Source organism: Canis aureus, chromosome 38 (genome assembly GCF_053574225.1).
Source record: "Canis aureus isolate CA01 chromosome 38, VMU_Caureus_v.1.0, whole genome shotgun sequence".
NCBI lineage: Eukaryota > Metazoa > Chordata > Mammalia > Carnivora > Canidae > Canis > Canis aureus.
This window is the reverse complement of record NC_135648.1, coordinates 20412289-20484377: the sequence shown is the minus strand read 5'-3', so window position 1 is coordinate 20484377 and position 72089 is coordinate 20412289. Positions and strand designations below refer to the sequence as shown.

The window sequence follows — 72089 nt, the reverse complement described above, 5'->3', positions numbered from 1 at the left end:
ATATTTTGGTGTAGAAAAATTACACATAAGCAAAAAAGAAGAGCTATTTGGTATGCCTCCCAGGCTTCTAGCTTAAGAAACTAGGTAATTATGGGTTCCTTTTAAGGGCAGAGAATAAAGGATAAGTTTATTATGGGGAAAATACAGTTATTTTTATACATGATGCATATGGTACACTCAAGTATAAGTAGATGTTGAATATATGAGACATAAAAAAATAAGCACCTGGATAGGATATTGATTGATTTGAAACAAATCAGCATATTTCTGTGTTGTATACAGAATGAAGTTCCCAAAGAAAGGAATTGGAGTGAGGTAAGATGACTATGGACAAAATACTGGGTTTTACTTGCCATTACATACCGGACAAATAAAAGAGCAAAAGAATTGCCATCGAGTTTAGAAAAATCCCTGAAGAAAATAGTTTTTGTTGGCTATGAAGGAGAAACCAGGAGTTACTAATTAACACATGTTTGAGTATCGACCATGTAACATCAGTTCCAACAGATACTCAGTTGGATACCAGAGATACCAGAGAACAGGAATACCAGTGTCTGTCCTTAAAGATCTTAAGCCTAGGGGAAAATGATATTGATTATAGAAGCAATTAAAATACAAAATAAGTTTAAAATGAAAGAGATATACACTTCTGTAGAGGGAACACTGGAGAAGATGCTAGTCTCCATTTGGGGAGTCAGAAAAAGCTTCACAGAGGAAGCAATGCATAAATTGAAGCCATAAATAAAGAAGTAGAAGTCAGGTGTGAGGAACAATAGGATACTGTGACGAGGAATGAAGAAGGAAAGACATCTTGGAAAGCTCGGAGGTCCCGAAATGCACAAGGTAATGGAAGTCAACTAAAGTAATTTAAATATAATTAAAGAATAGAGTGTGGTACAATAGAGTCATTAGTAGAAGTAAGGAAAAAGGCTGGGAAATTAAGAAACGAAACTATTGACCACATCATTTTCTTCAAACTCTCTTTTGTTTACTTCCCCAACAGCTAATTGTGGAGGAAGTACCTGTGGCACAGGCTGTGGATTAAATTTGGTCCCAAGGAGAACATGTACTTTCTCCCAACTTCAGTACAAATGAAGAGGTTTCCAACCACATTCTGCTATTTACTACCTACATGATAATGGAAATATTGGCTAACTTCTTTGAACTTTGGTTTCATTATTTTTTTTAAAAAAGGTGCCAATTTTTGTACTGTGTATTTTAAAATAGAATTCTGGTGGGAAAATGTTAATTTAAAAAACTGTATATGCAAAGGTGAGATTGCTGCTAGGAATTCCCACTGAGAGAGAGACTAATTTGTGTATCCCACATTAAGAAAAATAATAACAGCTGAGCTTTTCCACTGAAGAAAACATTTACTTGTGTTCTCTTGTCTTACTCCCTTTAGTTCTGTTCCACTAGAAAAGATGACAGTACTTTTGATTTATCACATTTTTAATTGGTCTCCTTGGTGACATGTTCCATATGTTTATTATTCATTTAGTGAAACTACTCTCTGAATTTAAGACAATACTTGAATGCTAATTTTTCTACTTCTTAATCTTTAATAAGAGTCTTCTTTTCAAAGACATAGTTACTATCAAGAATCTCTTTTTATCATTTCAGAAACTCCTGTCCCTATTTTTCACACTCGTTTGTAGAATTATTTGGAAAGATTTCTCTATAACAAATAAGCCTGAGATCAATACCCTTAATCTGGGAAAAAGAAGTAAATCATGTGGTTGTTCTTATGCATTTGAAACCATTGTAGGTAGGTCTGAACAATTCTTTGAATATACATTCTATTTAGTTTGTGTCAAACTTAGTTTTGTCCCCAAATGGCTACAACCTAGGGGTGCCTGGGTGGCTCAGTTGAGCATCCAACTCTTGGTTTTGGCTCAGATCGTGATCTCCTGTGTTGTGAAAATTGAGCCCTGAATCCGCCCAAATCAGGTTGTGCTCTTGGTGGGGAATCTGCTGGAGATTCTCTGCCTCTCTCTCCCTCTCCCACTGCTGCTTCCCCCACTCGTGAGTGCACTGTCTCTCTAAAAATAAATAAATAAATCTTTTAAAAAAACTACTACAACTCAGTGTGACATATCAATTTAACTTAGTTTTGTGTCAAGTATTCACTCGATCTTATTTTTATTATATTGCTGTTTTTTGGAGTTATATAAAACACATCCTTAGAAATATTGTACGTTTACAGTAGTTCTAATTTTTAATATCTTTGAATTTTCTGGGCATATTATAGACTATAGATAGAGCGGTGATTTGTATTATGTATAGCTAAATAACAGTGTTTACAAATACAAACATAAACAAAGAACCTATATTGATACTCTTGTGATAGTTTAGATAAGGGTCTCAACCTCTGTCACTTAGAGGCAATTTTTTGTTTTTTTTTTGGTTTAATTTTATACACTTCATTTATATAAATTCAGATACTTGAAGATGGTAATTGATGTCTTGGTTGGAAGGTATGCAGGTTGGTGTATATATGAAAATGTTTAAAATTAAACTGTATTTGTACCATCCAAATATCTTCCAACCAAGGTACTAAATACTATTACTATTTTTTTAAAGATTTTATTTATTTTTTCATGAGAGGCAGAGAGAGAGAGAGAGAGGCAGAGACATAGGCAGAGGGAGAAGCAGGCTCCATGCAGGGAGCCTGACGTGGGACTCGATCCTGGGTCTCCAGGATCACGCCCTGGGTCAAAGGCAGGCGCTAAACCTCTGAGGCACCCAGGGATCCCTAAATACTATTCTTAACTACTAGAGACCTTCCAGTGATTTTTTTTCAGTCTTCTGGGAAACTCAAACACCATAATTTCCTCAACTAATGACACTTGGGATCGTTATTGTTATACAGGCATTGCCTCAATGCTGGAGATTGTTACACTTTTTCTTTTTTTCTTTTAAAGATTTATTTATTTATTCTAGAGAGTGAGAGAAAGAGCACAAGTGGTAGGAGCATAGGGAGAGAGAAAGAATCTTAAGCAGAATCCATGCTGAATGCAGAGCCCAATGTGAGGCTCTATCTCATGATCCTCGAGATCATGACCTGAGCTGAAACCAGGAGTCAGACACAAAACAAATGCACTACCCAGGCATTCATGAGAGAGGCAGAGACACAGGCAGAGGGAGAAGCAGGCTCCATGCAGGGAGCCTGACATGGGACTTGATCCTGGGACCATGGGATCACTTCCTGAGCCAAAGGCAGATGCTCAACCATTGAACTACCCAGGTGTCCCTGTTGTACTTTTTTTTCCTGTTGTACTTTTTGAATTCAATGCCAAGCATGACTGGATTTGCCTTCCAAAAGAGCTTTGATACACATGCTCCTCATCCACTAATCTCCCTTTCATCCTTACAGCATCTAAAGCTCAAGAGAGTGGACAGCCCTATACATTCACAGTCAGCATCTTGCCAGGTATACTTGAGGAATGCAAGGTTATTTCTTAAAGACACAATGCTCACTGTAAAATACTGTACTTTAACCAAGGGCAAAAACATAGGCTAGCACCCTTCGTTAAAAAGAAGCAAATGAATTTATACACCACGTTGAATCAAGCTGAACTTATAGAGGGAGCACTATGTAGGATCCAGATCAGCCTGGAGTTATCATTTCAGGCCCAAGGGTGAAGAGTATCATCCTACCCTTAGTGAGGAGGAAAAGGAGATTTATAATTCATTGTGTTCCAGGTTCTCATTTCAGAGTATGATTTCAGTTATCAAGAAAATATTTTATCATCCTTATGAAATTTTAAATAAAAGAATCAATGCAGTTATTTTTACATGGCTATTTCCTGTCAAGTCATCTGGAATACAAAATACACAAATCCAGCCAACTCGCCCCTGTTCAGAGTCTAGATGAGGTCAGAGTCTAGATGAGGTCAACTACATTATATTTGCACTCTGCTCATGATCTATATGAGAAAAGAACAAATATCAGGTGGAACTTTCAAATTTTAAAGGTTTCCAGCAATAAAATGAACTCCTTCATAAAGTAGTGTAATTCACTGCTAGAATTGTTCAAGTAAAGACTATTAACCATGTTCCTGGAACATTACATGGAGGCTTTCTGCATTAGGGAAAAGAATTTTTTCCATTCTAAGAATCTAGATTTCTATCACCTAAATTTCTTCTACATAAATCAATTGGCTTTTCTGTGGTTATATTGTGGATTTTCTTTTCCTAGAATATCTTCTTTTATTCTTTAACCTGAATACATATGTAGTAAAGTGTTGGGCTAATAAAAGGGGGGAAAGGAGATATAATTTGTCTCCAAATGACAGTCCTGGTCGTTAGAGAGGAAATTAACAGAGTGATTTGACTTCCAAAAACTGTCAGAATTCTTGGATAATGTAGAGAGTATATGGAGGCTATAGGTAGATGGCTCAAGACACTATAATAAATTTGGGATATGAAAGATACATTGAGAGTTAAGAAGGAAGGTATGAATAGAAGAAAATCTGTCCATAACATGACGGAGGATGTGAGGATGTTATTGAAGCTTATGGAACTAGATTGCACCTGAAATAGAGTTACAAAATGATGACTATAATCTGTAGAGGATCAGAAATATAACACAGATTACGATTCTGACAAATGAATTTAAAAAAACCTTACTGTTACTTTTTAGTATTTTATTGGTGGACTTCATAATATTTTGCTATGAAGAAAATTTGTGTGCCACATTTATGATTATTCTAGGAATATCCTCTCCTACTTGCTAATTTAGGAAGATAACATAACTTGCATGAAGATTAATATTTATAATTATTTAGGTTGTCACTATGTGGCTTCCATTGGTCCAACAAGATTTCTTAATGACTTTATTAAGAGACAGAAAATAGCTTCCCCATGTGTTCTGAATTCATTAGTATCTCCTACAAACTGCCTCATTTATATGACAAGGTATTTACTAAAAAAGAAAATTATGTGCCACATATACAGAAATCCTTCATTCAGTAAGAAAGATGACTTTGTTGATATGTACAAGGCAATGGTGAAGCAAATTAAAATTGAGTGATTCCCTGGATTTATAGTTAAGTCTCATATTTTATGAGCTTTTTAAAAACTAATTTTAGTGTAAAGTATCCCAGAAATACTGCAGAGAAAATGTTTAGAAGCATAACAACTACATAAGTAAAACCCTAATAATAAATTATTAGACTCTTTAAGCATTGGATGTTAACTCCAGGCCCATTTCCAAAATTAGAGGTCCACAGAATTTCCTAACACATTCTAAAAAAAATCCAAGTTGTAATACTTCACTCCGTATTAAAAGTTTATAAGCCATAATAAGTGATCTTGAATAGTATGTGTCTAACAAAAGAAATATCCTGAAGAAATTCTTGTTGAGCCTTACTGTTCAAAATGTTCATCCAACTGCTAAGTTTAACTGTATAGTATTCTGATAAATTAATGTGCCACATTGATTCAAATTCAGAGAGATGTTAAAATATTATGTAACGAGCAACAAATATGAAATCTGAGTGATCAACTGGAGACTTGACATTTTGTTCAACCACTCTTTTCTGTCTATAAAAATTTCAAAATCACATATCACATTCGCAAATTACTCCATCTCTCAAGCTTATAATTTCTTTGGGTCCTCTGACGTAAAGTAACAAATACTTAAAAAATATTGAGTTTTTCCTATATATCCCTTTACATTGGTTTTAGTGTCCACTAAAATACAAAATAAATTAGAACTTATTGCTATTTGCATATAACAAAGGTGCTGTGTATCTAAGAAATAATCATGCAATTATGATACTTTTAATTACTCTTGCATATCACATCATATAGCAAAATGAATATTATATTCAATATTTATAAATACATATAGCATATATTTAAACATAATATTTACTTAAAATTTATTGGATGTTTAATGTTATAGGCTACAAAATAGATATATTGTAGTAATCCAGATAGACAAGTTACCTGACCTATACCTGGGTGGCTCCTTGGGTTAAGCACCTACCTTTTGCTTAGGTCATGATCCCAGGGTCCTGGGATACAGCCCCACATTGGGCTCCCTGCTCAATGAGGAGCCTGCTTTTCCCTCTGCCCCTTCCCCCTGCATTATCTCTCTGTCAAATAAATAAGTAAAATCTTAAAAAAAAAAAAAAAAAAAAAAAGACAAGTTACCTGACCTCAAAGAACTCTTGACTCTACTAAGACCTTTGTCACCAAATGAGTTGGGCCTAAGTTCAGATGGAATTCTCTGAGTGTTAGTGTCCATACCATGCAAGACTTGGCATAGGGACAGAAGCATAACTCATAGTCCCGTCACTGATTCCAAGCGACATATTTATGTGGCTTTTAAATGAATTCTCTAACAAATGAGTGCAAGTAGTAAATTGAATTAAGTGAAACATGCTATTTTTCCACCCAATTATAGTTCTTAAAGCTCTAAAAGAGAAACATCTGTTTGAACCAGTCCTAGTGCGGGTTGCTGGCTGAGAGCAGCAGGAGGAGCTGCAGTTAATCATCTGCGCTCCTGCGAGGAGCCAGCTCACCGACGTGAATTACTAAGGAAGGTTTCCGGAAGGATAAGACACTGCGCAGTCTCCGGGTAAAAAAAGCTGTAAAAGTCACAGCGGGGAGAAATGGAAATTGACACTTTAACAAAAGGAGGAGGGATTCTTAACAGTTACACTGGTAGCTCAGAGGTTTGCATCAGCACTTCTTTCAAAAACATGGAATAAAACCTGCTGTACAATAAGGTAGTAGTCTCAAATATAGCAAATAAATTAGAGAATTTGCTGTATCTTAACAAGGTGTTAACTTGAATGAACAGCATGTTGAATAAACCTTCTGCTTAATTTGTGTACATGCAGCAGTGATGGGAGCCAAATTATCCAGGTTGGAAACAGATGTAGGCAAACAAGAAGTGGAGCAGAGCATATATATTTTATTTTCTTTTTTTATTTTTATTTTTTTAATTTTTTAATTTATTTATGATAGTCACAGAGAGAGAGAGAGAGAGGCAGAGACACAGGCAGAGGGAGAAGCAGGCTCCATGCACCGCGAGCCTGATGTGGGATTCGATCCCGGGTCTCCAGGATCGCGCCCTGGGCCAAAGGCAGGCGCCAAACCGCTACGCCACCCAGGGATCCCTATATTTTATTTTCTATAGTAGAAATCATCTGTTTACTCAAAATTCAGGCTTTACCTTATTATTCAATATTAGTGATAAATATAAACATTTATGATTTCTGAATTATAAGCAGGAATTATAAAAATAAAACTAAAGGAAATCTCAATGCATCTCTGTCTTTTGTCATTTTTGTTCTATATGGTATACTTCAGGGCTGAGAAGCTATACTTCTCCTTCTTCCTTTTCTTCCTCATTAATTTATTCCTTCCTCCCTCCCTCTCTTCTTGTCTTCTTTCCTTCTTTCATATTCTTTCTTGTAAATTTCTTTTGAACTGGAAAAGGAATTTTTACACCCTTTCCAAAACATAGTCTTTTTTTTTTTTCTTTTTTTATAGGCTAAATCATCAATATTCCTTTCAATTTTCTCCATTGTTTATATTTCCAAAGCAGAACCACATTTTATGGGTTCTTATTTACAGCTTTTTTGTTCCATCTTAATATTAATAATATTGATTGAAATACATTTTATTTTTGATTAAGAAATAATTGAATCTTTAAAGAGTGAAAAATGGACATGTTGAAATTCCCTGATAAGGTATCTTTATAAATCTCCAGATCTGATTTGAACTTCTGATTATTTTGAGAGTATACTTATATGATATTAAATTTGTATGTCTCCAGGAAATCATTTCAACTAACCAAAGCCTGTAGGAATTAATGGAATTTTGGTGTTCTACTCCAACCTTTTTTTTTTTTTTTTAAAGATTTTATTTATTTATTCATGAGACACAGAGCAAGAGAGAGGCAGAGACACAGGCAGAAGGAGAAGCAGGCTCCATGCAGGGAGCCCGACATGGGACTCTACCCCGGGACTCCGGGATCATGTCCTGGGCCGAAGGCAGGAGCTAAATGGCTGAGCCACTCTGGGATCCCCTACTCCAACCTGTTTACAAGTGAATCAATAAACTGCAGTTTTGAGTCAGGCCCCAAATAAAAAGAGGCTCTGCAACAGCTTCAGGCTGCTATATAATAATCTGCTTTGACCCCAGACCATGTGGCCCAGCATATATGACGGTACTTAAAGTGTTGATGGCAGATAGAGATGCTGATTGGAGCCTTGCATGAACCAATACAGGTCAGTCACTATACAAACCATTACAATTTTGGAGCAGTGCCCCTTGGATTACTAATTTCTTGAGAAGCAGCTCTTGGCCTGCTACTGGACTTTGGTAGAGACTGAAAAATTGACCATGAACCCCCAAGTTACCATGCAGTATGAACTGCCCATCATGAATTGGGCATTCTCTGACCCACCAAGCCATAAAATTGTTCACGCATCATCAAATGGAAGTGGTCTGTATGACGAGACTTAACAAGCCCTGAAAGCACAAGTAGATGTTCAAGAAAATGGCCCAAGTGTCCATGGTCCCTAGTCCTGCTACGTTAACTTTTCTTTCCCAATGCACACCTAGCATCTCAAAGGAAGTTCTCTTTAGTCAGTTGACTGAGGAAAAACAAAATACAAGAAAAACAAGGCTCAGGCTTGGTTAATCCATGGTCCTGTATAATATTCAGGTACCTCTTAAGAGGGAACAGTACAGCACTACATCTCCACTTTGGGATAGCCCTGCAGGACAGTAAAGGGAAATCTTCTCAGGCGCATAACTTGAAAAGTGCACTTGGTGTTCATTTTGCTCGGAAAGAGAAATAGTCAGAGGTATAGGTATATATTGATACATGGGTTATAGACAGGCATTTGGTTGGATGATCAAGGCCTTAAAAGAAATGAAACTGAAAGACTGGTGACAAGAATCATGTGGAGATACCTCTTCGAATAGAAATATATTCTGAACATATTTGTGTCTCAAGCAAAGGCTCACCAAAGGAAGACATCAATAAAAAAAGATTTTAATGCTCACCTGGATAGGATGAAGTGTTCTCTGGACACCAGTCAACCTCTTCCCCTAGCCACTCCTATCATTGACTAATGGGCTAAGGAAAAAGTGGTCATGATGAGAGAGATGTAGGTTTGCATGGGTTTAGCTGTATGAACTTCCAGGCACCAAGGTGTACTGGCTACAGGCCCTGCTGAGGCTCCAATCTGCCAACAAGACTAACTTCTGTGTAGTACAGAATGCTTTATCTACCATCATGCTATTCCCCACAGCATCATTCTTGTCCAAGGGGTTTATTTCAGGCTAAGTGAAATGTGGCAATGGATCCATTCTCAAGGAGTTAACCAGTTTAATCATGATTTTCCTTATAGGATAACTGATGAAATGGTGGAACGGCCGTATGAAACCTTAGTTATGGTGCCAGCAATACCTTTCAGGGTTATGGTAATATCTCTAGGATGCTCTATATGCTCTACCTTTACGTGTAGTGTGATTTCTCCCATAATCAGAGTTCATGGGTAAGAAATTGCCTGTATGGAATTGCCTGTAAGGAAGAAGCTTGTTATACGTATCAGCTATGACCATGCGATCAGTTGGAGAATCATGGACTGTAGTAGTTATGAGTATTTCTTCCTTATTTTGATGTGAATATATTTTATGTATCAGTATACATACTACACATTTTTTGCTGTTTTTCTCCCCTTTCTTATCCTCTAATCATATAAAATAAGATGCATTAATAGTAATTAAGTGTATTTAAGCTACAGGATATCAGTGGGGGGGGGTATGACTCATTGAGTAGAAAATGATATCCAGAGAGAAAAAAAAAAGGAACTTTGTATCTCTTTTGTGGAAAGGGTCAATCTGCTTTTAGTTTTATTAGAGATAGTTATACCATGTTAGGTGGAAGCATGATTTTTTTCAGTTTCAATTTTGGAGACAGTGTGGTTTAAGAGATATGTATGGATACCGAGGTAACAAGGGGTAAACTGTCATGGCTTTGTGATGTGTTCACTTGGCTAGGCTTAACTACATTTTCCAGAATTTTCTATATGTTTCTGGTTAGGGTGAGGCATAACAGAATGTCTTATGGAAGACTGGAGAGGGTAAATGAAGCAGCAGCCATTCCGTAGCTCATACGTGTTGTCATTCATCTGCTGGCTCATCCTATCGGTGAGAGGCGGTGGCCGGGGCTCCAGCTGCCCCAGCTTCCACCGGATCTTCCTTCAACTTCAACTCCTGGACCACTGTGGGTATTTAGTGCCATGATGAAAGGCCTTGACTTCTGTCGGACAACCACACAACCAAGGTCAGAGACACTAGGAATTAATGTAGGGTTAGACTGTTCTTGTGGCCTCTGTCTTTTGTTTATGAGTTCCTGATTGTTGTTGCTGTACTTTATTATTTTATTTTATTTTTCTGTAGTTGCTGTACTTTATATGCACCTTCTCTCCCCCACAGCCAGCTTTGTAACCCCCAGGCTCCAGCATCAGTCACAAATCCTAGGGATTTGACTTTTTGGGATTGTCTGGGTAAGACTGCTGCTTTATGTCTGATATTGGAGCTTAGAGTCCACAAGACAGGCAGTCAGGGAAGGAAGATGATACATAATCTTAGTGGTTCTGCCTCACTGGTTGAACCTACACTGAAATATTTCCTTTGTATTCTGGAAATGAATACTTCCTTCTTAGAAATATACAATAAACAAATATGAGTTCACTAACTTATCCTTAATTTTCCTCAAGATCCAGGTGTAAATCTTCTTTCTTCTCCTAAAATGAGGAGTTGCCTAATGCCCCTAAATATTGCTTATCTTTCTGTGCTAGCCATAATTAATTAAAAGGAGGGGGGAGAAAATTTAGAAGTCAGGAGAAAAGCAGGTCAGAAAGACCACAAAAATACCGTTAGCTTCTGAAAAAGTCAGAGATTACTGGGACATGTCAGCTTTTCTCTTTAAAATTGTAATAATTTCCCACCACAAAGAGGTGCTCTCACACTTGGTTCTCTAATATTTGCAAACCACTATGATTCTAAAAGGTACAGAAATTTTTCAAACATGATATTAAACATGGGGTGTTTTTGTTTAAAAAATTGTTGTACATCATAGCATGAAAACAAATAATTCTACAGTCTTTAAAAAACAACAGTTTGCCTGTGATAAAGTCATTCCCCCCCACCCTTGGGTCATCATGTCAAAGGAACAATAACCCCCTCATCTGTTAAGTTTTTGATGTATTATGCTTTGAAGGAATACCTTACATGCACACCACAAGTAAGGTTTTGACATTATCTTGGCATATTGTACCTGTACAAAAACCTTGTATACCTGTCCTTCTCTTTTTCTTCCTACGCTACTTAAAACATTGTAATTTTTACTTATTTGTGTTAAATAATATCAGCTCTTTGTAAGCTGCTGGTGATTTTGCCTGAAAGGCTGGCTGTTTACAGGAAGCATTTTTCTTCTTTTATTTGGCAGAGTATTTTCTAACAGAGGGAATATGGCATTGTGGTTGGACATTCGGCTTCAGAGAGAACTACAAACTTTAAAGCCTAGCTCTGTTCCTTGCCTGTTGCGCAACCAATGGCATACCTCAACATCTTTGTGCCTTAGTTCTTCCCACTGGCAAAATTGAGATGATAACAAAATATCTACTTCCAATATTTGTGGTGCAGTTTATAAGCTAATTCATGTAAACTCCTTCAAATAGTGCCTGGCATATGGCACATGCTCAATAAATGTTACCCATTATCATATTACCTTCTGGCTTGCTAATAAACTCCAAAAGCATATGGATCTAAGGGACAGGATTTACAATTAATGAAAGAAAAAAAAAAGGAAAGATTTTGGCCAATAAGAACAAACTGGTGTATCTTGTAAATATAGGCCTCTACACAGAGATATTGATACAATAATAAAAGTCAGACCAATAGATGCACATAAATGTTTTAAGACCAGCAGTTATGTGCTTAAATCTACAGAACTTGGAAATAACATTGTAAAGTAGGACAAATTTCTGTCTGCAGTTTCTCCAGATTCTCTATGAATTTGTACAAGGCCAACAGATATGCCCAGCACTATTTGATAAAACATTACTTTTTAAAAAAGTGAGAATAGCATGTAATTACCTCTGCATGATACTTCTTTGGTAATTGCAGTTAAATTGATAAAAATATCTCAACTACGAGGCAAGCAGAGTATTGATTGCAATTTACTAGGCTATAAGAACAAGTGATTTTTCTCTCAAGTTTTAATACAAGTACTTACTTGTTTTACTTTATGGCCTCATATCAGCAGCTCAAAGTCTTCATGGAAAAATCTCATGATGACTATTCCTCAAGATGGACTCTATTTATTTTTGCAAGTATTTACCTGCTTGTTATTTTCCTGTTGAGCAATTTCTAAAGATTACATTTCCTATAGCTGGGAGCTTTATTAGTTCATTCCATCAATATATTTATTAAGTGCAGAATCTTCAGAGCTTCCTGACTCTTTTTTTTTTTTAGAAAGAAAAGCAAGGAGGGCACAGATCTTTCTTTTTTTCCTCCACATATTTTAACTACACACGCATTCACATACACACACACATTTACTTTATATCTTACAAATTCATAGAAAATCTCATTCCTGTTCTGTTTTCAATTCTCACTGACTTTTACTTTTGTTGACATACAGTCCCTTTTAAGGAAACCTAATTAACCCTTTATTCTCAAGGGAAGCTATGCACTGTTTTCACTTTAATTTGGGATGCAATGTTTGGACACTATATTGACTTTTCTCTAATTTACATGTTTCATTTCTTCCTTGAGTTGATCTCAAAGGAGGCTCTGTGCACTGATAGTTCATTTATTACTGATCATTATTCCAACTACAGCAGCAGGTAGTCCATTTAGCTCCAGTCATTATTTGGTTCAGCTAACCAAAAATATGCATTTCCACTGATTGTAGAGTTTTGGATTCATCACAGGTTAATCACCAATATCAAAGTGAGGAAGTACAGGGAGATTCAATTGATTTGTAGAGAGCAGTAGGGGTTTTGTACTTAAATGATGTCAGTGATGGCACTGGTTTGTGACAATGTCAGGTTGGTGTCTGACAGCTCTGACATGTTTCTTGTGGCACACAGTTCTTGAGCTCTTGGGAAGTAGTGTGAACACCTGAACAATACAGTGGGACACCTGTGACCCCTCACTGCCACCTATTCCTCCTCTAAAATACAGTGGTGGCTCTCAGTTCCATGGCAGAGTCAGGTCAACCTAGGTGACCTAGTTCTATGTATGTGAACACAAATATCACTGAGGACAGTAAAAACACATTTTAATTTCTCAAGGATCACATATCTGGTATAAAATTTTATGAATGATTTATTTATTCTAAAATTTAGTTGGCAAAAAATTCTATAAATTTGTTGGCACATTTGAAAGTTTCTTGGAGAAATTTATATGATCAGTGAACATAATAATGTTAAGGAGTAAGAGTTTGGAGCTGCTTCCAGCAGAGAAGGTAATTGACAATGTATAGAAATGACAACCTTAGTCAAACTTCTGCCCAATATACAATCCTTTCTTCAGTTACACTTTTTTTTGGAATATTTTCATTTTAGCCAAAAGCACCTAGAGATTGCTACAGAAGAAAGATAGCCCAGAGAAAACCTGTATGTAATAGCTAGTGGTGGGCATTTTGATTGACACTACTTAGCCAATTAGTTGATACACTATTTAACACTGAAATTTGAACATCTACAGATCCAGTGTCCTAAAACATACGAAGCAGCATGGCATCTTCTGTTTCCCTCATTTACTTTTTCTTTCTTTGTCTTCCCTTGCTGGAAAAGAATTTAACTCAGTAGTTATACTATGAAAGACTGAATAATAATAATAAAAAAGTTGGTTTTAAAGATGCTCCACTAAGAATAATCTGAACGAAGCACTTATTCCTATGAAGGTTTTTAAAGAATTTTCTATTCTCTTCTGCCCAGGATTGAGCCAAGGATTAAGTTCTCTGTGGCTCCACCCTAACAGCATTCTGCTCAAATGAAGTCATGCTGCTGTTGACATGCAGGAGGGAAACATGTATCTTTACATTTTACATTTACAGCTAAAGAACAAACATGAGCCCCAGACATCCACGTGAAGCTGACTCTTCATGGACTACAGGGCAGGTCAAACATGTACATGACTAAAGTCAATAATGATGTGGCGTCCTTTCAACTGAGAGAGGCACTAGGACTGTCCCTTTCGTCAGGAAGAACTGTGCTGGGGGATCAGTCCCTTCAAAACTTCTGTTAGCGACTGGGATGTAAATACAATTACTGTTCCCTAAACCCGGCCTCTCAGAGCCCTCGTAGGTTCAGGCAATACTTTCTCATCATGCCGTGTTTCCCACTAGATACCAGCCAGCTCTACCACCACCTGCTGTCCTGGGCGTAGAGAACTGATGGTTCAGAAGCACCTTGCCATGGAGAGCTCTGCCCCAGATACCTTGTATTTAAGGCAATCCTTTCCCCTTAGCCTTTCGTATCATAGGATGGGATCACAGATATTTGACATTCATTCTCTCTTAATTGTGGCCTGTATGAATTTTTTGTACATTCATAAATTAAATTAAAAAACTAAAAAATTTTAGGATGCTGAAAGGGAAGGTACAAGGAAATTTTTTGCGGTACTGGCATGTGGAGCTTGAGCATTTAAGTATGCACCTGAGCTCCTCATGCTATCTGTCTGTGAGAACTTTGGAACAGGAATCATATTGAAAGAATGAGACTCATTGAGTGCTAACATAAAGGGACCTTATTTTTATCCTCCACTGTCCATCCCACCCCTTGCCGGGGGATTCACTTTTGCTTTTGCTTCTCTTGGGTAAAAATAGGGCATATCCCAAGCCTGCCCTGGTTACTTTTAGATAACACAAATCCTCAACTAACTTCCAATTTTCCACACATATTCTCAGTTCAGCAATTATTTTGTTCAATTCAGAGTATTTATTTAAACATCATGAACTTCATTTAAAGTTGAAATAGCCCTCCTCATCAAAGGATGAGTTTTTGATCCATACTGGGTGTTATGGTATGGCATGAAAGTTCGTACTTGATTGATTATGCCTGGTGAATATTTTAAAGCTGACACTTTGGGATGCCTGGGTGGCTCAGTGGTTGGGCATCTGCCTTTGGCTCAGGTCATGATCCCGGGATCCTAGGATCCAGTCCCACATTGGGCTCACCGTGGGGAGCCTGCTTCTCCTTCTGCCTATGTCTCTGCCTCTCTCCCTGTGTCTCTCATGAATAAATAAGTAAAATCTTAAAAAAAAAATAAGGTTGGCACTTTCTCTCATAGTGTGTGAGAAATTTCTCACCTGTGGTTCCCTTGAGGAGAACCAAGAGACACTTTATTCTGGCTGGCTGTACTTTGTTTGCATCTTATCCTATGCAAATGGTCTGTCCATTCTGTTGTCAAGAATACATATAGAACTTCAGTTTTATCTGGTGAGTTATTTATTTAAAAGTAATTCAGTATCTCAGGTGTGAATTTATGTAATTTGTATTTGTTTTATATCTTGCAGATACTTGGTAAGCACATGAAATACTTTAATCAGGAATACTCCAGGAGTAGCGTGGTAGCATGTGAAAGTTCAGAACTTTTTCTAATTCTACTGAGACAAATAAGGAATCCACAGAATTTTAAGTCAGATGTAGATCTCATTTAAAAACTGTTGAATTATCTTACTCTGTATGAGAGGATTTGTAAATCAGCATAAGGGAATTTAGAAAAATATATATTTGTTATATGTTGAATGTGTAGTGGTTGAGTAAACTTGCACAGGCCGCCTTGGGTAGCTCTAGGGAGCTCACAGACTAATATCTTCCCAGGTGGGGGTCTTGATCCAGGTCCGTATGCAGTCCCATGTACCGCCATGTTATGGGGGAATCTGTTGTCTTTCAAAAGGAGAATGTATTAGATGTAGAACTGAATTTTGCTACAATTGTAGGTGGCATGACTGTCGGGAGTCCAGTGAACTGGATCATTTACCATACTATAGTAAAATAGTGACTTAATCTAGAAACCCAATTGATTATGCCAAAGTAGAGCTGGAAAAAACGTGTTACTCTCATAAACACAAAATAAATGTCTCTAAAAATTATTTCATTATTAAGAAGACAAGAAAGATATTAAGCTAGTTCAAAGAATATTTGAAGAGCTGTTATAGGCATTTTAAAACAGTGGAATAAGAAACATTAAAAAATATCAGGCTGAATCCGACACTGGTTAATATCCTATTCATCAATGAAACCATGAAATATGAGGTTACCATGTTTTACTGGTGAGAAACCTATAAGCTAAGATGTGACCCTATAGTGTCCAGGTGCTAATCAAATAGTAAGGAGCAAAGTCTAACTTTGGTACATTCTCCTAGAGAATCAAATAATCTTTGCATGATTGTTTTAATCAATCATTCTCCTACATGACATTGAAAGGACATACCACATTTTCTTTGCCTTCTCTACTAATGTTGGAGAAATTCTAATAAATGACAGCATATTTCTTCTTGTCTGAATATATAAACCTCTTTAACTATTCTAGATAGTTAAATGAGAAAATAATGATGGATACTAAGCATACCATGGTAGAAAAGTATACATTTCATATCCTTCAATTTATTTGGACCTCCGTTTCATATGCTTACAACAATAAATTTGGAATAGTGCTTTCTGGGGTACTATCTGACATGAAGAACAGTTAATTTATTTTTCTTTTCTTTTTAAGATTTTGTTTATTTATTCATGAGAGACACACAAGATAGGCAGAGACATAGGCAGAGGGAGAAGCACGCTCCCTGCAGGGAAGCTGATGAGGGACTAGATCCCCAGATCAAGGGTCACACCCTGAGCCAGAGGCAGACACTCGATCACTGAGCCACCCAGGTGTCCCTAATTTATTTTTCTAACTTCTTAAACTATTATCAGCTTTCAACACTGACATATCTTCTCAAACAATCTTTTCTTTGTTTCACTGGGAGCTCTCTATTCTACTTTCCATGCTAAGTATCTGGTTATCCTTAACTTTGTACCCTTCTTTGTCCTTTTTATAGTCTTTCATGCTTTTCTTTGCTAAATCTTTACCTCTTCTCCCTAGCTGTTGAATGTCAGAATGATTAAGACCTGGTCCCAGATCACATTTTTTTTCATGCTACATTCTTTCTCCTGGCAATCTGATCCACGCCTATTACTTTAAATGCCATCCCTAGAAAATAGTTTCTGAATCCACAGCTCTAGTGAGACTCAGACATCACCACCAATTGCTTAATCAGTATCTACATAGGGATAAATGAAAGTCAACTCAAAGTCAACCAGTCCTAAAACAAACTCATCACCTCTCTTTTGCTTTTTCTCCTTCACTATTCCCATTTTAACAAATGACTCCATGGTGGAATCTGGTTGAAGAGGACAGTTGTCCTTAATGCTTCCACCCTCACCTTCCCATATACAACTCATAATTGAGATTTTACAAGTTCATTTCCTAAATATCTCTCAAATTATTAATATTTTTTGACAACAATACCATTTTTTCTCTAAGCTGAGCACCACCATCTCTTGTCTGTTCAAATACAGATCTCTCCTACTTAGTCTCACTAATATGTACTTTCTGTTTTCCAATCAGTTCTTGACACTACAAAAAGGATAGTCATTTTAGAAATCACATCTTTTCTGGTTGCCCTTTAAAGCCCTTTAATGGATTCTTATTTTTCTTAGGAAAAAGAGAAAGTCCATCTGAGCATGACTAGCATAGTTATAAACCAGAGCTGTGGAGCCATACTGCCTGTGTTCAAATCTAACCTCTTTCACACTTCAGCTGTTTGAACAGGCAAGATGTTTTATTCTCTGAGCTTCAGTCCTCAGATGAGTTATTAATACTTCTGACTTCATATAATTGCTTTAAAAATGGAATAAGCTAATACATATAAGGTACTTTGGGCAATGTCTTTCACTCAATTAGCCATCATTTTACCATCGTATTAGTCCTATTTTCATGATCATTTCATGATTATCTTCCTCTCAGTACCTGTAGTTTAGCCATATATTGTTTGTTTTAGTTGCTGAAAAATTCATGGTTAGCCCCACTCCTGCATTTGCATGTGCTACTTCCTCTACCTGGAATGCTATCTTCCCCTTCTTCGTTTCTGGATGCCTCAACAATTATTGTGGTGTACCTTAAGTCTGTCCACTTCTCTAAGTAGTACTTTTATCAAATTATCTCCATTCGAACCAACTGAATTGAATTCTATTTCCTGCCAGGAGCCTGACTGATACAGAAGCTCTGCACATTGGAGAAAGTAGGGAATCTGGGCCGATGGAGATGTATCTCAACAGATGCTTTTGTGGAGGAAAAGAAGGGCAAGTGATTAATTCACTAGCTCTTTATAGCTTCCTCCTGGAATTGACAGACTTCTGCTCATGTTTAACTGGCCAACCTAAGTCATATGTCCACATCTCTTTTCAAAGGAGGAAGAAAAGTATGGTTACCATATTTTCTTGGAAAAAAAGGTGAAGTAGAACACTTATGACTCTGTTGACCCTTTTGACTACCAAAATAAGCATAGGTCAAGGCTTTAGAACATAAAAGTGCACAGATGATTGGAGACTGGTGATGTTCTAGTGTGAAGTGAGCTTCATATGTGCCAGGATTAGATGGAAACAACTGTGGGGTGAGGTCAGTGAAGGCTATAATGTCATGCAAAATTTGCATAATACTCTTAGAATTGAAGAGAAGGCATAGAAAAAGAAATCTGGAAAGGAGAAGACAGAATTGTGTTTGTATTTTGGAATATTATAATTGAATCATTGTATCCTGAGTATGGATTCTTTAATGAAGGAAGATTATACGAACTATTTACATATACATTTGGAAATGTAACACAGTAGGCTTATTATTTCAGCATCCGGAATGTAGATTTGACAAGGTAATAAATCATATGCTTTTCTATATTAGGCTGAGGCTTCTATTACATGAATCAAGGCAATTGATTAGACTGATCAAATCAATTTATTCAATTAGCGTTGACATAATCACAGTCTCAGAAAAAAAAAAAGGATTGTTTACAGTAGAAATATTTTATAAAAATCCTTTAATCAGAATAATTGTGTGGAAATATTCTATCAGAAATGTATATGTAGAACAGCATTACACATCAGATTTGAAATATTCCAACTAATTAGTAGCTAGTAAAAATTTTATATAAATCCATGGAAATAAAATTAGAATGGCCAAAACATCACTGTAGAATTCTGAGATGAGAACAATAAATATATGAAGCAGAAATAAAATAGCATGAAATTCCTCTAAGCTTTTAATGTAATTTAATTATTGACTCACATACATAACTAGAGTGTCATCAATCACCATAGATAATATTTTTTCTAAGTCACCAAAACTAATTATAGTCAGTAATCTTTACTCACTGAGACTAATCACTACACTACATTAAAAATCAATCTATTATGTGGTGTCATGAAGGTCTGTTGAGTGTAGTGATTTTTTATGAACCTCAAAATTCTATGTTAATTACCTGAATACTTTACACAGACATATCAAACTGTTGTCCAACTTCTCTCTTGTAAGCAATAAAAACACTGGTGATTTGTATTTCATCTTTGTGCTAAGCGAACAGCTCTATAATGAAAAAATGTTTCATGAATATTGCCATTGCTCCAGATAATTTTTGAAATGGAATATTGAGGAAGGGGAATAAACTAAAACACAATAGGAAAATTCTGGATACAGAAAGAATAGAGGGAAAGTGACTCATCTTTGTATCAAGGGCTTTTCCTTTACTTTTCCCTAAAATGTGTTTCATTGATTCTAAGATATTATGCTAACCATTTTAAGTTTCCCTTAGCCAACTCTTCTCCCAGCACTTGTATGAATTAATTAAAACATAATATTTCATATTCACACGATTTTCTTTTTTTAAAGATTTATTTATTTAATTGAGAGAGAGAGAGAGAGAAAGAGAGAGAGAGGGGGAGAACAGGGAGGAGGAGCAGAAGGAGACGAAGGAGACGGAGAGAGAAACTTAAGCAGACTCCATGCAGAGTGTGGAGCTTGATGCAAAGCTTGATCTCATGACTCTGAGATCAAGACCCTGAGATCAAGATCTGAGCTGAGATCAAGAGTTGGACACTTAACTGACTGAGCCATCCCATCACCCCTCATGCTCACAGAATTTTAGAGACTAAGAAACTTGGCAGATTATCTAATCCAATCTTTCTTTATGGTTAAAGAAACTGAAAGGTACCTTTTTTTTTTTTTTAAAGATTTTATCTATTTATTCATGAGAGACACAGAGAGAGAGGCAGAGACACAGACAGAGGGAGAAGCAGGCTCCCTGCAGGGAGCTTAATGTGAGACTCAATTCCAGTGCCTTGGGGTCACGACCTGAGCAGAAGGTAGATGATAAACAGCAGAGCCACCCAGGCGTCCCTGAAAGGACTTTTAACAGCAAGGTTACATCATTAGTGGCAGAGTCGAATCTATGTTTCCCAACTGTTTGACTGAAATATTTCCACCAAATCAGAAGTAAACCACAGATAAGCATTGCATGTTTACTATATTTATACATGGAAAAATTTTTACCCATCTAAAAGAATAGTATATATATTTTTAACAAACGATGCTGGAACAACTGGGCATCCATATGCAAAACAAACAAACAAACAAAACATGAATCTAGACCCAGAACTTACATCCTTTACAAAAACTAACCCAATGTGTATCATAGACCTAAATGTAAAATGCAAAACTATAAAACTTCTAGAATACAACATAGGAGAAAACATGGATGATCTTGGGTATGGCAATGACTTTTTAGATAAAACCACAGAGGCACAATTCACACACACACACACACACACACACACACACACACACACACAGACAAAGACACAAAATGACTGATAGGCTGGACTTCATGAGAATTAAAAATTAAAGATATCTGCAAAATTATAATGCTTTATAAAACTAAACATACTCTTACCATATGATTCAGCAATCGTGATCTTGGTACTTGCCTAAAATAGTTAAAAACATATGTCTACATAAACATGTACACACAGGTGTTTATAGTAATTTTATTCATAATTGCTAAAGCTTGGAAGCAACCAAGATGATCTTCAGTAGGTGAATGGATACAAAAACTGTGGTCCATCCAGACAATGGAATATTTTCCAGTGCTTAAAATAAATGAACTATAAAGCCATAAAAAGACATGGAGGACCCTTAGATGCATATTAGTAACTGAAAGAAGCTGATCTGAAAATGCCACATGCTGTTACATGTCTAGCTATATGACATTCTGAAAAGGCAAATCTATGGGGAGAGTAAAAAGAACAATGGTTTCCAGGAGTTGGGGAAGGTTGGGGGGTGATGAATACGCAGAGCACAGAGGACCTTTAGGGTATTGAAAATATTCTGTATGATACTATGATGATGGATACATGTCTTTATACATTTATCTAAACTCATAGAATGTGCAACACCAAGAGTGAGTGGTAATGTATACTATGGATTTGGAGGGATTGTGATGTATCAATGTGTAGGTTCACTAATTGTAACAAATGAACCACTCTGGTAGAGGATGCTGAAAATGGAGGAGGGTGTGCGTGTGTTGGGGGAAAATCATGGGCATATGAAAAAAATCTCCATTCCTTCTATTTAATTTTGCTGTGAACTTACAATTGCTCTAAAAAATAAAGTCTTTAAAAATAGGATAATAAACCCCATATACTCCTCCTTCAACTAGAATTACCAATTGTTAACATTTGCCATCTTTGCTTTTTTCTCTTTATTTCTCTTCTTTTCTCTCACTCTCTCTCCCTCTCCCCTTTTTTCTGTTTTTTTTTTTTACAAACACACACACACACACACAGCGCCCCCCCCGCCCTTTTTTTTAACTTAAGCATTTCAACCTAGCTCTTGCATCATGTATCTCCTAAGAACAAGGATATTGTCCTGCATTACTAGTATACCTTCATTAGGTTAAAGAAATCCGAATTTGCTATCATAATATAATCTTACAGTCTATATTTCTCTTTCTTCCATTGGCCCAATGATGTCTTTACTTTTTCCAAATTCAGAAGTTAGTCAAATATTACACATATGTTTGGGGCACCAGACTGGTGCAGTTGGTTGAGTAATGGACACTTGGTTTTAGCTGAGCCATAATCTCGGGGTTGTGGGATCGAGACCTGCTTTAGGCTCCATGCTAAGCGTGGTTGGGCTTTCTCTCTCCCTTTCCTTCAGCTGCCCCCCCATGTGTTCTCTTTCTCTCTCTCTCAAATAAATAAGTAAATCTTAAAAAAAAATCACACACAGACAGGTTTATCAAGTCTCTTTAGCCTACTCAGTGACTCTATAGCTTTTTTCCCTTATATTAAAAGGCTTGGATAGTTTGGTTTGTAGAATTATCTTTATTTGAATTTGCCTGATTCTTTCCTCCTAATTAGAATAATTTTTCCCCAAGAATACTGCATAAGTGATATAGGATCCTTCTTAATAAGGAATAAATTTATTTCATTATTGGTAATGCTAAGTTGTTGATAACACTTTTAAGAGTGGCGTGCACCAGATTTCTACTTTGTAAAGGTTCTTTTTTACCTTTGCAATTGTTAAATAATCAGTAGAGTAAATATCTTGTTTCCAATTAATTCAAGGGTTTTAGTATCCAGTGATGATTTTTGCCTATACTAAATTTAAATTTGGTAGTTTTAAACTACCAAATTAGTTAAACAAATTCTTTATATATAAACATATTATTATATATACATATAATTATATAATATATTAAATATATATGTATTGTATTTTGCAATGTAATTTATCATTGACTTGATTTTTATAAACATCTCATGCATTTTATACATTCATACCAATTTTAGAGATTTAAAGAATATTTTGTATAAATACAGAGAGTTAACAAATGATGAAATTGATGCTAGAAATCAGCTCTAGTTTTTCCTGAATGATTCTCTTTTTGAGACACAGAGTCATGTTTGGACAGTGTGTAACAATATTTAAGCCAAGAAAGATTAAAGAGAATTTATTAACACAAACAGTGATCATCTGAAGTGAAGAGATCTAAGCATTGTATTTCATTTCCTTTGCCACCGAGCCCTTATAAAAATGCCCTCATGCATTTTGCTTAATTCTTTAGTTCTTCATTAACTTTCTAAAACTCAACAAATGGCATGGTGACAAAGGTAGACTGGAACTTCTTTGGGTGATATCAACTAAAGAATACATTTTCCTTAAAATATAGACCAAAAATAACACAAATGACAATACCTCACCCCGCCCCGTAGTTTCTATTCAGCCTACAACGAATGTGAAATTTTCATTCCATGAGTCACTTTTTTGGGTAGAATCTTTTCCAAATGAATTGTATCTACAATCTTGATTCTCTTTATGAGAAATGGTAGAAAGAGGTTATCAGGTACCCGAATTCAAATACTGATTCTGTCACTTACCGTCCATATGAACTTGGTCAAGTTAATGTCCTGTTTTGTGGCACATGAATAATACTTTCCAAAGTTATTTTGAGTTTAAATTATTTAACAATTGTGAAGATTTTTAACAGGTGCCATGCACACAGTAATCATCAAAGATGGATGAGAGACAATATAATGATTGATTGTGGGCTCTGCCCCTAGAGAAACAAGAGTATGAATCCTGGCTTCACCCTGACTTACTGTAGTCTCAATGATAATTTATGAATATTAAAATGCTGATGTTTAATTATTCTGTTATGTTTCTTTGCAACCTGCCTCAAAGGTTGAAGTGACTCAAGGCAATAGGGAGTAGGTCTTGACTTTTTTTGAGTAGGGACGCTATATCTTTGTTTTTCACACTTATTATGAATGTGTATATGTGTGTACAAATAAACATACACACCGAGAAAGAACATGTTTCTTTAGGAGTACTGCCTAAGATCCCATTGAAGGTATAATGAAATCTCTAGGATATATATATATATATATATATATATATATATATATATATATAATTACCTTTCTAAAATACCCAAATTCCAAATTCTGGAACATAGCTTGCCCTAAACATTTCTAATGGAGGCTTGTGGACAAGTGTTGAGACTCCAGCATTTTCTGGTTCCCTCTCATGACAACTTGGGGTATTGCTTGATAAACAGACAAGAGTGAAAGAGACCTAAGAACAAATCTTTCCCTTTAAACTCTGCAAGGCAAAGCCCTCATGAGTTGATCTGGTTGGAGTATACTATTTATCACAGCACTGGTTGGCAGCTAAAGGTCTGGAATTTAGCTATCAAGAGGTCTTTGTGCTCTGGACTACATACAGAAGTTCACGCACAGCTTGAAGAGTGACACATTAGTGAGCTCCAGGCTCTGACTGGTAAATGTGCCTGAGTGGGTCACTACAGGGAGAAGACAGATAGGCCTATAACATTCTGAGTCAGAGCCCTCACAAGGGTTATAGCCAAACTTAAAACCATAATGCCCGGTGAGTACTGCCAGAGCTCAAAGGGCAGACCTATGCTCATTAATTGCAAATTCTATTATCAGATACCAGCAGAACATTCAGGGACCAGGAGGCCTCGAGACATAACCATGGAGATGGGGAAAACCAAAGGGCTCTATTTAAATATCTCAGCACCCCCTTCCTGTGACTGAGATGACTTTGAACATCAAGGGTATTTTAAACTCAGTGAACCACAAATTCCATTTTAAAGATATTTTAGTAAGATGAAATAGAAAAAAAAACCTCCTTGATTTCAAACATTCATTTCCATTTTTCTTTTACTTTATATGGTTATATAATCTCAACATATGTTCATTCTGTTATATACATACATACATACTAAAACACGTGTAAATAAGCTCCCTTCCTATTTGGTTTTATAATTAAACTATTATAAGATAATTTTTTAAAATTAAAATAACTTCTAAGTATATAGATATATACCTAAAATAAAAATATGTGTTTTATTCTCATAAAATAGTAACGAATTAGAATTTTAGTTTAAGATCATTTATAATTTCAAAAACCTGTACATTTTCCCAAAGAATTTAATATATTCCTACTGAACACTTCATTAAAAATGCTGCAAACAGAATATGAGTTTTTCTAAGTACGACTTCTATCATTTTACTAAAATCAGTAAAAATAATTTTGTGCTTGGAAGGTTACTGTGTTTCAGCTCCCTCTCTCTAGAAATAGAAGAGAAAAAGCAATAATAATAAGAGATGATAGCTTCAAATGTTAAAAAATAAAAAGTCATTTCCAATTGCACACCCATTATCAGCCAAAGAAAATGCAGGACTGAAGTAGGAGGCATGATGTGTAGCACTCTGAAAAGTACCATAATTTTAGAGATGGATCAATGCAAAAGAAAAAAATACATCATTTGAAAATGCTGTAGTATTAAAAAGCTTTGGGGGGAAATGAGGTTGCAGTTTGAACAAAATTATACATTTACTAAAGAGGGAAGAAATTAGTTATTGTCTAAGAGTCAGCATAAAAACTATATAAAATCCTTTTATGACCAAAAACTTGAAAATTAACAAGTCATATATCTTCGATTTACTTGTGATTAATAAACTTTATTTGAATTAAGAGAAGAAAGTATTTAAACATAAGAAACAGAAACAACTTCAACATTTCTAAAACATACCTGGTTTATGCTGTGAAGAAACACCATCACCAACAAAACACTCTTAAAAGGATCTTTGGAAATAGTGTCTAGTTGGGAACTATTGTATATTTACAGGGAAGACCTGGGATACTAGATTGCTTGGTGTGCCTCCCACACCACATTCATGTCCACCCAGGACCTGTGAAAGTGACCTTATTTAGGAACAGGGTCTTTGCAGATGGAGTTAGTTAAGATTAACTAGTTAAGTGATGGGTGTCCTTATAAGAGGGAAAAAAAATTGGACCCAAAGACACAGATACAGAGGGAAATAGGCAAAGTGACACAGTGAGGGGTGCCAAGAATTGCCAGCAACTTCCAGAGCTAGGAAGAGGCATTGGAGAGATTTCCCTCAGAGCTTTCAGAAGAATCAAAGCCCTAAGAAATTATTATACTTGGGAAACACCCAAAACAGTAAGAATGTTTTGATATAAATAATGAAACTGAAAATCAACTAATGCATTTTCCTTCTTGCTCCCATCACTAATCCTTTTTTAAAGCTAGGAAGTATTTATTTGTTGTTTATATTTTCAAAATAAAAGTTTGAGTTTGATGGCACATTGGATGAAATCTTTACTCATTATTTTGGTACAGATTCATTTATTCAATATATCAAAATTCATTTACTGAGTAATGTGTACTATATTCAAAGTATTATCTTTTTTAAAAAAGATTTTATTTATTTACCAATGAGAGACACATAGAGAGAGGCAGAGGCAGAGGGAGAGCAGCCTCCTGCGGGGAGCCTAACGCAGGACTCAATCTCAGGACCCAGGGATCATGACCTGAGCCAAAGGCAGATGCTTGAACACTGAGCCACCCAGGTGCCTCCAAATTCTCATCTTTGATTTCTCTGATAGTCTGAATCTTCTCATTTGTGTTAAAACTTCAAAAATCACCAGTCTAAACTGATAGCGTATTAACTGTCCAAAGCATTTTCTTGATTTAATTTTTAAAAATTCTATCACTCCATTTTAGAAGAGAATGACAAGGCTTTTTCAGGAAGTTGTCATTTAATTCACAGGAAAGATACCAAGTGCTCTTCTGGATCACTTGGTCGTTTAGTTTCCAGTTGTCCAGAGGTACCACATGATATATTTAGTTACAGTCCTGGAAGATTAATATTGCCATTGTAATATTTCTGTTCCTTAGGTCTTATAGATTTATAATTATTGCTATAACTTAAAGTCTAGATTTGGGTATAATATATGTTGTTTATCAATAATATATGTTGATAAACAAACAACCGAGAACTTCCAGAAGTATCTAATTTATAACTGGGATAGAAGTGCATGTTTTGTCCTATAATAGTTGAGATGCTAGCCACTCCGTTCTCATATGCACTGGTACCCCTACCTTCAACAATAGTTGCACCGAGATCTATCTATAAATGCTAAAATTAAAATGCTCTGATATTTCCGACCATGTTTATTTGGAATCAGTATGCCATTTGACATCAGATTTGAAGAGGGAAACAAGGTTTATTTTTTATCCATTAAGTACTAGGGCTATATCAGGAGATTTTGTGTTCCTTAATTTTTTCATCGCATTTGTGAAATAGGTACTGTTAGATCCATTTTGTTGATGAGTTTAGGATTGAATTTGTATTATAACGTTTAAAATTATGTAGTATTTCAGATTTATATAAAATGGAATGCCTGTTTTATGAGATCCTAAATTATTTCCCAAATATGATGAGGCATTATTTTTTTCAAGATTTTATTTATTTATTCATGAAAGATACAGAGAGAGAAAGGCAGAGACATAGGCAGAGGGAGAAGCAGGCTCCAGGCAAGGAGCCTGATGTGGGACTTGATCCTGAGACTGCGGGATCATGCCCAAGCCAGGGGCAGGTGCTCAACCACTGAGCCACCCAGGAGTCCCTGATGAGGCATTATTATTCCATCTTTTCCAGTTTGCCATTTACGTTATTTTTACTATTATTTCTAACATCAATATAATGGACACTACTTGAATACCTACTAAGTGTAATTCATGGAAGAACAAGATTTTGTAACTCCTGGGCCTTTGTTCAAGTGACAGTGTAAATGCCAAGAAAAATAACAGACCCAACAGTAAAGACTTATCAGTCCTTGCATTAGTTTCCCATAGCTGTTGTAATTAAACTACCACAAACTTGGTTGTTTAAAGGACACAGATTATTTTCTTACGGTTCTGAAGATTAGGAGTCTGAAATTAGTTTCACTGGTCCAGGACAAGGTTTGGCAGAGCTGTGCCCCCACTAGGAGGCTCTAGGAAAATCCATTTCCTTGCATTTTCTAGCAGCTAGAGCTGCATTTCTTGGCTTGTGGGACCTTTCCTTAACTTTGGAAGCCAGCCTTCTAGCATCTTGCTTTAGTTCTCACACTGGCTGCTTCTTTTGTGTCAAATTTCCTCCGCATTCTTTTTATAAAGACACTTGTGATTTCACTTAGGGCCCTTCCACATAATCCAGGATAATCTCCCCATCTTCAGATCCTTATTTTAAACACCATTACGAAGTTTTTCTTGCCATCTAAGGCAATGTTCACAGTTTGGATGACTAGGATGTGGTTTTCTTTAAAGGCCATTGTACAATTAATCACAGTACTCAAAGCCACAATCTAAATCTACCTGTTTAATATTTTTTAGTTGTATGTGCTAGTTTCTAGTACCATTTAAATAATTAAATTAGTCACTTGATTTCATGTGTTACCAGAACACTGCTACCAAATATTAGCAAATCAATACATCATCTTTGCCAAGAAACATATATTTTCTTAGTTGACTAGAGAACTGGATTCCTTATATCACTGATACGACTCAAAGAAAGAATATCAGGAATCATGTGCAGGTGATTATTTTCTTGCTGTTATTTTCAAGCTGTGTTGTTCTTGGGCTGCATGATTCTTTAAAATAAACATATTTTCTTTTAGAAGAGAATGACTAATAAAGTTAATTCCTAATCTTCACTTAAATAAAGTTAATTCCGAAGGCATAATCTTAGAATCACTGAACGTTACTGTTATTTCAAAGAGTTTGCTGTAAGAAATCAATTGTTAAGATCATTGATAACAGGCAATAACAATATTTCAGGGTTTGCTAATCCATCATACAGAGCATTATGTCTGAGAAGATAAAACTCTGAGACCTAAATAGCCAAGCACCATGAAAATGAACAGACCATAAAAAAAGGGTAAATGAAGAAAATTAAAACATAAAATATGCTTTTAAATACTGTAGAAATATCAGTAATTTTAATAACAGTGACATTGAAACACAGAGTGAGGGATCCCTGGGTGGGGCAGCGGTTAGCACCTGCCTTTGGCCCAGGGCGCGATCCCTGGAGACCCAGGATCAAATCCCACGTCAGGCTCCCGGTGCATGGAGCCTGCTTCTCCCTCTGCCTATGTCTCTGCCTCTCTCTCTCTCTCTCTCTGTGTGACTATCATAAATAAATAAAAATTAAAAAAAAGAAACACAGAGTGAAAATCAAACTGACTGATATAATCTCATGTTGAAGGACTGAAAATTTAGCTTTTCTGTTTTGTTCTGACTAGTTCTCTTGATCATGTTTAAGCAGTGTGTATGCTAGCCTGCTGCTGGAATTGTCTGAGGATGACCATCATGAATGTCCAAGGGTCTGATGAGGAAGGGCAGCTCTTTAAAAATTTATAAGGTGCTGTGAGCTGTAGAAACATTTTATTTAAGACAAACTGAAAATTTAAAGATATCTTAGACTGCTTACCCAGTTGAGAAACTGACTTTGGAATGGCAGTTGCAGAAAATCAGAGTTGATAGAAGTTATTGGATGCCACATACCTAGTGAATCTTCAATGTCAGCCCATCTTTTCATTGAAGGTTCAAGCACTGCTGGCAATTTTGTGTTTCAAGTGTTTTGACAATTTTTTGGTTCTTGGGGTAACGCAGGTCATGCAACAGAGGAATATTTGTCTTATTGTGGATATTCTTTTTTTGTATATATATTTTTTGGATTCTTAATAAACTTAAATAGAATATGTTTATATTAGGTGACAGTTTTCCTAAACAATCTTACATTTGCCCTGCATTTGCAACAGCAACACCAACCTTCTTACAAAATTAGCATCTGAGAAATACTCCACCTATCATGAATACTATTCTAAAAGTGATGATTCTGGAGATGCCTGGGTGGTTCAGTCCATTAAGCATCTGCCTTCAGCTCAGATCATGGTCCCTGGGTCCTGGGACTGAGCCCACGACTGCCTCAGGCTTCCTGCTCAGTGGGGACTCTGCTTCTCTCCCTCCTACTGCCCGTCCCCCCAGTTCATGCTCTTTCACTCATTCTCTCTCTTCTCTCTAATAATAATAATAATAATAATAATAATAATAATAATAATAAATCTAAAGTACTAATTCTGCAAGGACTAGTTGCTATGAAAATTTAACAAATGATCTGGAAATTATCATTACACATTAAATCACAAATCACCACATTAAAAATATACTGTGGGAAAGATGTAGAAAACTTACAGAACAAAGTACTACCATGGATTCCTTTGGTGCAGGAAACTGAGCAGGGTGTAAGTGTGTGTAGTATTTATATATGTGTGTCTGTCTGTATGTAAATTTTTTAGATTTATTGCAGCTAGCTTGTGGTTCTTTTGTCATTTAAAATATAAGATTTAGGGGGATCCCTGGGTGGCTCAACGGTTTAGCACCTGCTTTTGGCCCAGGGCGCTATCCTGGAGTCCCGGGATTGAGTCCCACATTGGGCTCCCGGCATGGAGCCTGCTTCTCCCTTCTCCTGTGTCTCTGCCTCTCTCTCTCTTTCTCTATCATAAATAAATAAATAAATCTTTAAAAAAATAAAGTATGGATTTAGGAAATTGGAAAAGTTCTTTTTTCAAAATAAGTTATTTTTAAAAAAATCCTATTGTTAGAATGAGTAAAGGAAATCTCATTAAAATGGGGTCGAAATCCTGAAGGGGGCCCTCTCATGCACGTATCATTGCTTAAAACCTGATTAACGGAAAGAAAGAAGTTAGGAATTGTTTTTGACAAGGAAGGTCATTTTTCCTGCCTTTAAGAAAAAGAGGCAGGAAACCTCCCTGCCCCCAACAACAATGCACTAACCACCAGTTGGAGCCAATGAGAAACTACCACCGCCTGGAACTCTTCTTCTCTGATGGGCTTTTGCTCAAAAATCCTTCCCCAACTTCCTCCAGAAATCTAATAAAAGCTGACCTTTCCTCTATTTCTTTGGACCTGTCTGTGTTTTACCATAGTCTGCATGCTCTGATTTCTAACTCCTCTGCTATTCCCAAATAAACCCATTTTGCTGGTATAATAACTGGATGTTTGACTTTAAGCTCACCATTGTGATTTCTTATGTATGATCTCTTTTGATCCATGACTCTTAAAGGTTTGAGACATTTTGAAAGGCAATTTAACAAACAGTTTCAAGGCATAAACCTTCCTTAAGCTAACTGGGTTCCAATTGTTTAGTCACCTGGGAATGAAAGACTGATCACTTAGGGTGTTGGTAAAGCTGGCTTTTCATTAATGGGAAGAGAAATCGCCTGACACACAAAAATTACCCACCAGGAAGATCAAGAAATAATCTCTCAATGAAGAGCTGTAGGGAAAAATAGAAATTTTATGAAGCAAAAAATTTTGACTTTATTATTTCTACTGCTGGTTATACAGTTTGAGAACAAAGTGTGTTCTCTTTGCTAATCAATATAAAAAAATAGCAGCCTAGAAATGGTTATGCTACCAAAAGTAGAAACAATAAACAAAAATTTAGTGTTTCCCTCTGTACCTTGCTTAGTTTTCATGCCAGATGGGTAGATTCACTAAATCAAGTTGTGTGGCCAAGACCAGTAGCCATCAAAGGGCACTGCTAAGACTTGAGACTTGGACCTGCCCAGTATACTATATTGTTTTTATAATACTAATCAAATATGTACATTTTAAGAATACAACTTAGTACAGTATATATGAAGCAATTCAATTGGCTATTTTCTTTAATAAATAAAAGACACCTCAGATTAATCCTTAAAGAATATGACCAAAAAGAATTAAGGCCCCTACTTTCCTTAATTCTTATTATTGGTGTATCTCTGTCTATGACAGGGAGATAGAGTTCAATAATCACATCTGTTACAACCCTAAGATTGTTCATTTTAAGGAGTCTGAAAACAAACTGCTCATATCATCCTTTGGTCATTGGAAATGGATTCTTATAGAAACTAATACTTAAGTTACTATACATAGATTTTTATTGACATTAAATGGAGACTCTTATCTGCTTGTACTCAGTGATAAAAATTTCTAAGAAACATGTCCTTTCTATTTCTAAAGTGAAAGTAGATAACCACAGTGTATTACTATTATCAAATACAAATTCCAAAATGTATGAGAAACTTTTTTTTTTTGTCTCCTCTTCTCTTCTGGCAATTAACACCCAAATTAGGCCATGCTATCATATAGCAAGATACTGTCAGGGCAAAAGCTTATTTTGATCTGTTTGTTTTTATTTTTCTTTGCTTTGTTTTGTTTGCTATTTAAAAACCTGCCTCTGGCTACAATATATTTGACATGACTTTAGAAGTCTGGACGGAGTACATATTAAAAATAAATAAACATAAGAAAGAGAATAGCCAAAAAGCTATAGTCATTAATTACAAATTACTAGTATTTGGCCAATTCAAACTGGCTAAATTTAAAAATGGCCATTGCACAAATGTCTGAACTAGAAGACATAGAAGGCTAGCTAGTTACACATATTTATTGTTCCCCAAATGTGAATATGGTACTTCAATTGAGATATTATAGAGTGGTTAAGCATATAGATGGTAGATTTAAACTTTATGGGTCATCTTTTCACCTGGGTCCCTTTCTATCTATGTGGCCTTTGACAAATTGCTTAAACTCTCTGTGTGGGTCTTAGTTTTCTTCTATAAAGTTTGTCTGCATTTTATCTGTAAATAAGAACATTATGTTCTTTATACAGCTCTCATAACTAAGTTCATAAAGTATTTAGACTAGATCTTGACACGCAATAAGCACCCTTATCATTAAAGTTTACCTGCTTCTTTAAATTGAGCATTTGATAGAGTTCCATTTGATATATAGAATAAAACACTTTGATATCACTCCTTTCTCCTTCTGAATTCCGTAATAGCTTTAGATCCCCTTCAAAAATATATGTATATATATATATACATATATATATATATATAAATTAAAATGAATAATAAAAAAGGAAAGAGAATAAGTAACCTATTTAGTAACCTTTTTTGGTAGAATTATGTGATCTAATGAATCTATTATAGATTGATTCATTCAATAATTAGTATATGCTTAGAATTGCAACAGACTCTAGAGATGCATAGAAAAGTATGTTGGTTTTGCCTTTAAAAATGTACAGTGTGAACTAGATGTTAAGTCCATCATTACCATGTAAAAAGTGGTATTTTAATGGTACCCAAAAAATGTAGGAGCAGAAACTTCCTAATGCAGTTTTCCAGGCATGGGGATAGAAGAGGAAAAGAAGTTGTTGCATGGATTGAGTTCTTTTTTTAAAGATTCTATTTATTTATTCATGAGAAACACACACACAGAGAGAGACAGAGAGAGAGAGACAGAGACAGAGACAGAGACACAGGCAGAGGGAGAAGCAGGCTCCCTGTAAGGAGCCTGATGTGAGACTTGATCCGGGACCCCAGGATCACAACCTGAGCCGAATGCAGATGCTCAACCGCTGAGCCACCCAGGTGTCCCTTGGGTTGAGTTCTGAAGGACTGAAGGCAGGTATTAAATAGTGCAAAATATACCAAGGCCATGTATGCAACCCAGAAGATAAGACAAAGATACCGCAAGTTCAACCTGACAGGAATGCTGAGTGATTGGAGAGAGAAGAGGTGGAGCATGTAAGGCAGCCAGAGAGCACCTGGAATTAAACATACACTTTATCAGAAGGTTTTGGGGAGACTGATGGATTCTCCAGAGTAACAGAAAATACTCGTATGCATACCTATATCTGCGTCTCCATATCTATCATATCTATCAATCATCTATCAATTACCTATCATCTATAAGTTATCTATCTATATACCTACCTACCTACCTACCTATCATTAAAATAGAGAAAGAGCAAGCTGAAGACTCAGGCAGGCAGGATTTCTATGTTTCAGTCTTGTAGGAAATTGCTCTTTCTTCACAAAATCTGTCTTTGCTTTTAAGATCTTCAACTGATTGGATGAGGCCCATGAACGCTACTTCGGTAAAGTGCTTTATTCAAAGTCTACCAATTTGAATGTTAATCACATTTATTTTTTTATTTATTTTTTTAAAAGACTTTATTTATCTATTCATTCATAGGGATGCAGAGAGAGAGAGAGAGTAGCAGAGACACAGGCAGAGGGAGAAGCAGGCTCCATGCAGAGAGCCTGACGTGGGACTCGATCCAGGGTCTCCAGGATTACGCCCTGGGCTGCAGGCGGTGCTAAACTGCTGAGCCACCGGGGCTGCCCTGCTAATCACATTTAAAAAAATATCTTTACAGCCGCATCCAGAGTACTATTTTATCAAACAACTGAGCACTATAGCCTAGCCAAGTTGACACATGAATTAACCATTACAGTAGACACTGAATTTTTAATCAGGAGGGAGACAAGATGAGTTTTGTGTTCTAGAAGTTAGCTTTGGGGATGAACAGAAGGAAGAAAAAGCATGTATGAAGATGGGAAGAATGTCAGTATGAGGAGGATAAAGATCAGAGAGGATGGTGATAAACTCTGTTGTTCTTGTTTTGATCAAGAGGACCATCTAGGTGTTTTGAAGAATGTGAGGGAGGGAAGATCAGCAAGAGAGGGTGACTGATTGTATATTTGATGTTGGAGATAAGGAAAAGAAGGGATCAAGAATAACTCTACTATCTTTCTATAATTAATTTTATTTTAAAATGGAAGCTTTTCCTTTCTTTCACTTTAAAGCAAACTATTGCTAATTTCCAATTATAATTATCCCCCAGAAATCTTAATCTGCAATATTCATCCTCTTCTGAATAGCATTCTTCTGAAGTCTCTCCATTTTAATTAGTTCATTTTTCTTGGCAAATTTTTTAATAGGCTTTAATTAGTTGTGAGGTAAACTTTAAAAGTGACAATGAGTGCCAGCCTGTTTATACAGAGCTTTGTAGTTCTGAAATCATTTTCACATATGCAAAACCAATAAAATATTCCTTTGCTATTAGGATATGATCCAGTTAAGTTCTAAAAGTAATTCTTAGTATGAGAAAAGTATAATACTCTCACATACCTTGAAAACATATTTCTAATTTCTAAACCAAATTTTGAATTTGATACTATAGACTATGTTCAATCATGACAGGAAATAAGGGAAAAGACATGAAAAGAAGAGCTTGCTTTTTGCCAATATTTTTTTCTCTAAATTAAAATTAAAGAAGTTATAATTTCCAATGTTACTTTCTTGTTCTTATTACCTATCTTTTTAATAATTATTAAAAAAGAATTTCATCCCATCAGGCAAGATATAATTTAGCACTATAATGATACCACCTCTTCAGCATCATTAGGCTACTTCATAGAGGGTATGATTAATGCCTTTGTAGAGTCATTAATTACAGTGGGTCTATTCAAAACAGTGGGAACAAAATTCTGTTCACTAGTAAACATAATTGTAATAATGACCTATTAGCTTAGGAGCAGTGAATACATACTTGGAAATATGATTTCACTAGCAGTACAGTAATATGTGATAAGTCACTGACAAATTCAGGTGGTATTAGGCCAGTCAATACTGCAGCCTGAAATCATCTTTTAGGTATTATATATTTGTCAAACAATATTCATTAAAATAATGATAATGAATGAAGCAAAAATATATATAAAGCTAACTTTTAGACTCTAATTACTGTAATGTTAAGCGAGTGTTTTCTTGGTGTAATCATGCTTATAAACTAGAGAATTATTTTTATTTTGAAACTGTAATCATGCTAAAATGTGAGAAATGTAACATCTTACATCTTTTATTATTTTTAATATTTAAAAATAGGAGGTAAAGATATCTTTAAAACGGTTAAAAATGAAGATTTAGCCTATTCATAAAGACATATCTGGAGATGATTCATTTCAGATAGTCTGTTCTTTTCTTTTACAAATATTTAATAATGCCAGGAATTGACATAAATTTCTTTAGAGACCTAAATAGTTAAGAACTTTTCATATTTGGAGCTCAGTATTGCCAAAAGACTGTGATTTAATTATTTATTTATCTATCTGTCTATTTATTTATTTATTTATTTTTAAGACTGTGATTTTTTTTTTTTTTTAAGACTGTGATTTTAACCATCTAAGGTACATGGACCCTGTGAGTTTAATCTTTGATAAATCAGTGTGCTTCTCCATCATTCATCCCTAAATAGGAAAGTATAACATTTAAGCCTTAATGATTATTACCTAAGTGTTAGAAAAAACAAGTACTACCGACTTGAATAGGCAAAATCATTTAAAATCAAATATCACACCTGCAAACGGGAGTCTGTTGTAGGCTAAGGTTGTTTTATTGTACAAAAGACTTGACATATATTTAATATTTCTCACAGTAAACTTTTGAAATGGTATTTTAATTCTCATTTTATGGTAGAATAAAATTTGAGTGGTAAGGCATCCTACCAGTGTTACACAACTCAGCTTGAAACAAAGAAAACCTAAATTCAGGATATTTTCTACCAAATTGCATTTACTTCATATTAGAAAGGAAATTTCAGTAGAGTTGATTTTACACTAACAAAGAACCAAGACATTTTTAGGCCAAATTTTAATTGCAGAAGAAAAGGTAGGGCAAAGTGAGTGGCTGCTAACAGGTGAGTCAGGGATTCAGTGAAAAAGAAAGTGTAAAGGTTGCCATTACTGGGAAAGAAAGAAAGTTAAAAATGCAAACATTAGCTACGGAAATATTCCAATCATTTGCACTTCTTTTGAAATTGAAGACTTTAATTCAGTAATTACAGCCTCATTTGAATAATTCTAATCCTTAATAACTTATTCTTAAGTAAAATTTGTGATAGTAAATGAATTCTTTTCTTTAACAAGCATCTGCAATTACTTTACAGGAACCAATCTGCTAATATTCGGATGTTTAGTTTAATCAAATGTTGAGAAAAATTTCCCCTGAAACAGTAGACTAGATTTAGAAAAAAGATTTTTCCTCTCCTATTTACAGCGAGCATTTTGAAAGAAGTTCCAGGCAGGAAAAAAAAATCTTTTTCTTTGAATACTTCTCAGTTTTGGATTTTCCTGCATGGGAACAGTTCGGTTGTCAGGAATGGCTTAGGATAACATATAACATACTAGAGAAAATCAAATAGAGTTGAATTTAATAGATTTTCTGTCTGCATTCCTTGGTCAGGTTACTGAACACTCTGTACGACAGATTATTAATTTATAATATGGAGTTTGGGATACCTACCTAAACAGATTGTTCTGAGTACTAAAAATAGATGAAGGGTATAAAAATTCTTAATATGAGATCTGACACATTCTAAAAGCTTAAAATGCAGACTGTGCTTTGAATTTGCCAAGAAAATGGGAAAATTAAAGCTGGAAGTCTTTGCCAGGACTGGGGTAGTCCTTGCAGTTGCTGCTCTCCTCATTGACTCTTATTTTATCCTCAGCAGGTTCCTTATCCAAGAAGCACATACATCAAAACCACCTGGATATATGTTTAAAGTAGAATGTTTGGGTCCCATCCAGATTCACATAATCAGACTTTCTGGATCAAGGAGAAAGAAGACAAGAAAGTTAAAGCTGGCTATCAGATTTGGTACTCATTTATATATAAACTTTTTCTAATATTAAGAAAATTAATTAAATATTCACAGTCTCCCTCCCTATTCATATATGTATTTTATAATTTCTAATGGGGGTTAGCAAAGTATGTGATAGTGCTTGGTAAACTATAAAATAATACAAATTGAAATTCTTGTTATGGTTGAAAACTACTATCATTGGTGTTAAACCAAAATGGAGGCCATAGTTTGGGTGTATGTTCAAGCAAACCACCTATAGCCACATAATCAAAAGTTAAACTATCCTGATCTCCCCTAAATCTAACTCTGAATCTAACTCTGAATTTAAACGATATTTAGGCTTTCTTTTTTTTTAAGATTTTTATTTTTTTGAGAGGGAAAAATTGAGAGAGAGAGAGTGAGCACCAGCTGGGGGAGTGGGGAGAGGGAAGGAAAGCAGAGAGCCCTACATGGTGCTCCATCATGGGAGAAGGCAGACGCTTCACTGACAGAGGCACTCAGATGCCCCCAAACTTAAGCTTTCTTTGTGTCATTGTAATCTTGCAGCTTCCTAACCAGTCAGCTGCACATAAATAAGGTCAATCAGAGCTACTAGCTTAAAAGGAATGTGTTTAGTAACCAATCAAAATAGAAAACAATGCACTTTCTCATTCATTCTTTATAAACTGAGCTGTAACCTCCTGAGACCCCAGTTTCTTACCACTTTCACTTTTGAAGTCTCTCTAATCTTAGAAATTTTGATTCTTGCTCAATAAAATATTCTTTCCAGGTACAGTTCTCTGAGTTTTCTTTTGACGCCAAGAAACCTATTTCTTCTTGAGTTTGACATATTTTTGGACTTACCATCTTGTCCTCTCTGCTTTACAGAATTTGTACCTCTCACTAGAATGGTTATGATTACCGTAATAGCTCTTCAGGCCAGAAAGAATGTGGATTTTCTATTGGAGTTTGGCCATCCCATTTAGTACAAATTGTATCTGTCCTCCTGCTAGAAGCCATAAAAATGGGAACCATACTTAGAGTCATTCCCTTTTCCATGTGTTTATCCCTTTCAAGTATCTGCATCCTCTTCAGTGTCTTCAGGCAATTTTTGAAAAATCTTGTCAAGAATTTATAGTTGTTGTGTTTTGGAAACTGATATGCATGTAATCACAATAGTAGTGGAATGAGAGTCAAATCACTATACATTGAACTGGTTCCAGAGAAATTCTTCGATACTAGTGCTCTAAAACTGTCACAATTTAGGAAGGAAACTGGGGAATCACCATAACATCTGTCTACCTGGAGACTAGATGTTGCTGCTCATACTGTGTCCTGAAGTGAAAAGTCTACTCTGTCTCTACATCATTAGTGAATTTTTTTTAGGTATTTGGATATAATATCCAGGGCATGGGCATCTGGTAAACTGAGCCCAAGTTAGCACTTAGCCGGCACTGAGAAATTAAGTATTTGAAATGTTTGTCTCTCAAGAAAAATTGTATAGTAGGAAATTTTTATGCATCGAAACAGTAGCTCACATGCTGGGCACTCACAGGATTCCTAGTATTCTCTGGCTACCCAAGAATATCATGGCTTTATTCATTTAAATTACCAATTAAAATTATACAAGGTAAGGCCAAATTCTATTCCAAAACAAGTATTTTTTTTCCTTTTTAAATATGAGGGAAATATGTTGATTATAGAAAACTTGAGAAATGCAGAAAATTATTTTAAAAAGTAGAAATAAAAATTACCTAAGTTAACACAATCTAATCATACAAGCCCTTTAAAAGTGTTTTCTTTAGCTAGTAACAGAAGGAACAATTAAAGAGATTCAAAGTATGAGGGATTATACCATAGCTGACTTTTAGGAAGGAGGGGCAGAGATGGAAGGGACTGAAGAGACGGTTCCTATGAGTGGAGGGTGATCTTCCCCTCCGCCAATAGCCCACAAGAAGATGAGGACCTCAAGCTATAGGAAAGGAATGTCAAGGAGATGGATTCTGTTAAAAACCTGAATGAATGTGGATTCAAATTCTTCCCCAGATCCTCCAGATTAGATGCCAGCCCTGTCAACAACTTGATTTCGGCCTTTGAAACCATGGTTGTGTTGCCCAGGGGAGAGAGGTGATCTCAGACCTGAGGCCTCAACCCAACCAGCCCAAAAGATGTCCGCAAAGACTCTTGGACTCATCAGGAGAAAGAATTCAAGGACAAACACAACACAACTGATGAGTAGTACAAGTTGGAAAGTTTATTAAAGTGAAAGTACACTCTTGAGATGTGTGGGAGCCAAGGAGCTCAAGGGAGAGCTGTGCACTGGGGTTTGGGTCTCTATCTTTTTATTGACAGTTGTTAATGAGGGGGTGGGATATTCATTACTTAAAACAAAGATTCCTTGAAAGCAGGATGGTCTCTTCCAGGAATGTGGATTGTGTCCCTTTTCTTCCTTGTTTGGTCAGAAGCTTCCAACCTACTTTGTCAACCACCTAGGACCTGTCTGGTTTGATCCAGTTTATTATGGTTCTGTTTTGGAGCTGTGGACAGGCCTCGGACTTTCTCATAGTTGGCTGTGGCTGCCTCCATCCTGCCCTCCAGGCCTACTGTTAGAACCTAACTGCTTACTCAACTGCTGAACTCACTTCTAGCCTGCAGAACTACAAGATAGTGAGCAGGTATTTTAAGCTGTTCAATTTCTGTCAATGTATTACAGACAAATAGAAGGCTAACATAGGAGACTTGCTCTACACAATATTTTACAAACTTTAGCATTCATCAGAATCTATGGTATCTCTGTTTGATTCCAAGCTCATGTTATTTCCTTTTTGCCGTTATACTGGTAAAGAATGCCATTTCAAAATAATGAAAATTATTGTGGTAGATACAAAGAACTTCCTAGAATTACTCCTCTAGCTGAGGCCAAGTTTTTTTTTTAAAGAACAATTTTACAGACATGCCAGCCAAATACTTTTTGAAAAATCATATTTCAAATATTTTACTATAAAGTATTTATGAATAATATTGTATTTTTCATATCCTCCCTCTATAGATTCATATATGAATTTTTAAGAGATTATCATGTCATGCATTATTTAATGACAGCCCATTCATATTATTCTTTAATTATGAAGAAATTAAAAATGTAGAAATTAAACATAATGGAAAAGATAATAGAAATCCACTATTAATATCAGATAGCCCAAGATGGTGATATTTATTGTGATCAAATACTTCCCAAACTCCAAACCTACTTTGCAAATTGGCCTTTTCCATCATAGGTGTCCTGTGTCAAATTTGATGACTTGAGAGATTAATATGACAGGATTCATATGGTCTATATCTGGTTCCTGAAAACATTTTCTACACATATAACTCCAGGCAAGTAACCTGTTTTATCCTCATTTTACTCCATATGACACGGAAATAATATTTGCCCACATGGAAAGTTTATTGTGAGGATCAAATTTATGATCGAATAATATATCAGTTTGATAATTGATGCAAAAAGAAATTATTTGATGTCTATCATATGTTAGTCATTGTACTGGTCACAGAAGCCACAAAGAGAAGTGTGACAATCATCATGGAGTGAGACATAGAAATATTCACAGATATGCCCATCTTATTTCAGGATGTACATGGCCTATTCTGAAGACACAACAAAGGTCATCTCATCCAGCCTTCAGAGATTAGGTAAAGCTTTCTGAAGTAATTCTTGAACTAAATTTTAATTACTGAATAAAACTTAGGTAGGAAAACAACCAGGGACAATTATAGCAAGATATATGTGTGAAACATTTCACTGTTGTCATCATAAAATGTGAAAAAGGAAGAAGTGTTTGATGAGGCACCAACAGTAGGCATGACTTTAAATTATTATTATTTTTAAAAGATTTTATTTATTTGAGAGAGAGAGTGAGCAAGAGAGAGAAAGCACAAGCAAGAGGAGGGGCAGAGGGAGAGGGAGAAGCAGACTTCCCTCTGAGCAGGGACCCTGACTTGGGGCGGGATCCCAGGACCCCAGGATCACAACCCAAGCCAAAGGCAGACACTTAACTGAGCAACGCGCATGCCCCTAAATTATTTTTAAAATACCTACTAAAGTCTTTAAAGTGATATATTTAATTCAATATATTTTCTTATACAAAACAAGGAAATAATCAGAACTGTGGAAAAAGTTAGGCACAAAGAATTTTAATATAACAATTATAATAAAGTTCAGAAACATGTACTTAGATATCATAAACCAGAGTGTGTACACTAATATATGATGACATGGAAATGTTTTCAAGAAATATTGAGTAAAATTGGAAAGTGTTCACAATTATAATGTTAATATTGAGATGTAGACAACAGATTATTTACATGTAGGAGGATGGTTATTTTTTTAAAAAAAATCTTTAATTATGGATAACAAAATTCTCATAAAGAGATGCATCTAAATGTTCACTATTTTGCCTGGCATAATACATTTTTGTGAGCAAACCTAATACTAACAGTATGTTTTACATCTAGTAAATGGGGTTGCAGATGTTTAAGTTTCCTTCTGGTTTCTTGTCAAAACATCTATATTTTAAAGAAAATTTTAGAATAAAAGTATACTTAGAGAGAAATTAGACTGATGAATATAGAGTACCTAAGCCTGCTGAATATGAGCTATGAGTGCAAATAAGAAATAGCTAATTAGTTTTTAGTGACTAAATTCAAGTTTAATGATCTTAAAAACTTCTAGATTATTGGATTAATATTATGGCACATGAAAATGATGTACACTGGGAATGCATATCATGTATTGTAATGATCCCTTAATGTAACTCTAAACATTTAAAACATTTCATATGAAAATAGGAAATTACTACTCTAAAATTTGCACATCTTTAAATATTACATTTAAAGCAAGTGTAGATGACGTGAAATAAAATTCCTTTCAATCCAGTATTCAAAACACACTGGTAAAATTACTCAAGACATATTTAAATAAATGGATGAATGAATAAATGAATGTACACATGATTTGGGGAATATACTCTTGCTAATGACAATTGTTTAGTAATTTAGGGCTTGCAAAAAATAGTTTCCACTTAGCAGTATTAAGTCCATTCCAGTTTTATCTACTAGTCTCAAAGCTCTAATACTCACTGCAAACAAAACAAAACAAAATCAGAAAATTTAAGATAGAAACAAAATTTGAAAAAAAAATAGAAGCTGAGGTAAAAAAAATAGAAGCTGAGGTAAAAAAAAAAGAAATGCTGAATTAATTTAACACTATTACTTAAATAGCTAGTTCTATATTTTAATAGGGCAGAAAGCATCAGTTAGAGAAAAATCTCTAAGGTCAAGACACTAGCTGAGAGAGTGTAGTGTTAGGCATGAAGTTAGTGGACTAGCGGACTAAATGGCAAATCATTTAGGAAGAGTCAGGTTTAGGGCTTTATTGAATTAAACAGATCTGGGATTTGTTATGATTTCCACACTGTGATCTTCACTCCCTTTATGGGAAAGCTATTTTCACATGGAAAATTAGGAGAGGCTCCCTCATGTCTACCACAGAAAATGTTTGATAAATAATTGACTCTTCTCTCACTTCTTCCTATCACCATGTCAACAAATTTACAGTTAGAAATATAATTGTAGGCTACGGAAAGAAAACATAGGCTAAAAATGATCCACTAGTCCTCTACCAGGACAACTTCTCAGGCTATTTTGAGGCTGTTTCTCTACACTACCAAAAAATCACAGTGAAAGAGTGAGACAACCATTACGCTCATAGAAGGGAAGCAAACATGATATAAATCACTTTGGAAAACCCTGAGACCAATGATGACAGACTCTGGACAACATTTTTTAAAAATAGAAGCTGATGATAATAAATTGGGACATGTTGTTAATGCAGTCAAGAACAAAACAAAGAGAATAATAGAGGATTTTAAGGGCCAGGAATTTTTTACTTCCCATTTATCATTTTAGGTTGGTAACAGTAAGTTTATTTGCAAAATGTGCAATACACATAAATTTAAAAAAAAACTGCTTTGGCATCTTTTCTATACCTAGAAAAGCATTGTTATGTTTGTTTATCATTATACTCTTAGAAAAACAGGAAACATCAATATTTGTTGTGTTCTCTCTTAAATTCTGCTTAGAATAAGCCTTAAATAGTTTTGTTATTATATGACCATTTAATTCATTTTCTTATTTTGCCATTTTCCTTCCACTTGCCGAATTTCTATAATCTGTTTTTTCGTTTTCCTTCTAATCACTTAACCTGCTATCATTAATTGGTTATTTTTTCCTTTTTTCTTTATTTTCAGTGCTTACATAAATGTGTGATACCTGGACACCTGTTCAAAATCCATAGGTATTACTTGGTTTTTATTGTTTGGTCTCTGCAATTACTGGTCTATCTGAATTTTTACAATCTATCATAAAACTGTGGTTTCATAGAAATCTATGTAGAAATATTTTGACAGATTTTCATAATTTACATTAGATGAATTTTAATTCAAGGAGGATCATGATTTACTAAAGACCACATCACTAATATTGTAGTAACATCTTCAGGGCTATGGAATGGGAATCTAAGGATAGCTATGTGTATTATTAAAATATTATTTTAGAGTTCAAAGAAGTTAATGCCATTTCTCCGTTTTCTGTACTCACTTTTGAAGAGACTGTTGATCTTAATTTTTTTAAAAGATTTTATTTATTTATTCATGAGAGACAGAGAGAGAGAGGCAGAGGGAGAAGCAGGCTCCATGCAGGGAGCCAGACATGGGACTCGATCCTGGGTCTCCCGGATCAGGCCCTTGGCTGAAGGCGGCGCTAAACCGCTGAGCCACCCGGGCTGCCCTTGATCTTAAATTTTAACTAGCTGCAAACATGAGATGTTTTGGAAGCTAGAAGGATGTGCAGAGGGCTGTAAAATGTCTGACATGATTCACCAAGGAAGGATTTTGAGCTTGCCTTGAGACAAGTCTTGGGAAATGAGGATTTCTGATGGACATTTATTCTTTCTACAGGTATTATTATGTACTTGACCTACAATGAGCATAGAGCTCTTAAAATACAGAGAACGACTCCTGCCTCTTTGTAACTTACAGTCTATAGTAAAGAAAGGCATTCCCAGCCAAGGAATTAAAGGCACAAGATGTGAAAAAAAATTATTAGGAGAAATGGAAATAATCTGTAATAGCTGGAATAGAGTATAAGTGGAGAGAGAGCAGAAGATCATAACATAATCAGAACCATACAACTCTTAGTGTGAAACTACCTTTAAAAATTCTAAATTACTGTGGAATTTATGAATATTTAAGAATATATATTAACTATACGCACTTTGCCATGTGATAGCTCTTGAACAACAGCCTTAGTATTTATATTTCCTATGGATATAAAACATTCAGAAAATATTTAATAAAAGAATAATACCTATGGCTTTCTAAATTATTTCTCATACCATTAAGGAGATCAATCAATGATAAACTGTATTATACTAAATGTAAATGGTTGCATAATTCTAAGTTTTTAAGAATTGAATAAGTAATTTGCTGCATTGAAAATAATCAATAGCGTTTATTGAGTCTTTCTGTTGCCAAGATTGAACAAAGAACTTTACATCTGTTAACATGAATACCTACAACAATATCACAAGGTATGTATTATCAATCCTATTTTAGAAAGAAGAAAACTGTGCTCCAAAGAAATTAAGTAACATAAATAAGTACTAGAGATGAAAATCAAACTCTACATGAGGCTCAAATTTACACACACACACACACACACACACACACACATAAAATTTCTTCTCTATTTTACTCCACCACACTGCTTTTCACTCTGAGTTAAAAAACTTGTATTTCTTGAAATTTAGAAGATTTAGAATACCTTATTTTTCTTGAAACTACTTTAGTAACTATAATGGTTTAGGCTGTGGCAAACTATGAATGGGAATATAGTTTTATGTCTTCGTCGGTAGTATCATAAAGAAAGGTAATTATTTTATTTCTCTCTGAATCTCTCTAGTTCAGGCTTCTGAACTATATTTGCACAAGAAGTACATAATACGTTCATGCCAACCCTTATAGTCTCTAATTGACTGGTTAATTCATTTGGAATGACTCGGTATTTTGAATCTGAACTTTAAAACAGCAACCAAAAAGCCTTGTGTATTTTGCAAATTGACCAATTAGGTATCGAAATTATTCTCTAATATACCATAAAAACTGTTGATTTATTGGTCAAAATATCCTTTCTTGACATTTTTGTGTGACTATTGGTTGAGGATTTCAGTTTTATTCTAATTATACTAATTCTAAAATATGAAATGAAGTGATATACCTCAAATATTTTAACAAATCTTTAACTTCTTTGTTGTTCTCTGTTCCATATATTTTTTCTTTTCTTTTTATTTTATTGTATTTATTTATTCATGAGAAACACAGAGAGAGAGAGAGAGAGGCAGAGACCCAGGCAGAGGGAGAAGCAAGCTCCATGCAGGGAGCCTGACAGGACTCGATCAGGGTCTCCAGGACCACACCCTGGGCTGAAGGCCCGCTAAACTGATGAGCTACCCGGGCTGCCCCATATACTTTTTAAAAAACTACTTCAACTACTATGCTTATCAAGGGCAGTCTATACCAGGGAACTCCCAACACAATTCTAAATAATCCTTGAATTATGAGGGATAAAGCATCCTCCATCCAAATCTGAATTTTGGATATACACATTTTTTTCAGAGATGCAGTAGTTAGGAGTGGGTACTGTGTGTAGATTAGGTTTCAAGTCACTCTTCATGACCTATTTAATATTTTTATTTTCTGACCCTAATCACTTACATTTCTTTTTCATTAGAATACTTATGATCATGAAATTTTTGGTCAACTTTTATCTGTGATATTTTCTTGGATAAGATCATATGGAAACAAAACAAGTGAAATGAAAATGCAAAATGAAATTAAGATCTTTATAGTTTTATTTTTTTGTTCCCTTCTGTCATGAAAGAAAGATGTGTGAAATTAATTAAAAAAGTAGTGAATATGGGCAGCCCTGGTGGTCCAGCCCGTTTGGCGCCGCCTTCGGCCCGGGGTGTGATCCTGGAGACGCCGGATGGAGTCCCTTGTCAGGTTCCTTGCCTGGAGTCTGCTTCTCTCCCTCTCCCTCTGCCTGTGTCTCTGCCTCTCTCTGTCATGAATAAATAAATAAAATCTTAAAAAATAAGTAATAAATATAAGAATACACACTTTATAAAAATTTATTTTTGTTATACAGATCTATAATGAACTATATCAATCTATCAGTATTTATCAGTATCAATTGTAAATTATATATATTATATAATATATATGGATATATATGTGTATTGGGAATATATTTTACCATGAATGCATATAAGGGTTATTTAATATATTAGAACACTATAATATTTAGCATATTTTCTTTATTTGTATACCATTTAGTATAATAGTCCACTGTTAATTATAGTTAAACCATCAAACACCGTTCTATTTGCATACATATACATAACTAATTTTCTATTGGGAAATTAGTATAAGCTTATCAGGGCAATTCAACTCTGTGATTCCCTACATGTTTAAAAGCAGTGAAGTGTAAAGAATGAGATGAAACACGAATAAATATACTTCTAGTTCCAATCCTGTGTCTGACAGAAGCTTATTAAACCTGTAAGCATTTATTTTAAGATTCAGTAAAACATTAAAGAGTTCTTTCACTCCTAGTCATTCTGAAATGCAGCAGTCATCTAAAAACAAAGTTTCAAAACACATCTATATTATAATCAGTCGTATTTAGAGACTCAAACCATGCTTGTTAGTGTTTTTGTACTCTGTGTATAACCCTAGGCTGTAATGAAGATAATTCCTAAGTCATTGGCATAGTGGAAAGAATACTGAATTAAGAGGATGAACATCCCAGAGCTTGTTTCTTATAAGTTTATTGACCTCAGTTTCAGGATATTTTAAATGGGCTTATTAAAACATTTGCTGCTGATATAAAACAAGGCACTTTTAAGATGACATGAGCTTCTGCCTGTGAAGGCAATTTAAAAATATGTGAAGTTGAAGCAAATTTATCCCAAGACTAAGATCAGTTATCACAGTTCTAATTAAAATGTAGCAATCCCCATGGAAGAGTATTTCATGAACTAATCTCTAAGAGACATAGAATAAATTTTATTAAGGACAGTTATATTCTCTTAAAATTGGTGAGTAGCTGACATTTAATGAACATCAATTGTCCAAATGTTCTCTAATTCCATGTTATATGCAATATCTTATATATATTATATAACATAAATATTCAGGAGGAAGGAGTCTGACACTGTCACTTCTGGCACCTGGTTCAAAAGAGCAAAACATTTGAAAAATGCATAAATCAAAATGAAATAGTGTGTGAATGAATGAATATCCTTTTGTCCACCCAGAAAATACTTATATAGCCTTGTGTAAATAAATACTAAATCTCAATATAGCCTTTTATAAATACTCAAATATCAAGGTTTAGAAGAAAATCTAGATACAAGTTGTATATATATATTGGATCATGAGAGAATGACAAAAATCTAATATAGATGATGTTTTTATTTTGTGGCCAGCAATAGCATCCTATGATTACTATAAATTTATGTTTACAAATTCTATGTAACTGTACATTTATTCCAAAAAGTTTAGGTAAGATTGAATATCATTCACCTAATAATCAAAACAACAAAATCAAACTACATCCATTTTGTGGTCAAAAAATTGTTTATTGTTTTTATTTGCAAGGGATTGAATATTTTTGCTTTTAAAAAACATTTTGGTTTCTTTTTGTTTTTATGAACTGATTCTGATTTTTTTTAAGAGAGAGTGCAAGCAGATGGGGGAAGGGTAGAGGGAGAGGGAAAGATAATTTTTTTAAAAGATTTATTTATTTAGTTTTTAGCAATGCATGTGCGCAAAAGAAAGAAAATGGGGCAGGGAGGGGCAGAGGGAGAGGGAGAGAGAATCTTAAGCAGACTCAGCCCAGAGCTTGGAATGCTTTGGGGGACTCGATCTCACCACCCTGAGATCATGACCTGAGCTGAAACTAAGAGTTCAGATGCTTAACAGACTGAGCTGTCCAGGTGCCCTGTGATCTTTTTTTTTTTCTTTTTGATTCTCTACTTTCCATTGATGAATATATGTGAGTTAGTAGTATGTTTTATTAAAGAAATGTAAGGATGTCATTATGTGCAGCATGGTAGACACTTTAAGACTGAAAACATCATTCATTCTTTCTCCTTTTCCTGTCTTCTCTTCTCAGGACACAAGAACACTATATTTCTAAAAGGCTTAGTTTATTTTCCTACCAATTTCTTGGTTCTGTGGGCTTATAATGTTCATCAATTTTGATTATTTAGCCACTATTCCTTCACATCTTATTCATATATTTTTATATATAAATAAATATATATATTTGTAATATATATTTATAATATATATTTATAAGAGTCCTCCTCTTTTGGAAGGACTTCAATACATAGATGGTAAACTGATATTACCCCACAAAGAATGTCCCTTTCCTTCTTCCCTTTCTCCTTTTTTCTTTTCTTTTCTTTTCTTTTCTTTTCTTTTCTTTTCTTTTCTTTTCTTTTCTTTTCTTTCTTTTCTTTTCTTTCTTTTCTTTCTTTTCTTTTCTTTCTTTCTTTTTCTTTTCTTTCTTTTCTTTTCTTTCTTTTTTCTTTTCTTTTCTTTTCTTTTCTTTTTCTTTCTTTCTTTTCTTTCTTTCTTTTTTTTTTTTAAATATTTATTTATTTATTTATTATGATAGTCACAGAGAGAGAGAGAGAGGCAGAGACACAGGCAGAAGGAGAAGCAGGCCCCATGCACCGGGAGCCTGATGTGGGATTCGATCCCGGGTCTCCAGGATCACGCCCTGGGCCAAAGGCAGGCGCCAAACCGCTGCACCACCCAGGGATCCCATCTTTCTTTCTTTCTTCTTTTCTTCTTTCTTCTTTCTTTCTTTCTTCTTTCTTTTTCTTTTTTCTTTTTCTTCTTTCTTCTTCCTGCCTTCCCCTTTCTCTCTCTTTTTCATCTTTTCTTCCCCTCTTTTTAAAAATTTTTGTTTCTCTGCTTCAACAATCTGGAGTTAGGGATGCTATATTTTCAATATCATTAAATTTATCTTCTTCATTCTCTAACTTGGTATTGAGCACATCTGGTAAAGTTTTTATTTCAGATATTGAGTTTTATAGCTTTCGAAGTTCTTTTTTCCTTGTTAAGTTTATGTTTTTCTTTATGTATTTCTATTTAATATGGTTTGATATCTTTGTCTTCCATTTTTATGATCTCTATTTTTTTTAGGTCTGAATTTTCTCTTGCTGGTGGGTTACACTTTCCTGTTACTTTGCATCTAGTAACTTTGGAAAGAACATTGTAATATTGAATGTCACATTATGAGTTTCTAGATAAAATGTTGATTTTTTTTTTCTTTTTTAATGGCAGGCAGTTAAATTACTTTCAGATCAGCTTGGTCACTTTCAATCTGATTTTAAGTTTTATAAGAGCAGGTCTAGAATAGTTTTTAACCTATTAATATTTTAGTCCTCCTTCTTCTATTACTACTAATGAGTCCAATGCTCAATGAGACAACTCTCTGCTTACTGACCAGTACTCACACAACTTTTGAATCCGGGAATTGTGTAGCTGACAACTGCCCTTTTCCTAGTCTCACTGAGTTTCACCCTCAGATTAATGGTTTAGGGTTTAGTGACCAGCACATTTCTTCAGCAGTAGCCTATACAGATTTTTTTTTTTTTGGAAAATTTATTTTCCACCCTCTTTATTATTCTGCTTTACAGATTTCTGGTGCCTCAGTCTCCCAAGACTCCAATCTGTATCTTCGTAACTCAATATGACTATCATCTCTGCATGAGTTCACCCTGCTTGTGCTGCAGTAGAGAAAATATCTTTAGGCAAAAATCTGGGGAACAAATCTGGGGAAGGATCAATCCTGCTTCATGTGTCTTTCTCCCAGGATTCATGGTTATACCCTGTTTTTTGGTCAGTGTCAAAAAAAGTTAGTTTCATACATTTTGTTCTGCTTTCTATGTGTTTATGATGATATTGCAAACAAGATATATTTATTCTGTATGGTCACAGTGGAAATACTCAAGTATATTTTAAAAGGAATTGCATATTTTCCTATTTCATATGTTACCATATATTTATTTTTCACTTAGAAGTTACTGTCAATTGAAATAAACATGATCAATTTATTCTCATATACACTGCAGTGGTGCAGCTATGAATTCACTATTCAACAAGATTATAAACAATTTAAACAACCACAAGAATACATAACAGTTTAACTTGGTTTATTCCCCTCATCCTACACTTTGTGCTATTTTTCCATATTTTATTTTTAAATATTTGTATTATTATTGCATTAAGCAGTGTATATATTCTTATATTTATTCTCATTTTAATTTTTTTCTATGCACTTGACTTCTAGCAATTCTTTGCTTCCATCTAGCATTATCTTTTCTTCAGCCTGAAGAGTATCTTTAATATTTCTTTGCAGTGCTTTTTTTGTCCTGAAAATGTCATTATTTCACTTCCAGTTTTGAGGGATTTTTAAAATTGGTTATAGATTTCTAGATCAGTTGGTTTTGTCTTTCGCACAGAACTTTTAAAAACGTAATTCCATTGTTTTGTGTGTTGAAAACTTGACAAAAAAATCTAATTGTTTCTGTTGAAAACTGCAAGAAAAAGAAAAAAAACCCCACTCCACCCCCGCCCCCCAAAACCCCAAACCTAATTAGTTTTCAAAAGTAATGCATATTTCGTTCTGGCTGCCTTTTTTTTCCTTTTTTTTTTTTTTTTTGTAAACAAAATTTTTATTTTGGAATAATTTTAGATCTGCAGGGAAATAGCAAAGATAGTACAGTGTTCCTATTTGCATTTTACCCAACTTTCCTGCATTTTAATTCTCATAACTGTGGTACATTAGCCAAAATCGAGATATGGATATTGGCATATTACTATAAACCACACTCCACACTTCCTTTGGATTTCACCAGTTTTTCCACTAATGCCCTTTTTCTGTTCCAGTATCAGATCTAGGAAACCACGTTACATTTGGTCATGATGTCTCCTCCTTGGCTTCTCAAGTCTGTGACAGTTTCTCAGTTTTTTTATGACATTGATACTTTTGATTGTCTTAGTCAGTTTTACAGGTTTTGGTGGGGAATACCATAAAATCAAAGTATCCTACCCTTATATCAATGGATGTGTGATATTAACATGTATTTTCATTGATGACATTTACTTTGGTCATTTGGTCAAGGTAGTGTGTGTTGTGTTTATCTACCATAAACCTTCTATTTTTCCTCTTCCATGTTCTATTTTTTGGACATGAGCCACTAAATTCAACCAACACATCAAGAGAGAGGATTATGTCCCACCTACTACAGTGGATGGTATCTACTTTTATTCTTGGAGAGTGGAAGATTTACCCATTTTCCCCTACTTATTTATCCAAATGTGAATTTATGCCTGTCTGGATTCGTGCACATTTATTTTATTTATGGATTGGACAGCATCCAGTCTAGGACACAGGAGGGTGGGACAAGGAAGCTATTAGCAAAAGAAAAGAAAAGGATTGGCCAGGGCATCATCTTTTTTGGGGGAAGGGAACACAGGTATTTTATCATGCCTGCAAATTACCTTACCAGTGCTGATCAGGAAATTTCAGATTGACTTTTGAAAGGTCACATTTCTGGGATAGGTTGAATCTGTACTCAAGTCTTGGTATGCTGCCACCTGACAAGGGTGAGGGAAATAACTCCATTTGGGGCTGTTGTTTATTTTTTAACAGGTTATAATTCAATTGTTTACTTCATTGGGCAAGTTGTTCCTGTTCTGGCCATTGGAGCTCTTTCAGGTTGGCTTCTATGTTCCTTTGGTATGGTTACTGGTGATGAGCAAATCTATCTATCATCTATCTATCTATCTATCTATCTATCTATCTATCTATCATCTATCTATCTATCATCTATCATCTATCTATCTATCTATCATCTATCTATCTATATATCTTTTTTTTTTATCTATGGCTTGTCTTTTGATTTACTTAACAGTGAGAAGTTTTTACTTTAAAGTAATTAAATTTCAAACTGCAGAGGAGAACTTTTTAACTTTAATGAAGTCAAATTGACTATTTTTCTCTAATGTATTTTGATTTTGGTATTGTATCTAAAAATTCATCATAGAATCCAAGGTCACATGGATTTTCTTCAATGTTATCTTCTAGGAGTTTTATAACTTTAGAGTTTACATCAGATGTTATTCACTTTTAGTTAATTTTTGTTAAAGATGTAATGTGTCTAGATGCTTTTCTTTTTTGGTGTGTTGATGTCTACTTGTCCCATGAACATTTCTTGAAAAGATTATCTTTCTTTGCTGAATTGCCTTTGTTTTTGTTTTTTGTTTTTTTTGGTCAAAGATCAGTTGACTAAATTTATGTAAGTCTGTTTCTGGCCCCTCCATTCTATTCCATTGTTCTATTTGTCTATTCTTTCATCAAGACTACACTATCTTGATTGCTTTCCATAAGTCTTAAAGCTGGATAGTATCAGTTCTGACGTTTTTCTTCTTCTTCAATATTGTGGTAGATATCTAGGTCTTTAGCCTTTCCACATAAACTTTAGAATCACTTTGTCAGTATCCACAAACTAACTTGCTGAGATGGGATTGCATTGAGTTTGTAGATCAAATTAGAGACAATTGACAACTTATCAATAGTGAGTCCTCTTATCCATAATAATGGAATATTTCTCCTTTAGCTGCTCTTTGATCTCTTTTTTTAGAATTTTGTAGTTTTTTTATATTGTCTTATGTATATCATGTTAAATTTGCACCTAAGTATTTCATTCAACCATCAGAGGTTGCTAATATAAATGATACAGTTTTAAACTTCAAATTCCAAGTCTTCATTGTTGGTTTATAAGAAAGCAATTAAGTTTGTATGGTTAACCTTGTATTCTGTAAACTTGTTATAACAATTATTTGTTTTAGAAGGTTTTTTGTTATTGTGATGGTGAGGATGTATCCCTCTAAGTTGCTTTCTTTTTTGGTGATAATGAATAGTGCTGCTCTAAGCATTCATGTAGAGAGTTGTATGAAATATTTGTTTCCCTGGGATTAATAACTAGGAGTGAAAATTCCGGGCCAAGTGATAAGTGTGTTTAACTTCATTAGAAACTGATAAACTATCTTCCAATGTGACTGTATCATTTTGCATTTCTACTAGCATTTAATGAGAGTTCTGTTGCTCTATTTTCAATATATTTGTTATCCATACATATTTTTTGGTGGAGTGCCTGTTCAACTATTTTGCTTATTTAAAAAAATTGGGTTGTTTTCTTATTGTTGAATTTGACAGTTCTTACTCTATTGTGGATATGTCTTTTGTCAGATTTGTGGTTTGCAAATATTTTTTTCAGTGTACATCTTATTTTTTCATTCTTTTAACAGTGTCTTTTGCAAGGCAAAAGTTGTAAAATTTCATTTTTTCATTTATCATTAATTTCTCTCATAGATGATACTTTTCTTATTGTATCCAAAAAATGAATCACCAAACCCAAGGTCATGCATATTTTCTGCTGCTTTCTTCCATAATCTTTATAGCTTTATATTTTACATTTAGATACATGAATACATGATCTTTTTTGAATTACTTTTGGTTTTGTTGTGAGATATATGTTGTTGAATTTTTTTCTGCACGTGTACATCAAGTTGTTCCAGCACCACTAGTTCAAGTGACTTTTCACTACTTTATCTTTCTACCTAGGTTGAAAATGAATTGCCTATTTTATGTTCTATTTTTAGGTTCTCTATTCACTTTCTTTGATGAATGTGCGTATCTTTTTGCCAATACACACTCACTTGATTAACTTAGTTTGTAATCAGTCTTGAGATCATGTAATGGTAATTCTCCAAATATATTCTTTTTATTTAGAAGTTATCTGGGGCTCATCTAGGTCCTTTGCCATTCTGCATAAACTGTAAGATCACCAATTGATAACCTCAAAGATTCATGCTCTGATTTTGATAGGGAGTATCCTGAATTTAAAAATTGAAGCTGGAGGAATTAACTTCTTTACAATTTTGACTATTTTTAATACATGAGCACAGTATCTTTCTATTTATTTCAATTTTCTGTGAATTGTTTCAATAGTGTGTTTTAGTTTTCAAAATCCTGATCCTGTACATATTTTTTGATACATAATAATACATTTGATTTATGTATATCTACTCTGCATCTTGCCACCTTTCCAAACTCCCTTTTTTGTTCCCCTTAGAATTTTTGCAATTTTCTGCATAGAAAATTATGTCTTCTGTGAATAAAGAGGGTTTTAGTTTCTTCTTTCCATTCTGATGTTTGTTTTTGCCTGATTGTACCAGCTAGGCTTCCGTTATGCTGATGAGCAGCTGAGAGATCCTAGGGGAGAAGTAGTCAGTCTTTCGCTTAAAGTATGCTAGCCATAGGGGTTTGAAGGTACTCTTTTTAGGTTAAAAGAGTCTCGTTTTATTTCTAGTTTTAAGAGAGCTTAAATCATAAATTAATGTTGAATTGATTAATATTTTTAAATTCCTATTATTATGATCTCATGGTCTTTTTTTCTTATTTATTGTTAAAAAAGTTTTATTAATAAGCTTGATTTTACTAATTGATTTTCAAATGTTGAGTCAGACTTGAATACTTAGGATTAATCCTACTTGGTCCTCATTATTATCCTTTTTATGTATTTTTGGATGTGGTTTGTGAGAGAGAGCATGCTCAAGAGCATGGAGGAGGGCAGAGAGAGAGTGAGAGAGAGAAAGGATATCAAGCAGACTCCTCCCTGAGCACAGAGCCCAATTCAGAGCTCATATCCCATGACCCTAGGATAATGACCTCAGCCAAAATCAAGAGTCAGACACTTAACTGACTGAGTCACCCAGCTGCCCCTCTCCTCATCATTAGAAATTATTATGGAAATTATTCCATATAATTGATGTTAGTTGTTCCTTAATGTTACAGATTATTCCTCAACTGGTTTATCTGGGCCTGGAGTGATGAGAGTAGAATGTTAATTGTAAGATTCATTTTCAAAACTAATTTTCTTGGAACTATAATTCTAATGAGACATTAGAATGCTACATCTAATAAGAACTATAACTCAAATTTAAACTCTATATTTTGATGACCCAACTATATTATATATGCATTAAATGCTTTAAAAATCTGTTTAATCATCTTCATCAACTAGGTATTTACTGCTTTCTGTTTTGGCCCATTTCTAAAATTTACACTTAATTTCACTGGCATTTTCTTGTCTTGACTTAAAGCATACAAAAAATAGAGAACGATACAAGTTCACATAATGTAATATAAGAAATATCTGAATTTTAAAAGTTGAAAAAAATGAATATTGGCTCAAACATCTTGTTTTATATTGCTATTAGTGAAATAATATCATTCCTTTGTCATCAGACATACTAGCATGAAGTCCTACATTTTTGAACTCAGTTTAAATCATGTTCTGTTTTGTGATGTTATTGGTGAGGGGCAAATCTGTTCTATTCAGTATCTGGAAATATATGTATCCACAAGGGAAGACTAAAACTGTATGCTTTCCTGGCAATAGTATGTTGTCTGGAAAATGAATGCTTAGCTAGGGACTCTATTTGTCTGACCTACATTTTCATTTAGATCTGACAGTGAGGTAGAGACTACCAACTGAATAAGAGCTGATGTGATATATAGCTTTTTTAGGTCAAGGCAATTAAGAAACAGTTCTCCAATTTTTTTTCCTCCATTTTTCCTACCTTAGGCAAGCTTGATTGAAATGGGAATGATGACTTTGGAAAATTTATGGAAAGTGGCAGGGATAAAAGGAGACTGGTCCTTACTTATCTATTTAAAGGAGAGCCCAGCCACGACTCAAAATACTTACTTTAGACTGTGTTAGACAAGAAATGTTTGAATCTTAATGGATCTATTATATATTTTTGAGCTTCTTCAGTATAAGATTTATTATTGTTTTAATAAATATAACACAATATAAAGGCATTTAGTTTTTAGTTCATTTTACTAAAAATAGATAATTGCATATCAATAATGGGCATTTATTTTAGTAAATTTATTGAGTGATGATTTATTCCAAATTGGAAAAGTGGTATTCAGTTTTTGATTATTTGTTTGTGTCTTTTGTTTCAAATCTAAATCAGCAATACACATCTCAAAATGCTCTAGGTGAAGAGAGCCTAAGGTTATCCTCTTTATAATAATAGTTTGGGAAATGAATTACCCTAAAACTTAGTGGTCTCACACAACTGTCATTTAATATCTTACAGTTTCTATGGATCTGGCACCTGGGCATGGTTCACTTGAATGTCTTTGGCTCAAGGTCTCACACCATAATCATGCTGCTCACCGGGACTAATGTTATCTCAAGGCTTGTATGGGCAATTGATCCACTTCCAATCTCACCCAGGTGGCTGTTGGCAGGCCTCAAGTACCCTCTGGCTGTTGGCTGAAAAACTCAGTTCCATCAAGTGGGTGTTACATAAACATGCCCAAAATTGCTCTTATTTATTGGCCCAATGTTGTTTGCTTCTTCACAGAAGGCTATAACCATTAGCTCAAAATACATTGACACAAAACTAAAATTCACACACATTCAATTTCCCTTAATATAACTCAAATAAGTCTGCTTGGTTTTTTTTGTTTGTTTTGTTTTGTTTTTCTTTTAGCATAAATTGACTTCCTCTTTTGCATACCTCATGAAATTGTACTCAATGTCTGCTAGCCATACTTAAGATAAATCCTATGGCTATAAAAGACCCTAAACTACTTGGGGCTTTTAGAGCTTTCTGATCCAGTCCCTGCTTTGCTGCTGAGTGGCCTCACCTAGGTATCTAAGTCTCCTTTCTGATTTTGTGGAGTTCCTCCTGAAATTCTCTTGCCCTCTTCTCCTTCTGGGCAATGACCCACCTCTCCTTCTGGAAGGTCTGTTGGGAGAGATATCCTCTCACCCTGCAACTCTGTCTAGGCACTGGCCCTAAAGACTTGTTATATAACACTGCCATCTTGTGGTCCTGTATTTTCAGCTCCATGTTGACCGGAGCTTAAATCTTCAAAGAGCCACAGCAACCCACTCTACTGCAGGGCAAACCCATGGCCTGGCAGCTGCCTTCCCTCAGAGCCAACAAGCAAGAGAATGAGAGAGCCCCTAAGACAGAAGCCATGGTCTTTTTGTATAAATCTCGGAAGTGACATCTCATCATTCCTGCATCATTCCATATTCCATTCTTTATAAACAAGTCAGTATATTCTGCACATACTAAGGGGAGGGCGTTACAAAGGGCTCAAATAAATACCAGGAGACTGGGATTATTGGGAGCATCTTAGAGGCTCCATTCCACACAAATATGTGTGGTATCAAACATGTTAAAAAGAAAACTGCTTATTGTTGAAATCAATGTGCACTTAATATATAAGAATGTTTGCAAGGTCAAAGTGGCCATGAATTCTAATTCATGCCTAATATATAAAGGCAAGCATTTATTCTTAAGGGCCTCTGTAGTCTATGTAAATTAGAATATTATGTTATCAACATCGTCAGAGTTTAAATACAGCATTGCAGTGAATCCTTTTGTTGTTTTCTATAGAATTTTTTTAGATATACATTTCCCCTAATTTTCTAATTGCTTATATTACTGCAATATGTAAAAAACCTTGAAAGTTATGTTATCTTACTTGATATATATCTTGTTATTTTTATTTTGTATTAAATTTTATTTAATTCACATTTCCAGTTTTGGGGAGTCTGATCATTGCATGATGGCTGTAGGGAATTGAATTTTTCAGGTTGAACATCTAGATATTCAGATAATCATGTAACTCCTAAATTTCTAAAAAAATTGTGTTGTCTTGCAATAGTAAAATTTCAAAGTAAACTCTCTTGATTATCATTATTACTGATCATCAACATAAATTGAATCTTTTTTATAATGCTATTTGTAAAAATGACTTGCTTATTTACTTTAGAGGGAGGGAGAGAGAGAGAGACAGAAGGAGAGAGAGAGCACACAACTGGACAGGGCAGAGAACAGGAAAGAGTATCTCAAGCTGACTCCACACTGAGTGGGGCTTGAATCTCACAACCCTGAGATTATGACCTGAGCCAAAACCAAGACTCAGATGCTTAACTGACTATAACACCCAGACCCTCCTTTAAAATGCTACATTTTACAACACTTTCCACATACAGAAAAGTCATTTGATATTCACAGCTTTTTATGGTTATATTATTTTTCACTGTTTTTCACATTGTTTTGATTTAGAATCCAAGTGAACCAAGAGTTAACTCAGAAACCAAAGGTTTTTTTATCCCAAAGGGATAATTTTGTAAGCACATAATATGACAAAATTGCTTTCTACAAAAAATTCTTTAGACTCTGCTCTTTTGCAGTATATATGGCACCATGCTGAGAATAATGATCTCTTCCTGATCCTGAAAATCTGACAATGTTGTGTAAGGTCAAAAGCTATTTTCACTTTAGAATGTGTTTTTCTTAAGTTATTGTTACTTAGGTTTCATTGAACTTTTAAAGCAGTGCAGAATCTTCTTTTCTTCAATATGTACAAAACATAATCATCTCACTTGGAACATTTGCTTCCCAAAGAAAATTCAAGAACATATAGCTACAAATATTCTTCTTTTGATAAACAGAAAATATACCCCATAACAGTGAATAATCTTGATATTATGGCTTCTTTCTTGAGATTTCAGGAGATTGTTAGACTGAAAGTTTCCATAGTCCTGTATTTTAAAGTGTTAGCTCTTTATAAGAGGTGTTTTTTTTTTCTTCCAAAAGTATAAGTTATGTGCCTCAGAAATTTATGGAGATTATTGGTTAGATCTTTGTTCTTTTCATTGTCCTTTCCCCAGGCATATTTCTACAAGAAACAAAAGAGAGCACTGGATTTATATGTACGTGATGAATCACTAAATTCTACTCCTGAAACCAATATTATACTATATGTTAACTAACTAGAATTTAAATAGAAACTTTAAACAAAAAGAAATGAAAGAAACAAATATATTTTTTGGGTACTGGCAAATAACTGGTTCTCCCTTTAATTTATTCTGGATACAAGTCACTCACCAAAGTATCTTGACTAAAGATTTTGTAATGCTTTTGGAGAGGGAAAAGACATTTCTTTATTTCCTGCAACAGATTTTTTTTTTTTTTTTTAAGATTTTACTTATTTATTTGAGAGACTGAGAGAGAGAGCATGAGCAGAGGGAGAAGCAGGCTCCCCCTGCTGGGCAGGGAGCCCGATGTGGGGCTCGATCTTAGGACCCTGGGATGATGACCTGAGCTGAAGGCAGATGCGCAACCAACTGAGTCACCCAGGCACCCCCTATATCAGACATTTTTAAGAGCAAAAAATATTTTGTGATAGAGCAAATATAATGAACTGAAGTGTTGAGTCATTGATTCTCCTTTCCAGGGTTCTAAGTCAGTTTTGAAATTCACTTGTTCTTAAATATACTCACGAAATGCTTAAAAGTTAAAGCCCCAGCATAGGGGTACAAAGGAACACTTCTATTCTGAATTTATATATTCATCAATTTACCTTGTTTAACTTGCTACCGTGAGGTTAGTTTATTCTAGAATCAAACTGGGGAATAGAGGTTGGAATGGCAGGTGGAGATAGGAAATGGGAAGAAGGGATTTTTTTCTCTTTATATTATGACCAAATCTACTTAAACTAGAAAATATATTGGCTAACTTAATCACACTGTGAATTATAATTATTTGAACTTTATTTCTTTATATAAATCCCCAATTACCCCAGAGATACATATTTTTATAGGAAATTATTCATTTCTTAGGTTAAGTGCTTCCACAAACTGGGTAGAAATCCACCCAATTTATCATTGACTAATGACTAAATTACTTACCTAAGAGAGTAACATGTTATTGATATTAGTTTTTCTTCTAAGTCTGGTTCAAATGCACTGATGCAATTCTCTTCACACCCTAAGTGTCTGGTAGGCTACTTAAGAAACCAATCTTTTCCAATAAGAAATCTTCCACAGGGAATCAGTCCTCATTTAAAAAGCAATTTTAAGGATGAAGTAGCATTTTTGTCCATGGTCTTTTTTTTTTTTAAATACATCTATTTCCCATTGATAACACTCTAAATGTTAGACATTTTTGGAAATATTTCTAAATGATTTAATGTGTACTTCTTTGTTTTCTTAAATAAAATCTACTAAACAGAATTGACAACTTTTTGATAATAGGCTATCATTTTGATCTGACTGTGTTATTATGGAAAAACTATGTTTATCCATTTCCATCTTTGGGGTTGACATTTCCGATTTCATAAAACACCTTATTTAACTTTGTGTGTGTTTCCTACTTTACAAGAAATCAGTTATTCATGGTGTATAAATAACAAGTAAATAAATTTTGAATAACCATCATAAGGAATCCTCCTGAGTCAAGTGTTTAGGTTTGTGTGCTGAATTTTAAACAATTTTAGAGCGCTCATTTCCTCACCTCACTCTGTTAGCTGCATTTTAAGATGGTGGGGGAAGTTAGTGTAGTTTCTGCCAAAGGGAAAACACTAGAGACTATTTGAGAAGCATATGCTGTGCTAGAGAAGTGCTATGCTCACGGTGGCATCTGGACTTTGTCTTTCTAGCAAAAGACTAGATGGGTTAGTTAAATCCGGTTTGATAAACTCATCTTTGTCAGTATTGTCTATTTGCAAATTCTTCAACAGAGGTGGAGAATATGAAAAAAAAAAAAAAGTGATCATCCTTAAGTAGCTCTTCGTTCCATCCCTCCCCTGAACTGAGATCTGAAAACTATTTGTCAAATCTTGAGTGAACTTATAAAAAGTAGAATTCTTGGAGTCTGTGAATTGACATGTTAAAAGCAAGCTCTCAGTGGTGGTTGCCAAGGCTTTAATCAGAGAAAAGTGACTCAGTTTGAAGTAGTTTGAGTTCAAATAAAATATGTGCTAAGATTTCAGATATGGTACTTTATTTGAAAACCATTGCAGCAGATTTAATCTGAAAATAAGTTTAAATACCTGTGAGCATTATCTATTGAGCTGTGTTAGGGATGGCTTTCTATTTGATGTTGAATATTGTGCACTCTGAGATCACATTTTGTGCTAGATAGCATAAAATATAGAGTTTACAGTTTCTGAAATAGTTGAGTGATTTGTGCTCAACTTGACAATTTATAAGAAGAAATTAATGGAAATACTAACATTCTATAATACTCATGCAGAAGTCTGTATCACATTTTTCTGCTTGTTCAGATAAAGGTTTATTATACATCCATGGATTTTTTAAAAGTGTTCCATTCATGTGATTCTCTGCTTTTCAAGAGGTTTTCTGTTCCTCTTTTAAGAAGAAGAGATTGCCACAGTTTACATGCAGCTGCTTATTCTTCAGAAACTGAATGGGCATTGCAGAACATTGCCTGAAATTTAATTACTGTTTATGCCAATTTGGTTTTCTTCAATTTGTAGCAGAATGAAATGAACTGCTTCAGACTCATTCACTGATTTTATACATGTCACAAAAAATATTTTTTTCAATGTTGTGTTTTGAATGTCTGTCTATGTTTATTTACTTAAAATAAGGCAAAATACAAGTTGAGATCTTCAGAACTTTTAGAAGTTACTTAACTAACCACTATTCTTTGAAGCTAGGTTTTTATTCAGGGTATAGTTTAGAACAAATTGCTGGCAGAAATATCTAATCATTAAGATATGCATTGTTACTTATAGGATATGTACCATGAAGGATAATGAGTGTTGATGAATATATTATGATATATTATTTTAGTGTATTTTTAAGGCATGATGCTTATTTAGTGCAAAAAATTATAAACCATATTTATACAAGACTGTTGACCTAATATTTTTTTTCAGGGCTTTAGGAATCTTAAATTACCCATGCTCTAATTTTTTTATATTAAAAAATAACCATTGGTGATCTGTGGATTATTATTATTATTTTTTTTAGATTTTATTTATTTATTCATGATAGTCACAGAGAGAGAGAGAGAGGCAGAGACACAGGCAGAGGGAGAAGCAGGCTCCATGCACCGGGAGACCGATGTGGGATTCGATCCCGGGTCTCCAGGATCGCTCCCTGGGCCAAAGGCAGGCGCCAAACCGCTGCGCCACCCAGGGATCCCTAATCTGTGGATTATTATGTATTATCAATTGTGTAGGTACTGGAGGCACTGCTGTACAAGGCAAAAATCTCCCTGCCTACATGAGGCTTATTTCCTAGTCACTGATTTTTAACACATGGGACAAAATTGAAATTTAAATGGAAAGCATTAGATACAACATAGAATATGTACAAATTACTCAAAAATTTAAAATGATATTTTATTATTTTTGAAATGCTGAACGCTAATGGGTGTCAGATAATATGCACTGTTTTGCAGGTGATGTCTGAAAAAACCATGTCTGCTAGGTGTCTTGTTATCAGGAATGTTATTATTAGCCACCTCTATTCCTGGCTGTTCCTTCCTGGTGCCTGTCCTACCTCAGTTAGTATCTATGAGAGTTCCTGTTACAAGCAAGAACTAAAAAATGTCTGAGCTGAGGAAATGTGTCTACAATTCCATCTAAATTGCTTGTTTGTCTCCTTGTTCCATCTAAATTGCTTTAGTTCTCTTAAAGTGATTTAGAAAAGTAACAGGTGTGCCATGCCTTAATTATGCTTGTGACCCCTTTACACTTTTTTCTCTATCTTTAAAATAAAAGCGCAGTGTTATCTCAATCCTAATCAAAATGGTTTAGCATTGCCAATGATATACACCAACAGTCCAAAACAGGAAAAATTTAAGCTCTAGAATAAACTTAAGTATTATAAAGTCATTCTCATTGATATCCAAAGAAAATAGCAACTCAAATTATCATATAATTGTGTTTATTTGTATCATTTTTCAATAAATTGATGGTAGTCAAGCACTAGAAAATTAATGGAGATTTATTTTTAAATTATTTTTTATTTTTCTTTTGTTTCTTGTTTTAACTATTGCTTTTACTACATTAATTTTTGGTAGTTTGGGGCTGAGAATGCCAAGTTCCACAGTTTTATGTTAAATAAATTCTTATAGGTTCTTGAGGTGTCTCAAAATAAGGAAAACCTACATGATGGAGAAGGGGGAGAATAAGATTCAATGATGTAACTTTAACAATAGATATGTATTATATTTTTAGAAATATGGAATATGTCCCGTGCTAGTACTGGCTTTATATACTTTATATTTTCCCTTGTTTTAAAATGATTCTATTATGCGGAGACATTTTAAAACAGGAGTTTTCTTAGCCTTATGTTGGTGAGATCTGTTTCTCTGTGTGTATATGAAAGGTCCAAGCAGAACTAGGGCCTCACAAGAGGCCCCCACTGTCTTAGAAGAAGGTATGGGGAAGAGTTTGGTAATGGACATCCTCTATGGATACAACTCGTTATTTTTCTACCTGAAATGAAACGCTCTTCCATATACTCAAGATGACTGACAGTGTCAGTATCAATTATAACTTAACTTTTCTTATTTGGGATAGTAAGGGGAATCTCCCGTATTCTCTGACATTATAAAATATCAGGCACTCTAAAAGTCTGCACAGTACACAGCAGTGTCAAGATTGAGTACTAATATATGCTTTTCCTCTTGTAATATGCAGATTCTCTTAGGGAAATTCCATGACTCAGATTTTGCCACGTGATAGTCTCAGATGAAGGGTATTTTGTTATATAGTAAATGCATAAGGACTCCCTTCAGGATTTTTTTAAAATTTATTTTTTATTTATTTTTATTTTTTTCCCTTCAGGATTTTTAAGGCAAGTAAGTCCAAGGAATTCCTAACTCATAGTATATCAAAGATTACCTGAAGATGTCACGTCAGAAAATTCTAATTTCTCATCACCCGGCAGTCATAGGATTGGCTACCCTACATATTGAGTAAAGTCTCCTTCTTTACAGAAAAGTCAAGGAAATTCTCTGAAGATAGAAAAGCAGCTAGCTTATCAAAATGACATCTCCTGTATTAGAGTCTGGTTTAGAAAGAGGCCCATCGTAACTGCTACTCCTTTCTCGACAATGAATTTTACAATTATTTTAACTCTTTATGTTCTTATACTTATTCCTGTGCTTGCCTTATTTACCTTTCATGAGTGTTGTCTCTTTAGACATAGTGCCTAGCACAGTATTTTTTTATAGTAGTTTGATTTGTTCCACTCTAATAAAAATCTAGAATTTAAATTCTAGAAATAGACTGAATTAACATTCTAGTTTGGCAGGCTGCATTCCAGGTTTTTGTGTTCAATTTATACAAAATGTATGCAAAATAAATAATATAGTTGTTTCATAATAAGGTCACAAAATTATTGGACTAAACTCTTGTCACTATTTTTATTTTTTACTAAAAATGATTAATCAATATGTTGTATCCCTGCCTTTTGGTATTTACAACTATTGAGACTAGTTGGAACCAAATAACACAGGAAACTATTTAACAAAAATGCTTCTTTGTGAATTTTTTAGATACTCACCATCCCATGATTTACAAAGCCATAGCAATTGTTGCCTCGGGGGGAAACCAATATGACATAGGCCAAAAAATCTCATAGATCATTTTTGAATTTCAAATTAGACTTTTTATAAGTCCATAGTGAAAAGTTAGTCTTGTGAACTATCATTTTATGCAGAAGTTTGCCTCTTTTGGAAAATAAAAATATTTGCTGAGTCAAAATTGAGAGCCAGGAGGGACTGCAAATGATTGAGTGAACCTACAAATGGTCATATAATTGGTCCTGGATTGCAAGTGACTGGTATGGCCACTGTTTAGTGAGACTAGATGGCAGGTTTGGCCACTGTTTAGTGGGACTGGTCTATAGTCGTGGCTAGGTGCTGCAAAAGACCCCTGTCTGTGCCTTGCCCTCTCCGGCGGTCAAAACTCTTCTCAGGGAGTCAGTAAAGCCCCTTAGATTGTTTGGGGTTTCCAGAGCAGTGGGGGCTGCCCCAAATTTGTGCCAATGTCAACATGATGATTGACAAAGTCCTCATCTCTCTGTGAAATGCCACAGTGGCATGGAAATAGCACATGCGGTATTTAGGCAGAGGGGGGTCTGAGAGACTCCTACTTACCTGGTTTTCTCAAGCTCAGTCAACTTCTACTCCATCTACTAAATTTCCCTTTTCTTTTGGGAGTAAGGACAACCATTGTGGAGAATTACAATTATTATAATATCAGTATGAAAATGTCGATATTGGGAGCTATTTGACAAATTCATTTCCTGTATCTGCCTTTGTAAAAATTCTAACAGATTAACATTTACTTTTATGTAAATGTCAATCGATAAATGCCTATTTTTATTACAAAATATTTGGTTTATTACAGTTATAGCATTATTGTAAATAAATATAAGCTATGAATCTGGTAAACATTCCACAAAATCCAAGTTAGAACATTTAAAAAATTTTTTCATTAAAGGTGATAAGATGATAGAAATAAAAAGAGAGCAAATTCACAAAGAAACACTTAAAATACTTTTTTTTTTTACACAAAAAAACATATCTAGGTAACATGTATTTGCATTGCTAATGTTTTCTAGTAAAAATTACAAGAAGAACATGCTGTTTTCAGTGAGGTAAGAATTTGTAAGTTACTGTTAGATTCTTCATCAGCACTACTTATTTAATTGAAATATATCCAAAATAATATATTTCTTCCATGCTTATGACTAAATATGTCGAGTACTAAAGAGACTTTGAAACTTTAAATAACACATGCACAGTACTTTGATTTGACATTTGACTCTGACTCCACAATTAACTGAAGCAGGAATCATATCTTGGACAAAAGACCATCTTAGACTGCCTTTAAGAGCATGCCTGTTAAAAGAAAAGGCAAAACACCAAGGAAGTACAACCAATAGGGATAATCTCAATGTGATAGTGACAAAACAGTTCAATCACATCTTCTCTGTTTGGGAGTTTTAAATGTAGTACCAAGGGAGAATGGGCAGTAGAATCCATATAGAGCATAGGAGGAGAAACAAAGAGAGAGAGCGTAGAGCTGGGTGGTTAAGATGGAACTGTCACTAGAACAGGAATGCCAGTTTCATACCCTGAGTTATTACTAAAGCCTGCATCTGTAATTCCTGAAAAATGTCTTTTGCTTCCCCCTCTTTTTTTGTGCATTCTCTCTCCAATAAACTCCATTTTGAGAAATAACTTGGGAATGACTATTGTTTGTATCTTGCATGCACCTATTTTACCCATACCTTCAGAACTATTGCAAGAATTTAAGCCAGAGGGTACGTCTTGAAATCAGGATAATTAAGATGTCTTTTCAACACCACCACCACCAACAAAGTGCCACAGATGAAATAAAAGATCCATCATTCCACAGTGTGGTACTGCCCAGTAGTTGTAGGGATATTATAAAATCTTATGCAACTGAAAATTTTCTATAACAATTTTGTTCACAATAAATATTAGTTATATTTGAGAGGGCTCTCTTAGTGCTAAATAGCCAATTTTGTTTTTTCTCCTTCATTGTGTATGCAGCATTTTAATAATATGATAATTAGATTACCTAAAACCTATAGAAATATTTTCAATAAACTTTAGCCTCTACAAATTGGCCAGATCTAAACTTTAACATTCATTCTCATATACACATTTCAAACCAATGTTAAAGTGAACGTTAACAATATTGGAATTAAGGTATCAAAATGTGGTAGCTATTTTTTAAAAATAAAGCTGTGTTTCCATGTTTTCTCGATTATATGTTCGTGATGATATAACAGAGCTCCTGGGGAGAGGCACTATTTCTTCATAGAAATCAGACTCTAGCACAGCCTACACTTGCCTTGCAGAGTATTCCCTTGAATGGCCTTTCTCTAGTTGTGCAAATATAAAGCAAGAAAGCACACATTTCCCTAGAGAACAGAATAAAAACATTTCTAGGTTAACAAAGTCACTACTCTATATTCTTGGATTGCCATGCTAAACACTAAATTATGGTCACCTGTGCAACATGATCAAGGAGCCTCTTAGGAGGAATGTAATTGACATCAGGACCCTTTTCCCTCAATATTCTTGGAATGTCTGTGATAGGATAGGAAGCTTCTAATTCATCATGTCTTCTGGAAAGAAAATTATCCAAATTCTTAAGAGGAAAATTCATCTTGTGGAAAGTGGAGGGCTTACTTGGGACCTAATCCCAATCTCTGGACTGGTAAAACTAGTTTTTATCATTGTAAGAATAGGTTTATATGCATCTCTGCCTTTAGTATGATATTCCATAATATGTGGATTTTTTAAAAAAATATTTATTTATTACTTATTTATTTATTTAGAGAGTGAAGGGTGGGAGGACCATGGGAGGGGGGTAGGCACAGAAGGGGAGAGAGAGAGAGATTCCAAGCAGATGACATGCTGAGCATGGAGCCCAACATAGGGTCTGAACTCACAACCCTGCGATCATGATCTGAGCTGAAATCAGGAGATGGATTTTTAATGGAATGAGCCTCCCAAGTGCCCCTAATGTGTTGATTTTTTAAAAGAACTTATAATCAAATTTTTAAAGAACATAAGGGTTTACATACAGCTTTATATAAATATTGACGAGTCAAAATAATTGCATGAGTAAATTTAAAACCAATTTAAAAAAATCTTAATTGCTTTCAGCACTATATTCTACTAGAATGATAGCATCATTAATTTCAATGTCTTTTTCTTATTTGCTTAAATAATTTTAAGTAAATCATAAGACATGAAAATGAATGATGTCTCCCCCCTCTAAATAAGTATTAATTTTCTATTTGAAGGTTAAGTATAATTTGGATTGAACCAATCATTTAAATCCCCTTAATTCTTTTAATATAAGCCATTTGATTTGTATACACAATGTTTAGAAGGATGGTACACTGGAAAACCATACTATAAATGATAAATATTGTGTTACTTTCTAGGCAGGCAACTGTTTATTCTATTTATTCCTTTATTACGCAAAAATATATTGAGCCCCTACTAATGTTGGTGCAGTTCTAGGCATTGTGTATGCAATAGTGAACAAAACAGTCCTTGACCTCATAGAGTTTAAATCTATTTGGAAGGGAGGCAGAAAAATAATTAGATAACTTCAGACGGTGATAAGCATCCCAAAGAAAGATAAGAGTGTGAGGGTGGGAAATATGGAAATGATTGCTATTTTATATAAGTTGGTCAGAGAGAGACTCTTCTCAAAAGGTGATCCATTTTTATAAGCACCTGAAGAAAGTGAAAATGAAAACAGCAGGCCCCTGGAGCAGAAGTGTGTTTGGTGTAGTCCAGGTTTAGCAAGAAGGTCATTGTGGATATTTTGGAGTAATACTGGAATGTTAGTATAGGAAGTGAGACCAGAGGATTAGTCCAAGGCCAGAGCATGTATTGCCACGTCCACAACTCATTTTTATTTTGGTTTTTGCTCCACATGAGAAGGGGAGCCATTGGAAAGTTTTGAGCAGAGGAGCTTCTAGATTTAGCAAATAAAAACCACTGGTTGCCCAGTTAAATTTCAACCTCAGATAAACAATGAATACATTTAAAAAATAAATATGTCTCACATATTACATGGCACATGCTTAGTGTAAAATATTATTCATTATCTGAAATTCAGATGAATAGGGTATCCTGCATTTTAAAGATTTTATTTATTTTTTTATTTATTAATGAGAGAGAGAGAGAGAGAGAGAGAGGCAGAGACACAGGCAGAGGGAGAAGCAGGCTCCATGTGGGGAGCCCGACACAGGACTCCATCCCAGGACCCCAGGACCCCAGGATCATGCCCTGGGCTGAAGGCGGCGCTAAACCTCTGAGCCACCTGGGCTGCCCAGTATCCTGCATTTTAAAGAGATTTTCTCACTTCTATGTGGTAAATAAACTTTTTGGTAGGGCAGAAATAGAAGTTGGTTGAATCTGTTTGAATAGATTCAAATACATTCACTAATCTGTAATCTAAAATTGCTCTCTAAAATTTGCAGGTAGCTTAGTGGAATAAGCACGTGGAAAGATAGGTGAAGTGTGTTCTTTCTGTAACTACCTGCTTTGCTCAACTGTCTTTGGAAATCGATAAAATATCTCTAAAGTAGATACAATTTATTTTATTAGAAAAATGAAACAATCTTCTACAAAAATAGATTCTAAATTAAAAAAATTAGAAAGTAGACCAAATAAGTTAGGATGTAGAGACTTGAACAATTATAATGAATTGTTTCGACTTAATGGACAAATTAGAATATTACTCCTAGTAACTCTAGATCATAACATTATTTTTCAAACATATACAGTGCATTTGCAAACATTGTAAATATTGCATTTACAAACATATTAGACCCAAAAGCAAATCACGAAATCCTTCAACAGTGAGACCAAGGTATGCTTTTCAAATAAAGTGCAATTATAGTACAAATCAATGATAAACTATAAATAAGATATCCCCCATATATTTAGATATTACAAAGTACATGAATGTATTAAGAAAATATTTTAACAGATAACAAAATAATGCATACCAAATCTTCTTTGAAATAGCTAAAGCAGCATTTTGAAGACATTTACAATGCATACCTTAGAAATAAACTATTATCTCAAAAGGTTGGTTACAAAATGAATCCAAAAAAGTAAACAGACTAAAACTCTACATTTAAGAGAAAAATAAATAGAAAATATACAACTCAGCAAAGAAATTCAATAAAGACAAAAAAAAAACGTTTCTTCAAAAGAATAGTACAATTGACAAAACTATGGCTACTTATGAAGAGAGAAAAGATATAAATATATAAGTATCAGTAATGACAGTGGGTCTGTACAGATGGAATAGAGTTTAAACAGATCATATAAAAGTATATTATGAACAAGCTAATAGCAATACATTTGAAAATAGATATGAAATGAGCAACTTGCCAAGAAAATTGAATGCCGAGGTGCCTGGGTGGCTTAGTTGGTTAAGCATTTGCCTTCAGCTTAAGTCATGATCCCAGAGTCCTGGGATTGAGGCCTGCATTGGGTTCCCCGCTCAGCAAGGAATCCGCTTCTCGACCTTGTTCCCTCCTGCCTGCTGATGCTCTCTCTCTCTTTTCCTCTCTTTCAAATAAATAAATAGATAGAGAGATAGATAAATAAAATCTTTAAATCTTTTAAAAATAAAAAAAGTTGAATGTCATCAATATTTTTATGTAAGTAAAATTCAAGGTCATGATGGCTTTTTTGTAACCAAACAAATAAGAAATGAATATTTTTAATTTTATAGAAGCTCTTCTAGGGAAGAGTACAAGAAAGCTCAATTTATTTCAGGAGGCTGGAAAACCTTGACACCCAAATCTGACAAGGATAGTATAAGAAAAGAAAATTACTAACCAATTTCACATAGGAGCATAGGTGTAAACGTTCTCAAAAATTTTTGCAAGCCCAAATCAGAAAATACATGTATAGGAAGATAAGTCTTAAACAAAGTTGATGTATCTCAGGGAATGCAAGTTTCATTTAATATTAAAAATCGGTAAATGTAACGCAGTATCTCAACTAATAAAGCTGTGTTCACCTCAGTAGAAGCAGAAATAATATTTGCAAAAATTCAGCATTCATTCATCATAAAAAGAATATTGACTTCATGATCTTTTAGCAAAGTGAATATTGAGGAGAACTTCTTTAATCTGGCAAAACTAACCAAAACCAAAATAAAACAAAAACAAAAAACCTACCACAGACATTTTACTTTCTTTTTTTCTTCAAAAATGGAAACTATATTTTTAATCTTCTGAAATGTCTTACAACATATCTAATCACCTACCAGAATCTCTACCCTATGTTAGTGCTATACCTTTCTACCAAAGATGTATTCTCCGTGCTCTTACCTAATACGTGTTCCCACCACTTTTGCCTACAGAGATGTGTCTTGAGAAATTCTCTTTACTATATGATCAAAAATCATCTTTTTTTAAACTGAGTCAACACCTCAGTATAACACTTTATCCCATGTTTAACAACAAAACAAAATATACAGTGTCTGTAAGTCCAATTTACCTTTTATTTTTTTTAAATTTACCTTTTAATAGAAGCAACCATCTATTTGCTGAATAATCAAGGATGGAAGGATGGATGAAGCAAGAGTAAGTCATCCATTGATTCAAAAGATTTTTCACTACATCTGTTATTTTTCCTTTTTGGGTGCACGTCTTTTCCTTATTTTTGACATTTGTGAGGTTAATGAGATTCGTGAAAGAGTCCCATAAATGTCAGCTCATTGAGTTGTGCTTTTCTGATTATTGCTTCATCTACCTCATTTATCCTATTTGATCTGGAACAATTTCTTTCTGCTATGGGTTTAAATCATAGAATTATAATTGTTGAAAAGTAGAACCATTTTCCGCATTATGGAATCGGATTTTTAAAACACCATTTTATACTTCTCTCATGTCCCATCTTGATATGTCTTACATCTACAATTAAGGGAACATTGGGTAGGGTC

At 34.6% G+C, this 72089-nt stretch overlaps 1 long non-coding RNA gene across 1 annotated transcript; it reads left to right on the top strand.

Annotated features, from left to right (window-relative positions):
- Positions 1–39663: 39663 nt before the first annotated feature.
- LOC144307025 (uncharacterized) lies at positions 39664–44936 on the top strand. Its single transcript, XR_013373988.1, has 5 exons — positions 39664–40171; positions 40775–40874; positions 41128–41189; positions 43805–43851; positions 44513–44936. It is a non-coding gene; the product is annotated as an uncharacterized LOC144307025 (long non-coding RNA).
- The last annotated feature ends 27153 nt before the right edge of the window (positions 44937–72089 follow it).